The sequence below is a fragment of the Lactuca serriola genome, chromosome 2, assembly GCF_051521515.1.
Source record: "Lactuca serriola cultivar US96UC23 chromosome 2, Lser_US96UC23_V15, whole genome shotgun sequence".
In the NCBI taxonomy this organism is placed as follows: domain Eukaryota; kingdom Viridiplantae; phylum Streptophyta; class Magnoliopsida; order Asterales; family Asteraceae; genus Lactuca; species Lactuca serriola.
In genome coordinates, this window is record NC_136409.1 from 137,752,385 (window position 1) to 137,813,332 (window position 60,948).

The 60,948-nt window shown below is 35.2% G+C and overlaps 4 protein-coding genes across 6 annotated transcripts; 2 read left to right on the forward strand and 2 right to left on the reverse strand.

Moving 5' to 3' along the window:
- Positions 1 to 5,018: 5,018 nt before the first annotated feature.
- On the reverse strand, positions 5,019 to 7,377 carry LOC145086845 (metal tolerance protein 4-like). Its single transcript, XM_079024681.1, has 8 exons — positions 7,109 to 7,377; positions 6,721 to 6,973; positions 6,452 to 6,630; positions 6,179 to 6,377; positions 5,925 to 6,103; positions 5,700 to 5,850; positions 5,489 to 5,622; positions 5,019 to 5,395 (listed from the first exon to the last, which is right to left on the reverse strand). Exons 2-8 carry the CDS (start codon positions 6,905 to 6,907, stop codon positions 5,216 to 5,218), a joined length of 1,209 nt encoding a protein of 402 aa, XP_078880807.1. The 5' UTR covers positions 6,908 to 6,973; positions 7,109 to 7,377; the 3' UTR covers positions 5,019 to 5,215.
- A 5,536-nt stretch (positions 7,378 to 12,913) lies between these two features.
- LOC145086847 (DEAD-box ATP-dependent RNA helicase 37-like) lies at positions 12,914 to 16,224 on the reverse strand. Its single transcript, XM_079024682.1, has 7 exons — positions 16,050 to 16,224; positions 14,646 to 15,581; positions 14,484 to 14,567; positions 14,155 to 14,397; positions 13,914 to 14,078; positions 13,727 to 13,840; positions 12,914 to 13,651 (listed from the first exon to the last, which is right to left on the reverse strand). The coding sequence occupies exons 2-7, from the start codon at positions 15,408 to 15,410 to the stop codon at positions 13,178 to 13,180; spliced, it is 1,845 nt and encodes a 614-aa protein (XP_078880808.1). The 5' UTR covers positions 15,411 to 15,581; positions 16,050 to 16,224; the 3' UTR covers positions 12,914 to 13,177.
- Positions 16,225 to 30,694: 14,470 nt separating this feature from the next.
- LOC145086850 (uncharacterized) lies at positions 30,695 to 34,981 on the forward strand. Of its 2 annotated transcripts, none has more exons than XM_079024689.1 (6): positions 30,695 to 30,755; positions 31,079 to 31,183; positions 31,278 to 31,406; positions 34,063 to 34,147; positions 34,553 to 34,670; positions 34,757 to 34,981. In XM_079024689.1, the coding sequence occupies exons 1-6, from the start codon at positions 30,741 to 30,743 to the stop codon at positions 34,812 to 34,814; spliced, it is 510 nt and encodes a 169-aa protein (XP_078880815.1). In that variant the 5' UTR covers positions 30,695 to 30,740; the 3' UTR covers positions 34,815 to 34,981. The 2 variants fall into 2 exon arrangements, with proteins under 2 accessions (XP_078880815.1, XP_078880814.1); XM_079024688.1 differs by lacking the exon at positions 30,695 to 30,755 and adding an exon at positions 30,961 to 31,011.
- A 19,888-nt stretch (positions 34,982 to 54,869) lies between these two features.
- Positions 54,870 to 60,510, forward strand: LOC145086848 (uncharacterized). Of its 2 annotated transcripts, XM_079024683.1 has the most exons (13): positions 54,870 to 56,735; positions 56,811 to 56,856; positions 56,950 to 57,173; positions 57,695 to 57,797; positions 57,899 to 58,088; positions 58,238 to 58,485; positions 58,552 to 58,713; positions 58,981 to 59,036; positions 59,117 to 59,229; positions 59,395 to 59,423; positions 59,596 to 59,724; positions 59,811 to 60,070; positions 60,166 to 60,510. In XM_079024683.1, the coding sequence occupies exons 7-13, from the start codon at positions 58,642 to 58,644 to the stop codon at positions 60,206 to 60,208; spliced, it is 702 nt and encodes a 233-aa protein (XP_078880809.1). In that variant the 5' UTR covers positions 54,870 to 56,735; positions 56,811 to 56,856; positions 56,950 to 57,173; positions 57,695 to 57,797; positions 57,899 to 58,088; positions 58,238 to 58,485; positions 58,552 to 58,641; the 3' UTR covers positions 60,209 to 60,510. The 2 variants fall into 2 exon arrangements, with proteins under 2 accessions (XP_078880809.1, XP_078880810.1); XM_079024684.1 differs by lacking the exons at positions 54,870 to 56,735; positions 56,811 to 56,856; positions 56,950 to 57,173 and adding an exon at positions 57,452 to 57,588.
- Positions 60,511 to 60,948: the final 438 nt, after the last annotated feature.

Below are 60,948 nucleotides of genomic sequence, written 5' to 3' on the forward strand. Positions count from 1 at the left end.
GAAGGCCATGACGTGGCCAAGGAAGGCCACAGCGTGGCGGTCAGCTAAAGTCAACTCTGGTCGTTGACTTTGACACTCGACTTTTGGCATGGGTTGACTTTTTGATCAATCTCTATTTCTAGAAAGTAGAATTAAGGTTTGACTTATGTGGATTGTTAGGAGGATTTTTACACCCATATTTTGGCGGTTAGAGCTGTTGGTTGTGATCGGTGCGGCATTGCACGAGGTTTTAGTCAACATCGTGATTCAGGTGAGTCTCTTCACTGTACTCGTGGGTCGAAGGTACTAATTTCGGCCCACTAGGATCTGTTATGTGCTTGTTGTCTTTGTGAATCTTGCATGGTATGTCGGGATAGGCCCATTGTATGACGAGCTGGGCCCATTATATGTTGGGTTAGATCCATGGATTAGGAAGGGCTAGGCCCAATATATGTTATATTTTACCTGTCATTGTAACCCTTTCATTGTATGATGGGCTAGGCCCAATTACGGTGGGTTGGTCCCAATGTGAGGGATAGGCCCAATGATTTATTTAGTATGTGGTATTTTGGGGAACTCACTAAGCTTTGTGCTTACAGTTTTATGGTTATGGTTTAGGTACTTCCGGTTCAAAAGAGAATGGCCCAGCTTGATGGCAGCGCATCCACCCACGTTTCTGCATCTTTGTGATTTTGGGATTATACTCTAATAACATTTTTTTACTCTGATATACTTTTCAATGACTGAAAAATCATAAATGGTGTTTATGGTTGAATTTAAAATACAAATTTTACCTTATAATTTTTGTGTCATTACAAGTTGGTATCAGAGCCTTGGTTTGAGGGATTCGGACACACTCTCAGGTGTGACTGAACTCAAACTGAGGAGTTGGTAATATTTTAAAAGATAAGAAATTTCTATTAGAACTTTTATAAAGAAAAAGGGGGTATGGTGAGTGAAATCAGTCGAGCTCAAGTAAGTGATTCCTAAAATATCCATACATGCTGATATGTTATATGATATGAATGTTGCATTTTACTATAAGGCTAGGGATACTTTCAGGAATTGCACGATAGATTGGCTTGATATGTGATGCCTTATAGCCTAGGAAGCATTGGATGTTATGCTAGATTGGGAATATGTATTGGTAGCAGTAATTGCAAAGTGGATGCTTTAAAAATTGTATACAGTTGGGATCATATAGCCCTAGAATGACTGATTTGTCCTTATTTTCTATTCCTTGTCTGTTTGTGGTCCTAGGGTAGAGTCTTTCATTCGGCAGTCTATTTGATCCTTCCGCGAGTTGCATGCTTATGGAGCTCCCGAGTTCTTTGGGCAGAAGGACCCCATTGCTAGTAGGAGGTGGTTAGCGGATATGGTGAACGCTTACCAGATGAGTTTTTGCCCTGAGGGATCGAAGGTTAGATTTGATTCTTGTCTTCTAAAAGGCAGAGCTCGAGATTCGTGGAAGGAGGTAGATTTCGCTTTGGGAGGCGAAGCCATTGAGACGATGACTTGGGATGAGTTTGTTACCTGGTTTAAGGCGGAATTTGCTCAAGTTATTAAGCTTTAGCACTTTGCGGGGGAGTTTTAGGACATTCGCCAGAAGACTGAGACTGTGGCGGAGATCACCGCCCAGTTTAGGGAGAGGGCTCTTTTGGTCCCACCGTATATCGTAGACAAGGAGATGAAGGACATGAGGTGTCATGATATGTTGAGGGATGACATCAAGGATTTTGTGAGCTTTTCAGGGTATAAGAACCTTAATGATATGATTGCTAGAGCCCGGGAGTAGAAGATTGATTTGGAGCACCTCGGGAAGAGGAACCCAGAGCAGATTCAAATCTCGGTGGGTCAGGCAAAGAGGCCCAAGACTCAGGATTCACGTCTGGGAGGCCATCAGGTGTGGGGCCATTGTGCCAAGTATGGGAGGACCCATGAGGGAGACTATCGGGAGACAGGAAAGGGATGTTTCAGTAGTGGTCAAATGGGTCCTTTCAGTAGGGATTGCCCTTGTGGATTGGTTCCGATGTGTTTTCACCGCAACCAGGTGGGCCAAAAGAAGGTCGATTGTCCGAGATTGATGGGTGGAGCAGTGTATACACCAAATCTATTTACTTTGAGGATCGTTGATGGTCGTGAGGGCGGGATGGAAGCTCGAGCAGCGAGGAGCCGAACATTGCAACTTCAATTAGGGGAGGCCAGAGTTTCATAAGATGCTATCGCGTATATGTTATCTCTTGTTTTCTTCATGCCTTATTATTTGTGTGTGTGTGTGTGTGTGTATATATATATATATATGTGTGTGTGTATGTGTGTGTGCTTTTGAATCATGTGTTTGTATGTTTAAGGCATTATCTTCAGTTTAGTTTCTCTGTAATTGTCTGCTTAATATTATCAAGGGTCATTATATGCCATTTTGTATGTCGAGAGTTATGAGCGGGGGTACATCTTGTTGAGCTGGAATTAGATTGTCAAGTAGTTGTTGTGGGCCATTAGGGAAGGTGATTTAGGGGTACTTCTTGGAAGATTAGTGGTCAGATTAGCATGATTAGTCCAGCCATGAAGCCAGAGTTCTGAAATGTTTGCGTCGCTCAGTAGGGATGGTAGTTGTTTATGGAAGGACTCTTGAGTCCGATCGCTACCATTACTATGAAAGGAGCGGTAGCAAGTGGATGATGATGGCGGCCGCGTGGGTTTGTTCTAAAATTAGATCTGTCAAGAAAATTTCGAAATTGTATTGGTTGAATATGGTTAGAATGCATGGATTCTTCTGTATGTAGGATGTCGGGTTGGTGATTTCACCGGTTCGGGGAAGGGGATTCTCTATTCGCTGTCTTAGTGAGGTTGGCAGGGTATAGTTATATCTATGTGGGGGAGAACCATTTGGAATTTTGGGAATTAAACAAGGTGCGGAGCCAAGGAGAGTTCCACATCCTAGTCAAGAAGGAAGCCAGTTCAAGTGGTAGTCTAGATGGAGGTCGCGCAAGGTTGGGGGTTCAGAAACTTCTAGCGATAGGTTGGTACATTAGTTTTTTTTAAGCATAGGATATATGAGGTTGGATCCAGGTTGAGGGTTGTGTTAGAGCCTCCTTGTCTGTTCTTGTCTAATTAAGGCTTTAGGGTTCAAATCATGACCTGAACACCTGATTGGGATGCAGTCAATGTGGTTTTGACCAGTGTTTGATCGTGGGTTGGCATGGTAGATGGAGAAAAAGACCATGAGTCGGGCTCATGGCTGATAGGGGAGTGTTGTAATGTTGCGGGGTAGCCGTAGCATACACTAGGATGATAGGTTGGCGAGGAAATGTTGTAAGTCTACGATGTAATTGTAGCATTCACCAGAATGAGGTAGGCCATGGTAAGGGTGGTCGTTGGGTTGAAGGAAGATCAACACATGCCTGGTTTGAGGCGAACAATATTATCAAAGGATTACTCTTCGTTTGGGATGAGTATCGTTGGAACCGAGGCGAGGTTAGACATGTACAGAACTTGATTGGGTGAGACCCGTGGGTGAGGCCCGTTAGGTTGTGCAGACTATGTGAGACACTTGGGCGAGGCCCGTATGGTTGTGATAAGAGTGGGTAAGACTACATTTGAGAACGTGAGTCCCTAAGTTCCTAAGTTTTCTGATTTATTAGAAGTGGAACTTTAGTGACTAAAATGCTTTGACTAATTACTATTGATTATTACTTATTTTCAGTAAGGCCGGTTGATTTATTGGTGAGTTGATTTCTTAGTGGGTCTTACGGGGTGTTGTAGGACTACATTTTTTTTAGGTGTTGATATTTATTTGTCATGGGAGATTTCTGAGTATAGTGTTATTTGATTGGATTGGCCTTACTTTGTGATGAGTCTTGAGTGCTTTTGATATGAATGTATTCATAGTTTATGGATATTTAAGTCTAAATGACAATGTTGGCACTACTAGCAAAAAGTAGTGAGCAGGTTATTCGAAGTTAGACAGGCGGTGATATTATTGGCATCGCATAATATTTTTGTGTGATATTTGGATTTTTGGGACTCGAGATGTAGAGTCCCTGGTAGGTTGATTTCCTGTGAATTTGGAGTTTATGACCTGCTTAGATTTTTATAACGTTGTTATATATTTCAAATTTATTTTGAAATCATGTTTGGAATATTTTGCTAAATAGCTCACGAGTCTTTGGATTTACTTAGTTTGTACTATGTACTTAGGTACTCGAGTTGATGTCTAGAGTACCTTGTGAGAGATGAAGTGTGTTGGATTTAGAGAAGATGGTATAATCCTTTCTCTTAAATGTGGTTGCTGATATTGATTTTGTAATACCAAAGAGTTTTAACTATGATAATTTAAAAGGTTTTTTGTTAAACCGCATTTTATTATGGTTGATTTTCACAGTAGTTGTGCAACCACGGTAAATTGTGTTTTGAAAATATAAGTGTTACAAATAACTATTTTATAAAATATGTATTAATAGGTAAATAATAATCGAATATACCCAATTATCATTCTAATTGGATAACAGTTGTACTAGATTAGATCGGTTTGGAATTGGATCTGGGTGGTTATCTAACGGTCAATCGAATTTGGATATTAAAAATTTGGAACCATCCATTTCAATTCAATTGGCTATATAATGAAAAATGAATCGGTTTAAATTGAATTGGTTGGTTTGAATTGAATAATTTTATTCCTAGACACTCCTAATAATCACCAAAATGATCACTTTCCATCTATATATATAAATAAAACCATATATATATATATATATATATATATATATATATATATATATATATATATATATATATATATATATTTGGAAAAGCCTTAATAACCATGGAGTTCGAAAATTGCACATTTACGAACTCCAACTCAATAACGATGATCCCGCCTATTTAAAGGTGTACGTTTGTCACAAACTAAGTAACAATTTTGAAAATTTTCTTTGCAAAGTGTTTTCGTAAATCTTTGTAAATGACATTCCATACAAAGAACATCTTTGAAAATTAGAACAAAATATGGAAAATACCTTAATCCGAATTGAAACAAGCCATTTTCAACTGTATCCAACCTTCATAATATTTCAAAATATGTTGATGCAAACTTCACATTAGTTACACTTCACCAAAAGCTTTCATCCTCACATCAACATTCATGATTCACCTCCCAAAATACTAAAACAACCCAAACTTCAATAAAGCAACTACAAACTAGGGCTAAAAACGTAAATTCATAACGATTTTTAAACTTTCAAGGCTGAGTGTTTGGAAGCCTAACAAGAACAGAATGTTCTGGTTTATGATCACATTCATAATCAAGATGAACAAACGCTCTTTCCACTTCTGGTAATTCTTCTATCTTGATTTGAAGCGATTCCCCAATCCCATGTGCTTCTTTCAATGGCAAATCTTCAGGCAATTCTATATCAACCTAAACATAACAAACAACACACTCTTTCCTCAACATTCGAATATTCATTAAATTAAATAAATAAATAATTAAATAACATATTATATTACATACCTCAACAAAATAAAGAACACCAAATGTGTATGCACGAACAGTGTCCACACGGCTTATTTTAGGATGATGCCTCAGGACTAAATATGTCAGTGTTTGTAGAAAATCAGGAGGTGCTGTTTGTCCAACTAGTGAAACTACAAAATATATAAATAAGTAAATTTTTAGTACATCAAATGGGGCCCACAATTGAAGGACATTTTGTCAAATTAACCTGCATTTTCTATAACAGTTCCAGACCAATTGCTAATTGTGTAAACAGCAAGAACTATGGCTCCAGCAGGATCAATCCACCAGTAAAACTCGTCACCAAGAACAGCAGCAACCAAACCAACCAAATTTGTCACCACATCAAAATAATGATCCTGTGAATCACACATCAAATTACTAAATTGCCCTTTACAGAGATTCATATCCAAAACTCAAGTTAATTACACACCTTAGCATAAGCTCTAACAATCTTGTTTCCAGAGCTTCTACAGTAAATATAAAGAACCAACTTCACACCAGTAGCAGTTAACATAATTGCATACAACCAAATCAACTGTAAATCATTCATCTTTTCAGAAGGTGAGTTCCTAATTAACTGTTCAACTGCTTGGATTAAGACTTGAAATCCTGCATATTCATCATGTTAAGTGATAACTGAGAAGATTTTACATATTTACTTATATACCCTCCATAGTCACATACCAAGAGTGGCCATGATTGCAGCAAATATGATGATTCCAACAGGTTGGACTCGTAATTTTCCAATTGGGTATTTGTAAATGTTGATGCTTTTCATTGATAGGTGAGTGAACCATAGAATAGCACCTGCCATTAGATCAAGTAAAGAATCTAGGGTTGATGCTGCAATTGCTAATGATCCGCTTTGTACTGTTGCATAAATCTGGAATTCGTTTGAGAAAAAAGATGAGAAAGATGATATATTGGATCAATTAGAAATTAGAAGTTCTTGTTTACCTTAAGTGCAAGTAGAAAGATGTTTGCCCAATTGGAGATGTTGATTGCTCTTTCGTGTTGAGCTTCTTCTATCAAGTCTTCTTCTTCAGTGTTTATGTCATTGGTTGTCGCATGTAAGCAGTCAACTTCTTCAAAAGATTTCAAAGCTGCAAATTGCTTTTCGTAGTATTCTTTCTCCCCTGAATGAATCAATGATGTAATAAATCTCAAGAACAAGAAGAAATTTGATGAAAAGAATAGATGAATTCGAAGTTCTTTTTTTTGTTTACCTTCTATTAGTCCGATGGTTTTTGAAAGGTCGACTTGGAATGGAGCTTCAGGATCAAGGCCACGTCGGACTTTTTCAGGCAATTTTGAAAAGAAATCGCATCTCAGGCTAGTAACTGAATTACGTCTGTTCCTTCGTATGTGCTTTGAATCATCGTCACTCGACAACAATGGTGTTTTTGCATCCATTTGATTTTAATTTTTGAAACCAAAAGCTCTAAGCATTACCAAAAAAACTTCCAATGATCTTTTATCCTGAAAGCAATGATCTAAGAAATGAATCTGACACTTTACGACAAATTAATTATTTCTCTCTCAGACAAATCGTCGAACACCTGGTGTCACACATCTACACATCACGTTAATAATTGATCTTTTGAGCAAACTTACAAATGTACCACCATTCAAAAGCTTGTAATTTACTTGTCTTGAACAAATCAAGAACTTATATAGAAACACGCCTGTTGCATACGACCAAGCTTGCTCCACACCTCTCTCGTGAAACAAAATTGTAAAGAAGGGTACATGCGTATGCAAGTGGACGTCGTAGAGTCGGTAGAAATCATGTGCATATCGCATTTCTGAAACTTTTGTTGTTTTGTGTTTTGTTGGTTTGCTGAATACGATCGGAATATTTGTTGGTTTCTTCGAATTGATTACAAATGTTTGGTATTGAGAGCACTGATTTGTTATTGTTGTCCCTTCAGACTCTCTCTACGTACTTTCAGAATAATCACACATACCTAAGTTGCCTGCTACGTCAACATCATCTCCCACAAATTTCCATGATTATTCTATTGAATTATTATGTAAAATATACTAATAAAAATGTTTATTGTTTAATTTACGAGTTATATATTCACTAAAATAATTTTTTTTTTCAAATCTAACAAAATAACCACACATCGTTAAAAAAAATATTTGAAAACTCGCGATAACAACTTTTTCTGACACGTGGAACCACCGCTAAACATTCGCGGGAACACTTTATTTTCCTCGATGTTAGTTTAAGTTGTTTAGGTTGTTACCACCAAATAATCGCTACGTATGCGCGAGTAGTAACTTTTTGCACATATTTTACGTCTCGTTCAACCATGCATGCATGAATATTTATCGCAGCAAGGTCGTGACTCGTGAGGGTATATATTTCATCTATATATTATAAAGGCTTAAATGAACTATATTTTAAAGCACTTATGATTATTGCAATGTCGCTCCAATGCTGATACAGCTTTGCCATCAATTTACATGTTTAATGTTTAAGATGTAGTTTAACGTAAGAGAAAGACAAACATGCATGTAACCGGTAATAATTTCAAATCCCAGTTTTGTCAATTGTAATTGTTCTATAACCAGGCAGCTCGATCCAGACGGTGGGAAACTCGAACGAGTCGTGATTCATGTTTCTAAGGGGTCCAATACTCCAAGAATATATGAAACACATTATATCTTTGGACCAACCTTGGATAAGGCTTATCAAGATCCCTCCCAAAAAGAATCCATCAAGATTAGCTCAAACCAACTTAGAAATATCTTATCATATCAGTTTGCTTAGTTATTTATTTGAATTGTAGTATTCTTTTTTCATATATATATATATATATATATATATATATATATATATATATATATATATATATATATATATATATATATATATATATATATATATATTTATATATATAAAAGACTGGAAATGAATCAAACTTTCAATGAAATTTTTGTGAACCTTTTGAACGAGAAGTTCATTTATATTCATTTGATTTACTAAATAAATGAACATGAACACAAATTCTCATTTGTTTAGTTAAATGAATGAACATAAACAATGATTTTGTTCTTGTTCGTTCAATTATGTTCGTGAACATTCGTTTATGTTTAAGTTTCTTTATATTCATATATGTTCAATTATGTTTTATTGCATTATTATATTATATGCTTGTTTATGTTGATATATGTTCAATGATGGTTGCTTATCTTTGTTCGTTAATGTTCATTTAGTATGTTCACGAACATAAACGAATGCAAATGAACAATGTAATTTGTTAAACGAACGAACATGAACAAGAAAACTCGTTCGTTTATCCATTCGTATCCGTTCGTTTGTTCAACTAACTTAACCGAGCGAACATGAACAACCCTTGTCTGTGTTCGTTCTATTCATTTACAGTCCTATTGATAGACGCATTTTCATAGCCATCAATGACGATATCAACTGATACTATTAATGGAAATCGGGAAGTCACAATTCGCACTTTGACTGCAAAGACATTAACCGTACTCATGATTGGCTATATTTAACGACATATATGTTTAGAAACCAAAGAAGCAAATGTTATATCTAACATACTTCCATGCATAAATTAGATATCCATAGTAGTGATTATAAGATGATCAATGAATTCTTAATTTGCATTGATAATGAATAATATATATATATATATATATATATATATATATATATATATATATATATATATATATAATTGTTGATCCTAAATTAAAGGATATGTAACAATAATCAACTCACTTTTTCTATTTGACTAAATCTAGAGTTTATCTACAACAAATAAATATGCACATGCTATAACTTAATATGCTCCCGCAATATGGACGATCGAGAGAGAAGTCCAATCTTGGAGAGAAGAGTGTTGAATCGATGTTTTAGTATTTGTGTTTATGTTTTAAGTATAAGAAATAGCAATGTACTTTGGTTTTTTTGTCCCTAGTTTAAAAATAGCAATATACTTTGGCATCAATAAATGCATGTTGATTTGGTAATTGTGTTTGTAATTGTGTTTATGCTTTAAGTGCAAGAAATAGTAATATACCATGGTTTTTTGTCCCTAGTTTAAAAATAACAATGTACTTTGGTAGTTTTGTTTATGTTAGATATTTAACTTATATATATATATATATATATATATATATATATATATATATATATATATATATATATATATATATATATGTTGTTATTTAGTATGTAGTTGGAAAATCTTCGGGCAATGTTCAACGACTTGACGTGTAGGGATGAACTTATGCATTTTTTCAATCAAGGAAAGATCAAGGAGGAAATGACGGGAACGGAGGTGATGGTTCGTCGGATAATTAATTTGTGTTTTATATGTTAGACTTGTCGTGACACTTTGGTAGTCTTTAGCGGTGACTTTTGTCGCCGCTAATTCCCTTTTTCTTGTAGTGATCATCTTAGGAATGGCATACACATGCAATGATTTATGGAAATCTAACTGAATCAAGATCATAATGATCGACCAACAATTCAAAGGACCCTGACAACTACATTGGAATAATCAAACAACTACATTGGAATAATCAAGCAATTACTTACACATATAACCTCAAACCCCTTAAATAAATTAAAATAGATGATTTCTCGAGCATTTAGTGAATATAAAATATGTAGAGAATGAGCATAAAATTAATACTATCGAGTCTTGTTATAAGGAGACCTTGAATCTTGTTGGTGATTTTTGTATCATCAATGTCTATTTAAGTGTAATGGATTGACTTGTTGACCAAAATTCAATCTTGATGAATACAAAACAAGTAAGGAAGGTGCAGAGTGCACACTTGTTTAAATTTATTCAAGATTCAAAGTAGACTATCATTTAGGGGCGAAGCCCCTAAACGAACGGGGGTCCGGGAGCAGTGCCCCTGGGAGCGGGGTCCAAGGGTCGGCAGCCCCTGGCTGGGGTCGAGCTGAAATCTGAATTTTTTGTAAATGAACCCGGTTTTTTACTTCATTTTGACCTTTATTAAAAATCCGTTTTGGTGATTGTTATTGGTTTTGACAGTTGGAGTAGTTTTTGGACAAAGAAAATTGTCTTAACAGTTTTCAGACAAATGAACTACTTAATCATTTTGGTCATCAATTTTTATGGATACAGCAACAATCACGAAATTCATAACAATCATATTTTCTGTTTTCGCTCTCAATTCTGAGTTTTATCCGATTAAAGATTGGGAGTACCACCCAAATATTTTAATCTGAAAGTGAAACCACAATTCTCAGAATTTCCAAGGTTATTTTTATCCCGATTTTCTTACAAATCTATTATAAATATTCTCTTGTACTTTGTCATTCTCACATTTGTCCATAAAGGCTTCTCCAAGGTCTTAAATATTATGTGCATCGTCATCTTTGGTTGGAGAGTTGATTTAGATAGTTTGGCTTTGCAGGAACATTTAGATCGAAGGAGGTTGATTTGGATTTTATCCGTTGCCCGGTTTGTGAAGTGCAAATTGAAATATGATATCATCGTTTTGTTAGTTACTTAGTTAGTTGTGTAAGAGTTGTGGAGTAAAGTGCGCTTTGGTGGGATCATTTGATTCAAGTTCCTAACTAATCAACAACTTTGCATCACATGGTCAAGTCTTATACGTTGAAGAACAGAAATGAGAAATAGTTAGATGTTGTTGCTCTCGCTACACCTTGTGATGTTTATGATGTAAATTGGGTTTTTTTTTTCCTGTATGGAACATATAATAAATAATCTCAAAATCTTCAATATTATAATGAAATGGAACATATGATAAATAATATCAAAATCTTCAATATTATAAGGAAATAAAAATACCAATAATTACTTAATTAGTCAATGTAGATAGGCCAAATGGACAGCACAGTGTGTCCGTGAATAGCTTTGTGATATGATCGAATATTGACATGGCAGTTGGCAGGCAGGTCAAGGGTGGTATGGTGCGGTGGCCTGGTGGGGTATTTTCCCACGGTGTCTATGAATGGATCAGCATGATTATATGTATACCTACTGCATTTGTTTATATGGGTAATCACTACAATTTCATAATAGTTTTCATGCTATGAGATAACATTTTTTTAGAAATTATTATAAAATAATCATTTATATAATAAAATAGTGATATTGTAAGAAACTATTTTTCATTATAAACACATTTTATTTGCTATTTATTTTAAAAGACATACATTTTTTGAAAACAAAAATATTTTCAAATTTTGAATAATTCCATAAAATACCTATACTTTCACAAATTTATAAATAATTTCACTAGAATCATTGATAAAATATTTTAATTCAGGAACCAATATGCACTTTTCTCGTAAAGTATGAATATTCTTAAATTTTGAAAGATTTTGAAAAATACCTATAATTTCGTAAATTTTGAATAATTTAATAATACTGTAAGATGTCGAGTCTTTTGTTTATTCTAAAAAAAAAGTTCTTATGGATAGTGGACACCAAAATACATAGAACTGTTTCTAACCGATGTGAAACACTAACACTCTCTAAAGAGATAAAGGCTATGAAAATAAACAAAAAGATATTAAGCTATAATGGAGCTAGATGTCAACTCATCTATATTTGTTTAATTGGTTCTACTCCCTATTTTTTTATGAAGATAATGAATCTTTTTATCGAAGATTTTAAAAAAAGGGTTTGGATCTCCTACGGGAATGATATGGAAAGAGTCAAAACCAAAAATAGTGATATCTGCTAGCAACAATATAATGGAGGTAGTCAATCAATATATATTGATCTTATTCAGATCAAAATTTTCTGTTAGATTTCTTCTTATGTTAGAATTCTTTTTATTTACCTTAAGATTATAGCTCAATAAGCAAAAGCACCGCCATGTCAAGGCAGACGTTACAGGTTCAAGCCCCGTCAGTCCCAGTGGATCCAGTAAGTACATCAATTTATCTCTCCATTTTATGTGAAATGAAAAGAGGGACACGCAAAAACAAAAACAAAAAAAAAAAGATCAAAGTTACATTATACCATATAAAATAAATGTGAAGTCTTTTGTTTACTTTTTAAAAACTCTTTTGAGGACAATGTAAATTCCAACACATATAGATATATGTAACGTTGTGCCCAGCTAATGTGGGACATACTGACCTTCTCATATAAGTATATGTGAAATCCTTTGTTTATTTGACACACCTCCTCATATAAGATATATGTGAAATCCTTTCTTTACTCTCAAAAAATAGCTCTTAGGAAGATAGACAATGAGAGATTAAGCCACATAAAAGCTAGAACTTTGATACATGTAAAGATAAAAGATGCATATAGAATTTTTCTTACTCTTACCCACCAAATGTGCTCTTATGAAATGACTTGGACACAAAACCTTATAGTGAAGAAATAAAATATTAGGTTTGATTTCATTGTTTCTGATTGTTTCAGATTTATTGGCACGTAAAATGATGAGTTTGATATAGTCTTCTTTATGGTACATTTGATGAGTTTCAATGCATAAGGTACAAGTTAATATAAATAACATCACTTCGCTTCAAGCATTGTCTCTTCGTTAGTATTCTCCTTTTGATTATAGAGATTAGACCATGATATATAACCATGTCACCTAGAACAAAATTTCCACACCATAATTCTTAATCCCCAAAAAAGGTTAAATACTTTTTAATTAAAAAAAAAAAAAAAAAAAAAAAGACTAATCCCATGCACTAGGTGCACCAGCCCCACCATAACCACCACCATATCCACCACCACCACCACCATAGTAATCCATTCCTCCACCAACCCCCCTATTGAACGAATTCTCCTTTCTAAAATCCCGGCCACCAAACCGCCCGCCGGACCGCCTACCCTTACCACCACCATAAGCCGCCCGGCTGGCGTACCGAGTCAACCACTGTGGCACTTCTTGATTAGCTTCTTGCATAAGATCCGCTAGCGGTTTAGCTAACGACATATTATTCTCATTAAAAAAAGCCGTAGCCAATCCCGTCTTGCCAGCTCGCCCTGTCCTCCCTATCCGGTGTACATAGTCATCAATGTCATTAGGAAGGTCAAAATTAACCACGTGTGAAACATGTGGGATATCCAACCCACGTGCTGCCACGTCAGTAGCAACAAGAATTGGAGTCTTCCCACTCTTAAATGACCTCAATGCCAACTCCCTTTCCTATTAATAATAAAATAACAAAAATTAGAAAATTAACTTTTATTCATTTTTTTTTTAACTCTAATTTTTTTTTACCGGTTGTGTTCTGTCTCCATGAATTGTAGTAGCGGGAAACGAATTGCCACATAGCCAATATTCAAGTGAATCGGCTCCTTTTTTTGTCTCAACAAAAACTAGTGTAAGAGGTTGCTGAATAAAAAAAATATATTACATTACATTAAAAAGATAAATGAAAAAAATTATAAAAAGTGTACACGTGTACCTTGCCAGATCCATTATCAATTTGTGCATGAAGAAGGTCCATAAGGTGGCTTCTTTTATCAGTTTCTTGAACAAATTCCACCCTTTGAACAATCAAATCAGTACTTGACCCGACACGCCCCACAGTTAGAAATATATAATTTGAAAGAAAATCAGACGCAAGTCTCTGCGGAAAAACATTATATAAATTTAAAAAAACTATAAATTAAAATGATTTAAATTAATAAAATAAAATAAAAAACCTGGATTTCTCTAGGAAAAGTGGCACTGAAAAGCATTGTTTGTCTTCCACCAGGTGGAGGCATGTCTGTTTGTTCCACTATTTTTCTTATTTGAGGCTCAAATCCCATATCCAACATACGATCTGCTTCATCAAGAGCTAAATACCTTATCATTTGTAATGACACTTTTGCCCTTTCAAGTAAATCAACTAATCTTCCAGGTGTTGCCACAAGTATATCAACTCCTCTCTCAAGCTCTCTCAACTTCAAAATAGCCAATCAACTTAATACTTATATATACTAGAAAATATTACCAATTTACTATATTACCCCTAAGTTGAACTACTTACCTGTTGATTAATAGGTGCTCCACCATAAACAACCACCACCTTCACACCTGTCTGATAAGCAAACTTTCGAGCTTCCAAATGTATCTGAACACAATCAAAAATATAAAGACATTGAATACACGAAACCAGAGTATGAAATTGGTGAAAGTCAAAGAGTCAAACCTGACAAGAGAGTTCCCTAGTGGGAGAAAGAATAAGAGCAAGAGGAAAGACAGTTCTAAAACCGTGAGGTCTTTGTACAGATTGACCCCTCATAATTCCACTAATTATAGGAAAGCAAAAAGCAGCTGTTTTTCCAGATCCTGTTTGAGCACAAGCCATAAGATCTCTTCCAGCAAGAGAAATGGGAATAGTGTAACGTTGAACAGGGGTAGGTTTGATATATTTGCACCTCCTAATGTTGAGATTTAAAGCTTCTCCTAAGTCTATTTCAGCAAAAGTGTTAACTGGAGGGGGGACATTAACACCACTTGTTTCAACAGGAATATCTTCATAAGCATCAAAGTTGATACCACTGCTTTCTTGATCTGATGCAATCTCTTCAGCGGAGTCTACATCATCATTACCAAATGGATTGGCTTCATATTCTCTACCACCCCAACTACCACCTCTGTTTCCCCAACCACCACGTCCACCACCACCACCACCACGGCCGCCAGTATTGTACCCTGGCCTACCATAGTCAGCCCTAGGAGCCACCCACCGTGAACCGCTTGTTTGTCCGCTATATCCTGACCTATCATTGATCGGAAGTGGGACATTGTTTGAGGTAGGTGGGCCCGGCATTTGTTCAGGAGTGCTTGGTCTGTTACGAAGATGAGGGGGGACATATGCAGGTTTTTGGGGAGCATTTGAAGCTCCACCAACCCCATAACCATCAGAGCCAGAAGCTGCATTATCAACAGCATCAGCCCACGAGGTTCTCATGGTATATAGGAATAGAAATCCTCAACCTTAGGGTTTAATATCCCGAAAATCCAAAATCAGAAGCTAAATTCTCTTAACCTAAACCGAGAGATACCAAAAAAATGTTGCTTGCAGGTTTATATTGACACCGATCGATCAAAAAGTTGCAATCGTTACCACACAGATCAATTCCTGAACACAATGAAACCAAGAATAAAATCAACATTGTGGCAGGATATCATCGTATCAGTTCCAATTAGCTATATGACATGCATTTGCAGAAAAAACTTCATACCATGCAAATCGCATAAATCAGCCAACAAAACTAAACGATATCAATGATGTTAAACTGGAAAAATGTTGCTAAATACTAAAATCCAATCCAACGAGTTCTAGAATCCCGATGAAATCGAGTTTGTGTATATATCTACCTAGCTACATACACGCTTTTCAAATACAGATAACTATAAGCCGCGTATAAAACGGTAACCGGATAATTTAGATAAGGATGGACGTAGTGCTCCTTGAGAGCAATGAGATCGAGCGTTTCACGAATTGATTGTTAGCTCGAAAGACAAATGGACGTAAAACAATATAGATACATATAAACATCAGAGATAGAGAATCAGAAACACATACAGGAAAAGGAGAAGGACGAACCTGAAATGAAGGAATTGAAGAGGAAAATCTGTATCAATGGCAGAGGGAGATAATGCAGAATCGTAGGAGAAATCAGAAACCCTAATAAAGGGGAAAAGGCCTATATTTCAGAGAAGAGAGAGAATTGGGACAATAAATCGAAAATATAGGATTATGAGATGCTATGTGCGATTAGATTTTGAAACAAATAAGAAAAAAATGTACCATTTTGAAACAAAAAGAAGGTTGTTATGCCTTGAGTTTCAAGTAGTCATCATCATATTTTAAAATTTGAAAAGTATGTCTTACACATTTATAAAAAAAATATTATATGAATGTCAAATTAAGTAGTGCAAACCATGAAAAAATAGCAATAATTATTCATTTTTAAAATGGTGATATTATTAAATGGGAAAACTGCAATAAAGTCCCTAAATATTGATCTCATAATCGATTTAGTCCCTATATTTATTTTTTATTCAATTAAGTCCCAAATATCGGAAATCATATTCAATTTAACCCTTTGACCCGATCAACGAGTCATCCAACTTTCAAAAATTACATTTTTGGCCCAGATTTCAAATTTTTTTACAAATTTGGTCCAAAATTTATACTTTTGGCCCAAGTTTTAAATTTTGTAACAAATTTAGTCCAAACATTACCCTTTTTGCCCAAATTTTAGAATTTTATTATGAATTCATCCTAACTTTAGTTTTTTTTAGAACTTTTTTTTCTCAAATTTTTTTTCTAATATGTTTTTTCTTTATAAAATCATATTAATACAAAAAAAACGTATTTTCACATAAAAATCTTATATTTTCTATATAAAAACTTTTTTTAAAAAGTTTTTTGTAAATGAAATATCTAGTTCTAAAAATATATATTTATTAAGTATATAAATATATACAAATTCGTTTTTATAAAAAAATGTATACAAAAACTTATTTTACAAAAAAAATGTATACAAACACCTATCACCTTTATATATATATATATATATATATATATATATATATATATATATATATATATATATAGGTGTGTATCTATATTTTTTTACAAAATCGTGTTTGTTTGTTTTTTTATAAAAACGTGTTTGAATAATTTTTTATATAATACGTGTTTGTATATATTTTATAAAATCGTGTTTGTATACATTTTATAAAAACGTGTTTAAATAATTTTTTATATAATACATGTTTGTATATATTTTATAAAATCGTGTTTCTATACATTTGATAAAATATATACGAACACGTATTATATAAAAAATTATTAAAATAAGTTTTTATAAAAAAATATATAAACAAACATGATTTTATAAAAAAAAATATAGATAAAATAGGTTTTTGTATACATTTTTTTTTATAAAAACGGATTTGTATATATTTATATACTTATTAAATATTTATTTTTATAACTAGATATTCATATAAAAAAAAGTTTTTTAAAAAAAATTTATATAGAAAATATAAAAAGTGAAAATACGTTTTTTTTTTTTTGTATAAGTATGATTTTATAAAGAAAAAACATATTACAAACAATTCTTTGAGAAAAAAAGTTGTAAAAAAAACTAAAGTTAGGATGAATTCATAATAAAGTTCTAAAATTTGCGCAAAAAAGGTAAAGTTTGGACCAAATTTGTAACAAAATTTAAAATTTGGGCCAAAAGTGTAAATTTTGGACCAAATTTGTAACAAATTTTGAAATCTGGGCCAAAAATGTAATTTTTGAAACTTGGATGACCTATTGACCGGGTCAAAGGGTTAAATTGAATACGATTACCGGTATTTGAGACTTAATTGAATAAAAAATATATATATGGATTAAATCGATTATGAGGCCAATATGTAAGGACTTTATTGCAGTTTTCCCTTATTAAATACTAGATATCAAGGTTATCATATTTTATCGTTTAGGTTAATCGGTGTGGTCACCGGAGTGAAGGTGTTCACTTCATTGCCGTGTTCACATAATTGTTAACGAGCATGAATACAAGAAAAAAATGAATAAGTGATGAACAAAAGAAAAAGAAGGAATAATAAAGAATTGTAGTAGTAGTGAAGAAGTCATCATGCTCCATGAAAGGGTCATTATGTTCAATGCCACATAGCTTGGTGGAAAAGGACACTTACATATATGAAAGACTTTCACATTATCATCGTACTTTCACATTATCATCATACTTCTCATCTATACTGATAGCCTTAAAATTACTCTAAAAAGGTTAACTATTTAAGTTTCATTTTATTTGATTCTTGTATATTTTTATAGTTATATTCGAAACTAATTATATATGATAAAATTGTGAAATAATATCACAATATAATAACTATGTTTTATATTGACATCGTTAAAGTCATTTGATGCGACCTTGGCTTGAACCGATTGATATTGTTCACTTGGATTCTTGGTTGCCTCTGCAAGATCACAAAGAAAGAAGGCTGTCAGCCGCTTTCCAGGAGGAGCTCCCGGAAGAACGCTCCGACGGTCAAGTTAGAGAGTGTTTAGGATCTTTGGGTGTGCGCTCTTAGAGAGTCTAGAGAGCTTACCTCGTAGGTCTGAGAGCGTATCCTTTTATACCTAGCTCCCTTGCTTGATCCGTACCAGACAAGATCGTTTTTTGGGTAGACAGGATCAGGGGCGTTGATTGGAGGGTCATGCGCCTTCAACCGTTAGGGCGCTCTTATTGGCTCTGACGGTAATGGCCTGATCCACCTGCTTGTCTCCTGACCATATCTTTTGTCTCGGAGCTGGGAGCGTCCCTTGGTGGGAGCGAGCCTTTCTCCTGTGCGTTTCGCTCCCGGGGGCGCCAGCGGACGCTAAGCCTGCTGGGTCGGGCCCGGTTGGCGTGCGCGGCTCGTGCTTCTGCCGTGCTGCCCTAGGCACGTCATCAAGTCCCCCAGTCCAGTAGTCATAGCGTTGCAGCGCTATTTATGGCGTTCTAGACTTAGCTAGCTTACGTGTGGTGGTTTTTCTTTGCCCGTCGTTCCGTCTTTAATGGCGACGTGACTGCGCATGATGACTGGCAGTTACGCCACTGTGTCAGGCATTTAAATGTCCCGCCTCTTCCTTTTCTTTATAAGGGCATTTAAACGGTTTCTCTTTATATTTTCCTCCTTCTCTATTCGTCTTCCTGTTTTCTGGTTTGTCTTCTTCTTTCTTTCTTTCTTATGGCAAACCTTCCCGGTATCCTCCCTTCCGCCATTGGGTATCGTCAACTAGAGGTCACATATGGCTTATCTTCTCTGGAAGGTGTAGAGTTTCATGCACCCGGCTCTAGTATCTCATCCCCTCCCCCTGGCAAGATTGGGGTTTACTTGAAAACCCTAGATGCTGGCATCCGTTTTCCTTTGACTGATTTTCAAGAGGAGGTCTTCCAGAAAGACGGTTGTAGTCTTCAGATGCTGACCCCCAATGCAGTCAACAAAGTGGTTGCATTTGAGATGATCTGTAGAGCTAACGGGTATCTTCCAGATTACTTCGTTTTTAAGTTTTTCTTCTGATTTTGCGTCACTGGAGATAAGTTCACCTTTTTCGGTCCGACGAGGGGGGCACACCTTAGTTCCCGACGGGTGGACCCCTAAGAACTGGCGGGACAAATGGCTATGGGTAAACCAGGAGTTGGTCGGAAGCGGCCGGTACCGTGCGAATGCTTTTGTCGATACCATCCCCAAGCTCTTCCCTCATAACCAAAGTGTTGCTGATTATCTGAAGTGTGTGCAAGTATCCCCTGAGGATTATTCTGAGGCTTTGCTTTCTAGTGTAGGGATGAGTCCTTCTTGGAGGCGTCGTGGCAAAATGACGGTGTTTTTCTTCATCGTTGACGGTGAGTGTTGCGCCCCTCTTTTTTCTTTCCCCCCTTGTTATTACTGTATGACTGATATTCCTTGTTTTGGCATCTCTAGGTGTTGAATCTTCCCTGTCCATGGATGAGGTGTTACGGAAGCGTTATCGGGGCAAGTTAGAGTATCGCGAGGTGGATCTAGTTGATCGGTTTCCTCCACCTCGCCGAATGGATCAGCTTGCCTTAACTGCTGCCCCTTCCGCCCCCCTGCAGGTTCGTCAGCATCGGAGGAGGATCCTTTACACGCCCGCCCGATCTCTGCTATCATGCCCTTGGGTAGCACTCGCTCCTCCTCCGTGGAGGGTAGCGAAGACAGCAAAGAAGGGATTATCACGGATGCCCGGCGAATGCAAGCAAAGAGAAAAGCTGTCTTAGCCATGGGTGAGCCGGTTACCGGCACGCCTACCACTGCCAAGAGAGTTCATACCCGACACAGCTTCTCTCATCTGCTGAGTTCTATGACTTCCGCACCGGCCGGTGTGGTCGTGATCCCTGATGACGACACGCAACAATCCCAAGGGATCGACAGGGAGACTAAACACCACGTTGCTCCTACCTTCTCCTCTATTCCTATTCCAGGTGTTCCATTGGTTTCCCCGAAGTTCTCCCCGGTTAAAGGTTCTAGCGGCCCTGGGCAAGTTCCAGTTTCTTTAGGTGGTGTTTCTGGAGACAACTCTACTGAGTCTCCTGTTTTTGTTCCTTCCTGGGATCTCCGCAATGATTCCCGACTCTCTGTTCGTAGCAATACTCTGGAATTTTCCCGCCATGCTTTTCCTCTGGCTGCTGTTGGCGATATGGAGGTTATGGGTAATCCTTCCCTTGCTCATAACATGGCTTACGCTGCTGCGCATGCCATGTTTTACCTTGTCGCAGGTTCTCGACGTGTTCATGCCCTTGGCGAGATGGAGGTCGTCCACGCTACTTGTGAATCACACGTGACGGGGTTGGAACGTCGCCTCGGCGAGCTTGGCGAGGACCTCCATTTGTCTGAGCAAAAGTGTGAATTGCTATCTTCTGAGAAAACCGTCCTTAACGAAACTAGAGCCGTTTTGGAAGCTAAGGTCGACTCCCTGACTCAAGTGAATGAAGGTTTGATGATCCAGGTGGAAAGTCTTGAGCGCGATGCTACTGATCGCTATAAGCTTATTTCGTTGTTGCAATCGGATTTGGACGCTTCCCATCGAGACTTGGATTAGCTGGTGCACGTTGGTGTTGTTCGCATTGTTGATAAATTGATTGAGCATCCGGACTTTACTAACGCGATAAGTCTCATCCGACATGCTACTTTTTATGGCCGGGATTGAGTCTGTTCAGAAAACTTCTGCTGGTGCTAATGGTGGAGATGTTGGTGTTGGTGCTACTTCTGTCGATCCCGTGGTTAGTGTGAACGATGCTTTGTTGTCTTTTGCCAGCATGGATCATGCATCCTTGTTGGGTTTAGGTGAACTGGATGTTGGGGGTCTCCGAGAGTTATGTTCTTTTGGTGGTTCAGAGGGTACTCCGGAAAGTGCGATGGGTCATGATATTGTGCAGGTGCCTGAGTTTGATGCTGGGGGAGGTAATGAGGGTGGTGATGGTGATCATGGCGAAGGTGAAGTGGCTGTTGTGGGAAATGAAGTTGCATGTGATGAGAATGATGTTGTTAAGGATGCTCCGGCATCGTGTGCTACCCCTCTTGGGTCGTGAAAATTTCTTTGCTTGTTTCAGTTTCTATCTTGTGTGTTTCTTTTGGTAGCCATATGATGCCTTTAGTTTGTATAACGCATGAACTTTTAGACAATATTTACTGTTTTATGTGTGTAACCATGTTCTCTAAGCATTACTTGTTTGTTGCTTGCTCTCTTTTTCTCTTATTTTCCTTTGTTTGGAAAAACATAGCGCTCTGTTGCTTGCTTCGTTTTTCCTTAGAACATACTCACCTACTCTGAACGCTTTCTCCTTTACCCTTTGGTTGTAATACCTTTCTGTTGCATGCTTGTATGCAGCCTGGCGCATTTCTGATTTTTCGCGTTTTTCTTCTAGGATATCCAGGTTTATCCTTAGGTCATGTGCGTTGCTTTCTTCATCCGTGCTAGCCACCCTTAGTGTACTCACCGTTAACTCCATGGGGAGCATAGCTTCTGTCCTGTATGTCAAGCTGAACGGGGTTTCTCCCGTGCTCGTTCGCGGTGTGATCCTGTATGACCATGCACTGTCGGTATCTCCTTCGCCCAGTTCCCTTTTGCCTTGCCCAGCCTTTTCTTGATCCCATTCACGATACTTCAATTGGACACCTCCCTCTGTCCGTTCGCTTGTGGATGTGCTACTGATGTGAACCGTTGATGTGACAACCCGATATTTCAACTCTATGTAATGACCTAAAAAGACAAGTATTGTAACCACTTTTGATATAATGAAATTAACTTCGAAAATAAAATGTCCAAAAATCTCAAATAAATTACCTACTATGTTATATAACATTAAACCGTGATCATACGTAAAAATAACGCCCAAATCTGACTTCATATAAAGAAGTTATGATTTTTCCAAGTTCAGCTTAGCAACAGACAGCTAAAAACTCGAAACGGAGATCGAACGACTTTTGGCCGGAATGACCTAAATGAGAATCGAAGGTCTCGGCAGTAGTTGTGCAATGGTAAAAAGTCTGGCAAAAACAGACGTCAGATAATGAAGTTATGAATTTCTAAAGACATTTTCTTACCGCGCCCTTTTAAAAATAAATAATAAAAATAATTTCAAAATTTGCCGACGGAATCTAAACGAAAGTTGTAGAGCGTAGTCTCACCTACGCGTGGATATAAAGAACGTCGAAAACGGAGTTCGTATGAAGAAGATATGAATTTTTGAAGTTTATTAAATAATTAAAATATAAATTTTAATTATAAGCCTTGGTATTATCCGAAGGCGAGTCATCAGATAGGCCGAGTTACGCCCAACGTAAGCTCGTACGCCCCGCGTACTCAAGGCCTAGGCCTCAGTCGTCCACGTCGCGCCCTATGCGAGGCTATGCCCCGTCCCATCCAGAGTCCGAAGCAGTCGAGGATGCGCTCATGCGTGACGCACGCGTACGCCCAGCGTACCCACGTACAGAGGCGGTTCAAACCCCTCTATAAAAGGGATGCGAGGGTTCCGAAGAAAAGGGCCATTCTCTCTCATTTCTCTTGCGTTGTTGCCTCGTTTTCTGTGCCCGTACTATCCCGAAGTCCCGGTTTACTTGCTCAATGTCCCGAAGGTCGTTTGTACTCCCGAGATTCCCGAGAATCCCGAGAAAATCCGCTTTCCCGAGTAGAAATTCTGCTCGGTTTTCATCCCGCCTTTTCCAACTTTGCAGGTGAGTTCATACCCCTATAATTTACACTTTAAAATGTTTTGTAAATGTTTTTAGATGCTTTTAAGGGGGGATTACAAGTAAACCACTTGATTATTAGTGGGTATTTTATAAAGTTTCACTATACACTTTTTATCAACGGAATCATATGTGATTTATAACGATTATAGGGAAACTTTTGTATGCGAAATATATCACGATAACATCATGAACTGAAAAATATTGTTATATATGTATAAATCAAACACTCTTCTTATACTGTATGTATGTATGTATGTCCATCTCAGGCACTACAAAAATTATACTTTTCATAACAAGTGAGTATTTCACTAGGGATTACTATGCAAACGAGTCACACTTTTAGAAAACTATAATAGGTATAGTTTTACGAGAACATTACGAACTTTTACATACTGGAAACGCTATTTCAAGACGATACTTTCGCATACAAGAACAAACGAACATTTTCATATGTAAATCTGTTTTATACTAAGTTTTGTGAGACATTAACTTCACGTACGTTCGAGTACACATTTCAAGTCCTGTATTATATACCAGAATCCCTTGGAGGGGGAGCATGGTGTTTGTGTATAGATCTATACGGGCTTGACAACTCCGCGCCCTGACTGTTAGCTACAGTACACCATTTGGGGTGACAAACGTCAGAACATTCCAACGGCTGAAGAACGTTGTGTATAGGCAATTCTAGTCAATAGCATGGTTATAAAACTCACATGGAGTATTAAAAACACATTGATTTACGGGGTTTTTTAGACGTATTAGAAATTTTATACGTGCATACATTTTCTAGAAACAAACATTGGTCTTGATAGAAGGCTACATTTATGCTAATAGAAAATATGGGATTTTCTAGGAACAAACAAACAAAAACAAAACATTTCATTTCTTACAAACATTGTCATTTAATACTTATGAAACTCACCAACTTAAATGCTGATCTACTCTTTCAAAACTACTTGTATGTCCCAGGGATTCAGTAATTACAGGTAACAAACAGCTTTTGAAGAAGGGACGCTGCGACGCCAGTTTAAATTCATATTTTGGCATCATATTGTAATTGGTTTTGAACATGTACCTTTTAACAATGTAAACTTTCAATTATATATATGATGGTTGTATTGCTTTCTTAACTATGTATTCATTTGTTACGTTACCACATGAAGTCATCCGCCCCCGAACGTTTTCCGCCGTTCCGGTTTGGGGGTGTGACAGTTGATTTATCCCTTTGGTGGCGCACCACTCCTTGAATGGGTTCTCGGCAAACTGTAGGCCGTTGTCATTGATGAGTACTTTAGGCGTCCCAAACCTTGTTATAATATTCTTCCATACGAATTTTATCATGTGTCTCACTGAGATACACGCTAACGGCTCTGCTTCAATCCATTTTGTGAAATAATCTACGGGCACCACCATGTATTTCAGCTTCCCTGGAGCTTCCGGGAACGGGCCCACTATATCTATACCCTATTGGTAGAACGGCCACGAGCTAGATATGTTATGCAATGGTACTGGGGGTTTGCTTGGACTGGAGCGTAAGACTGGCATTCCCTACATCTCCTGGCTACCTCTAGCGCGTCTTGCTGTATTGTGGGCCAGTATATACCCATTCGCAGTACTTTGCCTGTTAAGGCCCGTGCCCCCTCATGTGCACCCACCTAGCCTGCATGTGCTTCCTGTAGCATCTCTCTCCCTTTGGCTTGGTCTACACACTTCAGCCATGGCGCTGTGAACCCTTTCTTGTATAATTCTCCATTTATTAATGCATATGAGGGTGCTTTTATACGTATCTTCTTGGCCTCGCCGTGATCGTCCGACAACACCCCCCCTTTGTAGGTATTCCCTGAATGGTGTCATCCACGTGGGCCCAGTGGTCGTTAGGGCATTCACCTGCCATTCATCTATACTTCTTTGTCAATGTACCTCTACCAATACTTTCTTCGATAGGTGGTCGAAGCACGTAGATGCCAATTTGCTTAAGGCATCCACCCTCTTATGACGGGGAAAGAATGTGACATAGAGTCACTAGCCGATGTGATGTGTGGCATGTGCTGTTTGAAGGACGCGCATTGGTGATTTATCTAGTGAAATGTAGAAACTCTCTAGGAAGTTTTGTCTAGAAAGTGATAATGGATGTGTAGAAGGGAAAGTGAGCGGGAGTGTAGGTATAAATCCTAAGTCAAGGTAGTGTAAGTGGTCTATAAGTTGTGATAAATTAGATATTACTCATTATGTGTTAAAGGAATGGGATTGAGTTATCATAAAACTTATCCTAATTTGTGTAACAACAAGGTGTGAGTGTTAAAAAGTCGGAATGTAGAAAGGAATGTTTTAGTAAAATAGAAATATTTGTATCAAGAGATTGGCTGGCTGGTTTACATAAAACCTTACTGAAATCGGAAAATAGTCAAAGAGCAATCGGGGATCACATAGGCTTATATAGTCTAAGGGAAAATATTGAGCTCCCAAAGAAAGCTTAATGATAGATTGATACGTTCAAGTGCAATATGAGACTATAGGTGGTCAAGAGTTGACTAAAGGGTCAAATAGACTCATGAGACTTAAGTATAAATATTAAGCTTCAGAAAGAGTTTATGTATGTATAGGTATATGGCAAGCAAGACACAAAAAAATGGGAGGTGTGACTCCCAAATATAAGTAATACATGCATGTATATATTAAAGTACATCTTTTCGATGTACTAATTATGAGCTTCAGATGCAAAGGTATAAGGTTAATAATGACTAATGAGATGAACCCTCATATTCTCAAATAGAGAATTTGTCAGTAGATAGTAGGTAAGAATTCATTTGAATTTGTAAATTCGGGGTTGGAGTCGTAAAGTCAAGAATATATGAGTATAGTGTGGATGAAGTGTTAGAGGTTAGGGTGGTAAAGTAAGGAATATATGAGTATAGTGTGGATGAAGTGTTAGAGGTTAGAGTGGTAAAGTAAGGAATATATGAGTACAGTATGGATGAAGTGTTATGGTACACACATATTACTAGACACATGGGACTCATTGTAACTTGATAATATCATGAAATTTCCTAAGGATCAAGTTCGAAAGAGAAATGTGACACGAACGATACGATATGAATTCTATAATGAGGCATGAATACTGCATGACACCGTGCTAATGTATAGATGGTGCCTAATACACATCAGTATCATACCCACTAAATAACCAAAGATGGAAGCATTAATTACGATTAGAAAATGAACTAGTTAGGTTGTGCTACTTCACTAAGGATGTTAGTATGTGTAACACTCAAAATTTCAAACCAATTTAAACTTTATAAAACATGTCAAGTTCATCAAAACATTACAACTTTGTTTTCAAAATATAAATTATCAGAGTTTTCCCAGAAACATAAACATAATTGGAGAAGCTGTACGATCACGCCTTTGCCTTGCCGCGATCCCCTGATGTACCTGAAACAATAAACTGAAACTGTAAGCCCGAAAGCTTAGTGAGTTACCCCCAAAATATCAATACACATACAATCCACATAACCATGTCAACGATAACATATCATAACAAACTGCATAGAACAGCACGTAACAGGTCCACAACTCTACAGACTGGAATACCCCTGGGCCCACAGTGTGAGTCTGGAATGCCTGCCGAGCCCTCAGCTCACATCTGGATTGCCACCGAGCCCTCAGTACGAGTCTGGAATGCCTACTGGGCCCTCAGCTCATATCTGGAATGCTCCCGAGTCCTCAGTATGAGTCTGGAATGCCTATTGGGCCCTCAACTCGTATCTGGAATGCTCCCGAGTCCTCAGTATGAGTTTGGAATGCCTACCGGGCCCTCAGCTCATATCTGGAATACTCTAGGGTTTGTTGGCTACCGCATGGAGAAGTACAACCTCAACCCAACCCACATAACATATAACATAACTACTGAGCATGCAATAATCATATAACATCACAGGTAGTCCTACAGGTCTACCTAACTGGCATAACCACTAGCATGCAACACAAACTCATACTCAACATGTAACACTACTAGGATAACATATCCAATGGGCCAGCCTTGGTGCCTTAGACCCCTTAGTATAGTGAGGATAACTCACCTCGTAGATGTCAACTCGGTAGATAATCCCAACTCTCCGATCACTTGCCAAGGACTCCACCACCTATTACCATAGAAATTGAAACCTTATTTGGGAAAGAAAATAATAATGGAATGGATTGTGTAGCCCATGTTTATGAATGGGTAAAAGAGAGTTTCCCTCTAGTGGGATTGTCAGGTCATGACTCCAGTAGGAATGAATCGGGCAGATAACCCAAGATGTGGTATAGAAATTTTTAACAAAATGTGATTGTTGTATGATTAAGACTTTGACGTCTGATGAGAAAAAAAAAGTGCCAGCTAAGGAAAAGATTATTGATCAAAAAGGGAATTAATAAAAAGATATTAATGTTAGAAAGAAAGATTTAGTAGGAAGAGTCATTCCCAATATATGATAGTCTTTTGATTATGAGAACCAGTGGGAAGGAGATTACATCCAAGAAAGCGCTTAGATATAATATTGTAAGATATCATGCGAAGGATTTGAATCAGTCTTGAATGGCTATAGAATTGTAAAAAGATTCAAAGGAGACGATGGAAGTTTTGGTTTAGTCCCGACTCCTGAGTAATGATAAACTATAAAGTATTATAAGAGATAGTGGAATAGAGAATTCCATAAATTGACTTAGTGAAATGAGGCATGGTGCCTAGAGTTATAAGAGATTCAACGATCTCCTTAATTTTTGGTGGTACTAAATCGTAATAAGGGATGATTAAGATTATGGAGATCAAGAAAATAAGTGGTAGAATGTATAAGCGTAAGAGCATGAGAGGAAAGAACTCTATAAGACCTTGAGAAATAAAGGGATAACTTGAAAGATATAAGAAGTAATTAAACATGCCAACCTGAAGTTAGTATTAGTGACAACTATGTCACTTCATGTGAGAAAAGAATTTAAGAGATTTGATTACGATCAAAATGGAGATTTCAATTCAAGGAAAAGAAATGGTAAGAATATTATGTCGTCAAAAGATAGGATTGAAGAAATGGTCATGAAAACAGGAAGAAGACGAGTTGTTGGTCTTGTTAGCAATCGATATCATATTCGTTTGTAGAATGGTCTATAAATGATCGTAATGTGAATGTTGAGTCCTAAGTCCAAAGCGCTCACAGTAGGCACCTATGCTAAAGGTAAAATAACAAGCTAAGAGATTTAAGGTATGAATCGAACCAGAGACAAGCATAACATGTAGGAATACATGTTATGCAAACTGAAAGAATGACTTCCTTGTGGAAGGTATGATCTTAAGATAAGATAAGTTGATCATCATTCCTATGAAAGGATTGGTGAAGAGAATGTAAGGATTATAGTTAAAGACGACAGTACATAGTTGACATACAAGAGGGTTAAAGCCCAAAGTACTCATAAGATTAAAGTATTATTAGTAGAATGGAAGCTGGACATAAAGTGTAAGAAGGAAATGAATAAGTGTAAATGTTTTAAATAACAGATAAGCTTGATAATGTAAGAACTGAAGTAGAGATACCTTGACACTCATTATGGAAAAGTTTAAGAAAAGAATTTAATTATCTAAGTATAGATGCAAGGAAGATAGTAAAGTATATTATTATAACAAAAGAACTGACCTAGGATCATCTTTGATTGTGAATCTAAGAAATTATTTTAAGTGGTGAGAATTGTAACGACTGGAAATCGTTACTTCTTAAGCCAACGATTAACATAAAAAGTAAAGGTTACTAGTGAATTATTATAAAAAGAAAGTTCTAATTCTTCGGGGAAGATTTTGTGGATATAAAGTTCGTCAAATCATAATTTGTGTGAGAAAGTTATGACCGTTCAAAAAGTACGCTGCTATTCAAGAAAAAGTTAGAAAATCGAAAAAGCGCAAAGTGCCTTTTAAACGTGTTTTTCGCGTCTGACACATCATCATGAAAAGGTAATGACTTAAATGTAATAGAAACAAATACGGTGTCAAAATCGCAAAAAAAATGACTTAAAAGTACGTGTGATCCGAAGAAAGTCGGTTAACCGGTCAGAATGCAAGAAATTAAAATCATTATGACTTAAATGTAATAGAAAAAGATACGGTGTTAAAATCGCAAAAAAAAAAAAAAAAAAAAAAATGAAAAGCTAATAAATTTTGTGTCATTTTCCCAATTTTTATTGGTATTTTTTCTGACTTTTTATTATTAATATTTTTTTACCTAGAGAAGGGCAATAAATACAAGATATAATCAGTCGTGAAAATAAAAGTGGTATAATTAAAAGGGAAAATTTCATATATACCCTTAATAAACATCAAAATATCATATTTATCCGGCCTAATATTTAAATATCATATATATCCTTTATAAGCTTTCAAAATATCATATTTGCCTAAGTCTTATTTTTTAACATTTTATAATCATTTTAAATCATTATTTTAATCAGTTGACTATTATGCCCTTATTATAAGGTTAAGTTAAAAATATCATCTATACCCGTCCTAAATATTCAAAATATCATATTTACCCAAATTATACTTTTAATCAACTTTTTATCCTTATTGTTTAAGAAAAGACATTGAAACAAAATTATTATTTTTCCATCCTATACTCTTCATGCATCTACATGTACGAAACATAATTATTCTTTTAATCAATATTTTGCCTTCAATTTATAAAGATTAAATGAAAAAATTATATATAGTACTTAAAGTATGTATAAAAGGATTCACGGTGCATCCTTGAGATTCCAATTAAATTGCTGCATTCTAACTTCTGTTTTTCATGTTCTTGACTAATTTAATTGCAGTAACAATGTTCCCCATTTACAGAACCCATTAATAGATAATTTTCACACACATTCCTCCAATCAATTTTCATAGACATTCCTCCAATCTGTGGCTGGAAAAGCAATTCTCTATTTTTCAGTTATTATTTTGAGTGATCATTAATTGTTATGTTGGATGAGTTTAAGAAAAATGGTTGTGTCTTACCATGTGCATCGCATCAAGCTTATTTAAGGCAAGACCTGAATTTAATTTCATAATTCTCTAATTAAATCTTCATCGTCCTTAAAACCTAGCCACCTAAGTCACGTTTGAGAGGGAAAAACCCAATTGCATCATAAACCTAGAACACATCGGCAATGGAAGAATCGTCCTCCGCTGCGATCGATCCATTTGTATTTCTCATATTCTAATTCATGTAATCCTAGAAAAAAAAAAGTAAGGGTATTATAGGTATTCAAGATTTGTTTTATAATTATAATGATTTTAAATTATAATAAATGATTATAAAAATATTTAAAAATTATATTTGGATAAATATGATATTTTGTAATTTATAAAGGGTATATACGATATTTTAAAATTAGATCGGGCAAATATGATATTTTAATGTTTATTAAGGGTATATACAAAATTCTCCCTAATTAAGGAAAATATCTCATTGATTGCTTTCTCGATTTCAGAGCACAAGATCATCAACTCTCGATGTCTTATTTTAATGTATTTGTCTCTCTCTATTCTGTGCTGCTGTTCATTGTTTCGGTTCTTAGTTAAAACCTAATCCTGCTTGATTCCATTAAGTCTTTTTAAAAAAAAAAAAATACCCAGAGCAAATTCCCGATTAACAGCCATGGCGGATTGTGTTTCTTCATGTTGTTAAAGTGTATCCATGGCAGCTTGCTCAAACCTTTATTTTCTATATTCTTCAATTTATTAACATATGACACTGGCTTTAAGCACATCATTCACATCAATGGTTGATAGTTTCACAATAACAGTATGCTATTTTCCCTAGGGCTAACTTCTTTCTGATGATTCTGCAGAGTTTCCATTATGGGGAAGAAGTTAGAGTGATAGGAGGAGAATATGAGGGGGCAGAAGGAATTTTTCTAAAACCTATGTTTGAAATTTGGACAGAGGAGAGAAAAGTAAGCGTCCCTATCAGAATACAATCTTGATCTCCTTCATTTTCTACAATTAGGAGAAGAAAACAACATTTTAAAAACCTGTGAATCTTTGCAGATAATCATTGTGGAACCGCACATTGTGGATGGTTACGACAACACACCCATGACACCTCCTATAAGCGAGACCACCACTCTTACTCGGTCTCCACCTCTTGCGTCTTCCATGAGCACAACTGGGGAAAATGTAAGTGTAAATCATTAAACCAAGTACATTTTTCCTTTTTAAGGCATCAAAATGTGTAAATAAAACTCTAAAGTAACATTCATGATTAAAATTATATTAGAAGTAAAATACTTACACTATAGTATTTACCAGAAGCTCTTCAAATTAGGCAAGAAGAACTACACAACAACGAAAAGCGAATTAAAACCTGAAAATGCTCATCTCTATACATTTACACCAATTGCAAAAATCGAAATCCCTGATTTCATAAATTTGAAAGTATGATGCTATAGATAACAACCGATGAAAATACATTTCTATTTCTTGCTGAAATTGATAGTTTTATGAAAGATGATGTTGTACAAGTAAAATATTAAGAGTGTTATACTATAATAAAAAAACCAATTAAAGTATTTGGCTATTTCTTTTTTTTTTTTTTTTTTTTTTTTGGCATATCTAGTAAGTAAATAAAGGTCGCAAAAAACGACCAATAAAGATTCTTTAAAATACAAACATGGTACTTATTTTAAGTGATACCATTTACGCACGACTTTAAATCCTCTACACTTAGTCCAAATTGCAAAGCTTGGGTGCACTTGTGAGAATCATCCCACTTAGTTCCTGGATTACCTAATTAGGGTGAGCATTTGGACTGGATCGAACTAGTTTTGCAGAAATTGGTGGACCTTCGACTGAAACCTGTTGAGAATTAAGGCTTACCAGGTGGTCCGGATCGAACCGGATCGGGTCTAATCTTGGACCAGACCTATTTTGCAAAAAATTGTGGACCTTGGACGGGACATGTCACTACAAGAAATATACCCTTTAGCGGCGACACTATTAGCGGCGACAAGGGGCTTTACCGGCGACTCAAGCTAGAGTCGCCGGTAAAGCCCCTTGTCGCCGCTAATAGTGTCGCCGCTAAAGGGTTGTCACCCGAATCCGCACTTTCCCCCTCTATTGCATCTCAACCGTTCGATGAGATATCCAATCCAATGGGTGGGGTGCCTTATCCGGTCTAACCTAATACCGGCGACACAGATGTCGCCGCTAAAACTCCAAAAAAGTCGCCGCTAATAGTCTGCTAAAAATGATGCGGTACCCTTCCCTCCAGTTTGTCGCCGCTATTACTGATTGTCGCCAGTATTGCCCCTAGCGTCGCCGCTAAAGGTGTCGCCGCTATTGGTCATCACAGATAAAAAAAAAAACGCACGCAGATAACCTCCCTTCTTCATATTCCTTTCTGTTTGCTTCCAATTTCCTTCACCATATCGCCGATTTCTTCTTCAGTCTGCTTCTTTCAAGCAAATTTCTCCCCTCATTGTTCCAAGCAAGTGTCTCTAGGTGTGGTTAAAGCTTTGGGATCAATTTCTACCTCCATTTCTTGAAGAAAGGTAAGTTTTATTTTGATGATTTCATTTTTATGTTGTATGAATTTCGATTTGTAGTGATTGAATGATAATAAATTGCTCATATTCTTTATTTTTGGTGGTGTTGTTTTGGATTAGAAGCATTGTTCCAAGCAAGTGGTTAAAGCTTTGGGATCAATTTCTAGGTACCTCCATTTCTTGAAGAAAGGTAAGTTTTTTTTGATGATTTCATTTTTATTTTGTATGAATTTCGATTTGTAGCTTTATGTAGTGATTGAATGATAATAAATTGTTTATATTCTTGTTTTTGGTGGTATTGTTTTGGATTAGAAGCAAGTTATTCAATTTTTTGTTTGTGGTTATTTAATTGCAATTAGTTGTATAGCTTCAAGCTTGTATTTATATGTGAAATTATGTGATACTTGTCATATGTGAAAATTGGATTGTATATTTTGTATTTGTTTGAATATATGTGAATTTGGTATATATATTCCAATGTATGTGTGTTTGATGTATATGTGGTATATTAGTAGAAATTATATGTATTTGTTATAAGTAGAATGTTATTGTGTGTATGTGAATGTATGTATGTTTGTTGTAAATGTGATATATGATTGTGAAACTTTTGTATTTGGTATAAATAGGATGTTATTATGTATATATGTGAAATTATGTGTATTTGGTTTAAATAGGATGTTATTTTGTGTGTATTTGTATTTGGTGTATATGTGGTATATGTATGTAAAAGTATGTGAATTTCACCTTCTTATGTATTATGTAAAACTATGTGGTTTTGGGACTTTTACCGGCGACTTTTGTCGCCGGTAATGGCCTTTTTCCTTGTGGTGTGTTGAGGCTTACAAGGTCCGGTTCCCGATCCGGGGTCCAAGTGCTTGCCCCTAAGGTCAACGAGTGTGAATAAATTTTTTGAAAAATAAAAAAGAGTGAAATACATTGATTAGAGAAATGAGAATTTGTTAAATAAGTTTAATCTTGCATACCTTACTTCTTTCTTTCTTGTTAGAAATGCTTGACTTTTCCATGTTAGCTTATTAACAGTACAAAATAAATAAGCAACAAAAAAGTAGTTATAACATATCACTCAGTTATGCCAAAAATGCCCATATCTAAGCATTTACACCAATTGCATAAATTCAAATTCCTTATTTCACAAACTTGAAAGTATGATGCTATAGTAACCAAATGAATGAAAGTACATTGCTACTATTTTTGTAAAATTGATAGTTTTATGAAAGTACAATGATGTAATACAATCTTGATCTACATCCTACCTGTGATTCTTGCAGATAGTAAATGTGGAATCACACTTTTTGGCTGGTAACAACACCACTATTGAAGCTTCTCCTGCTATGTCGACACCTCGTGCGATATGTATGTTGGGTTTTCACTTTTTTTTTTCTTATCATGTCAATGATACGTTTTGGTTAAACATTTCACAAATATTTTAATCTTAAAAAAAACGAAAGCAATCAATATCCTACAAAAGAAAGTTAAGAGGCCACATTAAAATAAAAGAGAATTTTGTGTATGCTTTTATTAAAAATCAAAAATATCATGTTTATAAATCTAAATATAAAATATAATCTATACCTTTTGTAGTTGAAGCATTTTTAACATATTTTACAATTAATTGTTTTTAACAATTGATTACTATAGATATCTAAATAATTAAATCCTATTCAAGTAATTATGCACTCTCGTCTCTTCTATTTTCAACATTGAATCTTGAAAGAGGTAAAGATCAAAATATTTCTTTTAATATAATTAAACCAACAGATAAGTCTAGAAGAAGGCACAAGTATGGGCGATGTGGTAAGTACGTTCACCTTGAAAAGATATTCAAGAATCTTGCACCTCAAGGTTCAGATCTAAGTAAAACATCCACCTCTAAAAGGTTACTCATATTTTCCATTTCCTTTGTTTTATTTCATGAAAATGATATCAATGCTTATACAATGCTAATAATATTATGTATTTCAGGGGATGTCGAAAGAATAGAAAATCTCGTGGTACCAGGGCAGTATTAGGCTCTATGTGAAAGAAGTTTGTGCAAATAATTGGTCCCTTTTATATGTTTTTTTTGTTCGTTATGCTATTTTTCTTTGAAAGACAATGTCCATTGATTGTGTTTTGTGTGGTTTTTCTTTATCATTGAATACGAGAACTTTGGTTTGACTATTTCTTAAAGAAAGATTTTGACTTTTACCTCTTTCAAGCTTTACGGGTGAAAATAGAAGCGATGAGAGTGCGAAATTGTTTTAATAGAAATTAACTATTTAGTTATTTATAGTTTTTAACTTATTAAAGATTCATCAAAATAATAATTTTGGTCAATATGCTATTACGAAAGTTCATGATATAAACTTATATTTATCAATGGGGGTATAATAGTTAATTGTTAAAAATGAGAATTTAAAATGATAATAAAATACTAAAAAGGAAGGATTTAGGCACATATTTTGAAAAGTATACGAAGGTTAAATATAAATTAGAAAATATGTTGGATAAAGTTATATATATATATATATATATATATATATATATATATATATATATATATATATATATATATATATATATATGGTTAGGTTCAAATGTTCCTAACATCTATTGTGTACTCGTAAGCATAAATCTGGACCAACAGAAAGAATAAAATACATGGTCATGATATGAGAGTCTATGATATCACAATAGGATAACATATACCATATAATCATAAAAATTTCAACATAAGAGCATTTTGGTCAATTAACCTATATTAATAAAGGAAATTTTCGGATTTTAAGGGATAATTAATTCCCTTTTTTTTTAAATTTGAATATTTTAAATTATTTCAAATTTAAAAATCCGATTTTATTCTGTCACAAAATGCCAACCATAAACATCTAAAGATATTTTCAAATTTATTCTTGCAGAATATATTTCTAATGCATATATTTTTGATAATTAACCTGATTTAAGAATTCTACATATTATTCATATACATCTAAGTTAGAATGAGGGTCTATGATTTTATTCATAATATACATCCGAAATTAACTAGAAATTCATACATATTCTTACAAACTAATAGTTTTATATACATTTTAATATAGTTATACATATTCTAACAGAATATCATAAAAAATGAATAAAATTCTTGAATATACAATTTTTGAACAAATAAACTTGATCTTCTTCAATGGTCCAGCTAATCCACTTGATTCCAACTATTTTTACGAAAATGTGATGAATTATCATAAAAATATAATTCTTTGCAAATATACTTGTTGTTGAACTCGATTCCAAATCTTTCTTTTGTATGATCAATATTGAATTTTTTCTCCATGTCATTCTGAAAGAATAAGATGTATTACTCGTTAGTATTATCAGTTAAGCAAATATACTTATTGTTAACAAACATTTTCAAAGACATTCTAACAGAATGCATTTATACAAATAAATTCTAACAGAATACATTACAAAATGCATTTAAATCATAGTCTTTTCTTCCGTATGTATAAACATTCTAAAACATGTATACATGTATTCTGTCAGCATTACTAGCAACACATGTTTTATGTAATATTTATATTCTCATAGAATGAACAGATGTTTGCATTCTGATATGAAGAAAAATCTAACTTAACCGTTTTCATGAAAATTCTGACAGAATGCCATTGGGATCCACTTACTTTAAATAGTCAACAATATTGACCAATTAAAACTCTTTCTTTAACTTTATTTCAATACATATGATTCATTTCCGATCACAAAAAACCACAACAGAATGCGTACCACTATTTTCTAGTTCTAGTAAAATAGTAAACAACCACTACAAGAAATCAATGCATTAGCGGCGACACAATTAGCGGGGACAAAAGCTTTTAGCGGCAACGTAATATTATTTCGCCGCTAAAAGCCTTTGTCGCCGCTAATTGTGTCGCTGCTAATGCCTTGTTGCCTGAATCCGCGTTATCCCCTTCTGGTAAACCTTAGCCGTCCGATCAAGTATATAATCCAACGGTTGGGACCTCGTTTTCGCACAAAAGCAATACCGGCGACAATTTGTCGTTGCTAAAGGTCGAAAATAGTCGCCGCTAAAGCTCGAAAAAAAGACGCGGCATAAGTTCCCTCGTTAGTTGTCGCCGCTAAAGGCTAATTGTCGCCGCTATTGATGTCGCCGCTAAAGGTCGACGCAAATAACAACCCCTTTCTGCTTTCACAGCTTTCATTTGTCTATGTTTTTATCCATTCTCTTCGAAGATTTTTGCTCAATCGAGTTTCCCAGAGGCTAGAAGACATATCGACGATGCTAGAAGACATTTCGATTTCCTCTGTGGTTTGTGTTTTCTTCCTTCATTTCTTCTTTTCCTTCTCTTTTAATGTCGATTTCTACTTGTATTTTTGATTAATTGCACAAAATTGTTTCATCATAGATTCTTCTCCACTGTTGCAACATTGAAGACTATGTGTGCATTTTTGTGTGTGTGTATATATATATATATATATATATATATGTGTGTGTGTGTGTGTATTTCATATATGTGCATGTATAAAATGTACGTATATATGTGTATAATGTATGTATATATGTATTTGTATGCAATTTGGATTGTGTTGATGTTGTTTTATGTGTATAAAAAGTATGTCTATATGTGTATAATGTATGTATGTATGTATTTATAAACAATTTGGAGTGTGTTGATGGTTGTTTTATGTTTATAAAAGGTATGCATATATGTGTATAATGTATGTATGTGTGTATTGTATGCAATTTGGAGTGTGTTGATGGTTGTTTTATGTGTATAAAAAGTATGCATATGTGTATAATGTATATATGTGTGTATTTGTATGCAATTTGGAGTGTATTTGTATGCAATGTGTAAACTACAATGTCATAATGGAAAAAAGTAGCAAAAAACAAGTAGGATGTTATTATTGAAACTGTTATTTAAAGTAAATTACTATGATAGTTCCTATGTAATGTGTATTTGTCGATAAATTGGTAAATATTAGTTTGTTGGTCTGTTAGTTTGATTGTTGGTTTAATTTAGAAGGTTAATGTAGTTAGTTGGTTTGTTGATATATAAATAAATTGGTAATCGGTAGTTTTCTTATCATTTGGTAGTTTTTAGTTTGGTTTAAGTTAATAGGTTAAATTACAAGTTTATATGTTGTTATTTACTATGTAGTTGGAGAATCTTCTACCAATGTCCAACAATTCGGAGAATACTATGAAACTTATAGAAGGGAACGAGGGTAGCGGTGATGACGACACGTCGTACTAGTTTTTATCTTTTATTAGAGATTGTAGTACGACAAAAATTTATAGGAATTTTGTTATTTATTTTGGTGTATGTATGGTATTATAAAACTTGAATGTTATGTAATCGTTGTTCTGCATTTAACGTATCGGTTTTTCTGCATTTAACGTTATTATGTATCGGTTTTTTGACAACTGAAAATGACTGCTTTTAAAAAAAAATTAAAAAAGCCAATAGCGGCGACATTATCATTAGCGGCGACGCGTATCATTAGCGGCGACAGTGAACATTAGCGGCAACTTTTTGAGCAATAGCGATAAATTAGTAGCAGCGACTCAATAGCAGGGACGTGTCGCCGGTAAAGGTATTAGCGGCGACTTTCGCGAGCAATAGCGGCGATTCTGCATATTTGTGTTAACACAAATATGCGGAATCCATTGCAATTTGCAAGAAAAATCCACATTGCCAATTTATGAAAAGTATGTCCAACCCATCTAAATTAATTTATATAGTTCTGAAAAGAATAAGAAACAAAGAGAAGTTAATGTAAAAGATTATGAACTATTTTTTCATTGATGCATTTTATCGAACACATAGAGGTCACGACAGAATAATATCAGGTAGATTAGTGCCTGCTGTAAATGGAATATCTAACTTTTTTAGCATCAATGTTTCCATGTAAAAACAATCCAAATTCAACTTAGTAAATAATTTAAACAATGATTTAGCGATTTGAATATATACGTTTAGAATAGTGTATAAATACTTAACCATGTTTTGAGGTGATGTTGACCAATTTACATGTTCGATGCATGGGGCACCTCTTTAGATAAATATTAATTTATTTATTTTACTTATTAATATTTATAAAATAATGACTTATTTATCAGTAAATGAGTCAAAACTCCCTAGAATCCCCAAATTAGAATGTGTGAAACGAACAAATAAGTATCAATTTTGATTCAAGTAACAGTAACATCACAACTTCTACAAAATATAAGGAAATAAAAACATATAGAAAACTAATTAATGTAGAGAAAGTTTGAATTGAAAAACTAACCAAAATGATGATATGTCGCCGCCAACTTGGGTAAGAACCAGATACATGAAACGTGTAAGGATTGTTCGTTTGTATATTCATCCAAGAAAAGAAAATAACATAAAAAGGAAACAAAATCAACTCTCACGTTTTGAATACGCGATGTGTAACAGCTCAAATTTTATATATATACTAGTGAATTTAAACGGACCATGCTGAGCACGGCCCACAAAGGGTAATTTTGGAATTTTCAAAATGACGTGTAACGTATAGTCTTACAAGGTTTCAGATGAGTTAAGTTTCGTTTATTTACATGTGTGAGTGGTTTTATTCTATTTTTGTAGTGGTGTTGTGGTTTTTGTTTGTCTTGATGATGTATATTGAAGTATGGAACGATTTTGTGTAATTGTTGTCTTGTAATATATCTATTTTTTCCTGATATTTATATCGTTACATAGGTTATAACCAACTTATAAAGGGTATACGGTCATTTCTTTTGCTTGTAGTCTTTCGAAAATCTAAGTAGGTTGTTATTTTAAACATAAATTTTAAGTAGGTTGTTATTTTAAACATAAATTTTAAGCACTTGTATATTGCACATTAGTCTGTTATTTTATAAAATTGAAATTTTTTTCTAAACTATTTGATGATATTTGTATGTGATAGATAAAGTTTACATACTCCTAAAACATTTGATGATACTTGTCTACCTGACAATGTGCATACTTGTTTAGATATTGATATTAAAGATTCTACAAAAAAAGATAAAATGATGATAACCTTGGAACATTGACAAATCTAGATACAAGAGTGCACCTATATCAACTGAAATGTGTTTCTGAAAAGTTCATGGTACTTTCTAGAATTTAACGTCATTTGTATTTTATTGAAAATGTGTTAAATAGCATTGCACTTTGTTAAGATTCATTTTTTTTTGTTGTTGACTATTTCTGGTAGAACACATGCTATTTTTACAATTTTAAAACATAAATGGAATTATATTTATCAAGATTATCTATAATAGCATTGTACTCGGTAAAAAATCACTTTTTCTGAAGTTTTGAATGTTTCGAGAAATGGCATTATCTTGAATGGAATTTAACATCATAAATAACATAATACTAATAAAAAAATCTTGTAAAAGGCACTGTGCTTTGTCTAAATTCACACTTTTGGAATACTTTTACTGTTTCTAGAAAATTATGGTATCAATTCTATTGGTGGCAATAGAAAGATAAATAGGATATGAAATTATCAAGTTATAAGTCACCATAAAAGTTCCTCTACGGCTAAGCAGCCAAAAATGCTTCATTTGCCAAGTTTTTTGTAGCTCTTGTTGGACATTCATGAAACTGCAAAGTATCAGGTGGGACCAACTTCATTAAAATGATATGGTTAAATCCTCACGTACAATGCTAACTATTTAAAACCAAATGTGGATCCAACATAAATAACGTGACCAAAAATCCAAAGTACAATGCCTTGATAATAATAAATGAAATTTTAGTGAACAATACAACCGTTCTGCATTTCTTATTTCTTTATAATTGAATTCAACGAGTAACTTGTTCCATCTGCCATTGACCAAGCAAGAGTTGTTATTACTTCAAGATTCTAGATTATTAGAAACTCGCAAGTAGTTTTTTATAAATAATATTTATTAATTTAAATTCACATTTTTTATAAATTATAAATTAAACAGGAAAGCAAAGGGAAATGACGTTGGGAGAGGAGGGTAAAATAGTCATTTTACTTCAAGCAAGGACCAAAAGTGTTATAAAACCCCCAACAAGGACCAGAACTTTAAAAAGAATAAGGAATGATCACTTCTATAACCAATTCAACAAAAAAAATAACTATTATTTTGTGAAAGAGCTATTCCATTCCATCCATCAAAACAAACATTCAAATGGAATAGATCATTCCACTCCTTCCGTTATTTTATCATACAAAACACTACCAAAAACTTACCGCTCAAGAGATTTTACCTTTTTTTCATTATTCTATAGCTTCATATTCGTTACTTGGAGGGTACTTTGGTAAACTTGAGGGATCACAAGGTAGTTTCCTGGTTGTCAAGAATTGTATTAAACATAAAAATAATCTTCTGGCTCACAAACATCAATGAAAAGACAATGCGAGAACAAGGCGGATTGGTTCATGCTACATACAAAGATAAGTTTAAGTACGTTGCTAATTTTTTGCGAGAAGATATCAGAAAAGACCACAATTTATCAAGAATAGAGAATATAAGTATGATTGTCACACAAAGTTGTCATGCAATGTTTTAATGGAAAGCTTCAATGGTGAACATGCAGATCTGCCAAGAATCAAACTTTCTTGCCTTTAGGTTTTTTTTTTTTTTTTTTTTTTTTTTTTTTTTTTTTTTGATGGTAGAACAACATTGTATTTATGATTTGCAATGTTTATTCAGTTTCTTTCATGTGTCTATAGATAAATTTAGTAAAAAGAATTAATGAAGTTCCACTTTGACTTGACAAAAATTCTTAATTTAGCTAATAAATTGTTGCAAAACCACCTTGTACTACTTGACTACATAACTCGACTCATAATAATACCTATGTTTTTATTAGATATGTTACCTAGCAATATGATTCAAGTACAACTGTTGTTTTAAGTTCTAGAACCTGATGGATAATCACATAGTAGGACAACGAAAATTGTTGCATAAAGATGTCTAATTATTATTCATTTTAAGTGTAATTACATAGCGGAATTGTTTTAGCTTGATTTGGCCAATATCATTAGACTACTAAAGTGGTTAAGGTGGTTGTCATTTCTATCAAACAAATAGAAAAGGATATTAAATGCATATGAATAGTCTAACATGAAAAAAGGTACAACTAATTAACAATATTTAACTGATTACCCCATTCTAACGACTTTGAGACTTAATAATCATAACATGATAATATAATAAACTTACCGAAACATTCAAAACCAATATCTGCAAAATTGAAACTAACCTTACCATCTAAGGACTTAGGAGGAAGGACTTAATTTATTTTCCCCATGTTTGTTGAATTTCTTACCTACAACATATTGTAAAATTGTTACCGTTGTTAAAACCGGATAAAAAACCATTTCATAGTGATTTTTCTGCTTAAAAAACGTAACTTTTCTGCCACTTACTTGTGTCCTTAACAACAAAATGAACTCTTTTCCATCACCCATCTTCTTTATCCCTGTCTTATACACAAAGGAAAAAGTGTGGAAAAAGAATGAAGGCTGATTTTCAAAGAAAGATCCATAAATTTGTTTCTACTCAAACAAACGAAAACTAAAACCTAATATCTTGTGCCTAACTTGAGTACAGGTGAAGAAACTCTTCAGCATCGACAGATGACCTGGGGACCTAGTAATAATTGACCAACGTCAAAATTAAACCCATAAGTTGTGAATGGTAAAATTGAGATTAAAGAGGAAGAGACAAGAAGAAGCAAAGATGAAATTAAAATGCGATTTGCAAACTTCCTCCTATGATTTCAAAATCTAATACACAAATCATCAATGAAACATTAAAAAAAATATAAAAATTTAGGAACCCTAAAATCAAAAGAATACTTTGGAGTAAAATCGATAAAAAAAAATCCAATAAAAAGACGCCAAAAAATTGGTGTATACCGAATTTTTTGGGGAGATGGAAATCATATCTTTAATAAGAAGAATTCAGATAGAAGCGGTTATCTAATCAGTAGGTCTGGTCAATAGAGAAAGCTATAGAGAGTAAGTTGGCAACAATCAAGCAAGGTGGCGGTCAAAGGGGAAGTAGGAGGGAGCAAGGTGCTTAAGTTAATGCCGCCAAGGAAGCAAAACCCACAGTGAATTCTCGTGCCTCGGTCTGAGGTATGAATGACTGCCGATTTTGTCAACTTGTGCCTTAACCTGAGGTAAGCATGAAGAAGGTGTGAAAGAGGCAGCCAAACTGGAAAGAAAAGCTCTTCTTTTATTTACACGAAAATCATCTAAATTTGTTCTCAATTGGCAAAATCCTTTGTGTGTGTGGTTACCATGCTCATCTACGATCCTAAACCCAACCCCTATCAGATCATCTTAAATAACAAATCCAAAAAATGTAGTTTGATAGGGGAGAGTATACCTTCACCTCTCCACCAAAAGTCTTAGATACAACCAACATTTTATAACACAGAATCATTTGCACTTCACAACCATACCAAATTGTATGACAAGCCCCAAACAATTCAACTTGGAGTGAAACCCAATAACACATTAAAGGGTGGAAAGAAACTAAAATTAATGAAAAGAAACTTACCAGTTGGGATAACAGACGACAAACCCTAGAAGCAAGCAAGACACATTTAGAAATTTAGAACCCAATTGGAGAAAAAATTATATGGGTACCTGATTCTTATTTAGGGCTCTTGGCAGTTGATGCAGAAATTAGGCCGATATCGAATTGACATTAGCTTGAATCCTAAAAAAAACAATTAACCAGAAACATATGAAATTATATAGACCTTAAATACAGAATGAAGATGAAGTCGGCTTGAAGAGGAAGTCAAATGAAGTCGACGTGAAGAGGAAGTCAAGAGGGTGACTCAATCGCAATCAGGGGAGGTGGCAGAAAAGGAGATACAATAGTGGCAATCAGCTTTGGGAAACAACGCCACGTCGCCGCCAAGAAGAAAAACCCACCTCTAAGTCTTCTGCCTCATCGTGAGGTCAGGCTGACCGGAAGCAAGCAGGCAAGATGTTTTCATTAGTAGCAAAACGATGTCGTTTCTATAATCCCAATGTCATGTCAACTGATATAGGGACCAAGAGACGTTTAAGCAGGCAAGCGAGCAGGCAAACAGCTTACTACTAACTGACGGAGGCATGAAGAGTGGTCGGTGGGGAAGTTTCTTATAGACGTGGACAACTTAATGTTTAAGAAAAGGGTTTCACACACACACACACACACACACACACACATATATATATATATATATATATATATATATATATATATATACTAGTAAACTTATTCAGGCCGTGATAATCACGGCCCTTGTGAATTGATCATTAAGCTATTTTTACATTATTTTAGTTACAACACATGTGTCAAGAGAATGTGTAACATACTTAGTCTTGCTGAAAATATGAGAATTTAGGCATTGTACTTTAGAAGTATGATGCTTTACTGAGAAAAATGTATAATTTAAGTACATTAGTATTTGTTGCATATAGGAATACAAAATCATCAAAATGCCTATTGTGGTAGAACTGTAGTGGAATTAATCTAGACATCCTCTGGTATACCCATATATAGTTCATCTCTATTAGAAGAATTTGAAAGCCATCCTTGATAATATACCATTTGACATCCTTGATAATATACCATTTGACATTTTCATCATGTCTGATGCATTTTATTTTCTTTTGACATTAATAATCCCTTTGATTGTTCTTTAGTGCATCTTGTACAGGTGTTGTGTGTTTATTTCTTAAAAATTGTATCTTGATTCATTTACATTTTAATAACCCATGAAAGTAGTCAACACAAGTTTTGATAACCCATAAAAGTAGTCAACACAAGTTTTGATAACCTCGAATAGACCTCTATAATATAAACTTTTCAACTTCGAATGTGTTTAAATTTGCTTTCATCATTCCACTTTCATTAGTAATCATAATTGTTAACCCAGACCCATACCTAAATGAAATTTAATAGTTGAGGAAAATAAATATTTTAAGAAGAAGTCAAGAAAAGAATAATCATGCTTACATCTCTTGAAATTATGTGTCGACATGACAATAAGGACATTTCACAATCTAAGTTGTGTTGGCTTCGAAGTGATGAATCGAATAAACTAAAAGGTGTCTGAAAACTATATTCTAACAATATATTTTTAACATGCGCGCGTTTCGTCTAGTAAGTTTATAAGCTAGTAATCAATATATCAACTTTTCCATGATTTGACCTAGGGGTGCAAACGAGCCAAGCTACTCGCGAGCTACTCGAGATCGGAACGTTAAAAGCTCGACTCGAAACCGATTTTAAACGAGCCCGATCCGAACTCGAGCTTAATATTAAGCTTGTTTATTAAACGAGCTCGAGCTCAAGCCTATGTCAAAAAGCTCGATTAGGCTCGCCAGCCTAAACGAGCCTTTATATAATATTATTTATTATTATTTATATATATTAAAATAAAAACATATTAGGGGAATTATGAATTTCGGGTATTAGTAAACGAACTTTTTAACGAGCTCGAGCCGAGTTTAAGCTTATTTAGGCACGCCCGATAAAAAAGAGTCGAGCCCGAGCCCGAGCCGAGCTTGTATAACTTTTTACGAACTCGAGCCGAGCTCAATAATAGAAAGCTCGAATCGAGCCGAGCTCGAGCTCGAGCCTCATATAACTTAAACGAGCCCGAGCCGAGCCTAGCCAGGCTCGGGCTCGACTCGGCTCATTTGCACCCCTAATTTGACCGGCCACATGCATCAAAACTTTATCTTTTGTCATTTGTTTTTATTGAGAAAAAAAGGCCAGAAATAGCGCATATATTCACTCGTGGAAAATAAAGGTAACTATAAAATATCAGTTTTTAGGGTTTTGGCCCTAAGGGTTGCGATCTCTCATTCCTTGCTTTCTCGATTTCAGAGCACAAGATCATCAAAGATTCTCTCCATGGATTTGTATACTGTATTTATTCTCTCTGATTCTGTGTTGCTTTTCAGTTCTTAGTTAAAACCCTAATCCTGCTTGATTCCATTTAGTCTTTTTTAAAATAGCCAGAGCAAATTCCCGATTAACAGCCATGGCGGAAAGTGTTTCTTCCTCTTGTAAAAAAGTATCCATGGCAGCTTGAAACCTTTAGTTTTATATATTCTTCACTTTGCTAACATATGAATACCTTCACAATAACAGTGTACTTTTCCCTGGGGCTAACTTCTTTCTGATGGTTCTGCAGAGATTCAATAAATTCGAAATAAGTTAGAGTGACAGGAGGAAATCACGAGGGGGAAGTCGGACTTTTTCTACTACCTTTGTTTTCCATTATGACAACTGAGGGGAATGTAAGTGTAAATGAACAATATATGAATACAATCTTGATCTCCTTCATTTTCTACAATTAGGAGGACAAAACAACATTTTAAAAACCTGTGAATCTTTGCAGATAATCAATGTGAAACAGCACTTCGTGGAGGGTTACAACAATACACCCATGACACCTGTAAGTGTAAATCGTTAAACCAAGTACATTTTTCCCTTTTTAGATAATAAAGCATCAAATTCTTAGCAGTCAAACGTGATAAATCCTAATTAATTTCAAAAAGCATCATCAAAAAAGAAAAACAAAATTTCTCTAAAAGTAGCAAAATGATCATTCTACATTACCTTCAAAAACCAAACGTAGAAGAACTACACAGCAACAACCAAAACTAATTAAAACCCGTAAATTTTCCTTGTAGGCTTAATAAGGGAACATAATGAATCTGTAACAAAAAATTGATTATAACATATCATTAATGCCACAAATGCCCATATCTATACATTTACACCAATTGCACATAAAACCAAAAATCTGATTTCACAAACTTGAAAGTATGATGTTGTATATAGTTAACAACCAAGGAAAGTATTTTGCTATTTGTTGCTGAAGTTTATAGTTTTATGAAAAGTTACAATGTTGTGATAGTAAAATATTGAGAGTATGATGCTATAATAAACAAACCAATAAAAATATGTTGCCATTTCTTGCCTTTTGGCATATCTAATAAGTAAATAAAATGTCACCAAAACCAACCAATAAAGATTCTTTAAAATTAATGGGAACGTGGTATTAATTTTAGGTGATACCTTTTATAAACGACTTTAAGTCCTCCACACTTGACAAAATTATTGCAAAGTTCGGGGCCACTTGTGAAAATCATCCCACTCAGCTCTCGTATTACCTATATAAGGTCAATGAATGTCAATAACATTTTTGAAAAAAAAAATGAAGAGTAAAATACATGGATCGGAGAGATGAGAATTTGTTAAATAAGTTAAATATTGAATACCTTACTTCTTTCTTTCTGGGTACAAAAACCTGACTTTCCCATGTTGGGGTATTAAGCGAACAAAATGAATATGCAACAAAAAAATCAGTTGTAACATCACCTTCGCCACAAATGCTCAGATATGTACGTTTACACCAATTGCTTAAATCCAATTTCACTACAAGAAACGAGACCTATAGGGACGACAATTGTCGTCTCTATAGATACTAAAGTCGTTCCTATAGATATTGGCAACGACAAGTCGTCCCTATAACGTTTGTCTCCATAGCCCCGTCGCAACAGATTACTTTTGTCGTCACTATACAAATCGTCGCAAGCGGTGTAAGTAAAGGCATGCGCATGCACACCGATTGAAAGAGCCGATAACTCCTTATTAAACTCTGGAGATTTTTGTTTTTGCATATCATAGACCTTATGAAGGAACCATTTAGGAAATTCGATTTTTTCATCACTTTCAGGATGTAATGATTTTAATTCACTACATTAATGAAAATATATATATATATATATATATATATATATATATATATATATATATATATATATAGTAAAAATGCGAAATTAAAAAAGACAATGAATTAAAAGATAAGAACATTTATGCAATATACTTTCTGATTTCCTTACAATTATCAAGCACAAACCAATGTAGACGTTTTCTCTCCTCTAGACTGAGATTTTTTATTTTCCTTCCGCTAGTCGGTCGACACTTAGACTGAAACACCCATAACTTTGTTTCTTCTATGATAACATCCTCGTTTCTTTCAAGGCGATTGGATCGAGTCTCAACATCTTCAAGGTACATCAAACAAAATGATAATGCCTCTTCAGCGACATAACCCTCAACTATAGAACCTTCCGGCCTCGCCTTGTTTCTGACATAGTTTTTTAGTTTTTTCATATACCTTTCAAAGGGATCCATCCATCTCATACATATTGGGCCTCCAGAAATTGCTTCATCAGGTAAATGCAAAACTAAATGAACCATAATGTCAAAAAACGCAGGAGGATAGATCACTTCTAATTTGCACAATATTTTAATAATGGCTGGTTTCGCTTCTTTCATATCCTTCACCGACAATGTTCTTTAGCAAAGTTGCTTAAAAACATACAAAGCTCTATTATTGGTGTATAAACACCTTTCCCCAAAAGACCTTTAACTCCAACGGGTAACAAACGTTGCATAAGAATGTGATAATCATGAGATTTCAACCCAATAATGTTAGTATTGGTTTCATTCACTTTCTTACCGATGTTAGATCCAAACCCATCTGGCAGTTTCACATTTCTTATAAACTTACAAAAATGAATGCGGTCAGGTTTCGTGAACGAGTAAGGTGGATGGGGTTTATGGAACTTGTTTCCATTCTTTTTCAATCATATATTTTTCCGAATGTTCAGTTTTGTCAAGTCCGCCCGAGCATTTGATGTGTCTTTAGACTTATCATTCATCAGAGAAGTACCCACAAGACTCTCACCCACATTTTTTTCAACATGCATAAGATCGAAGTTGTGCTTCAGCTCTAGAGAAGACCAATACTCAAGTTCAAATAATATGCTCTTTTTGGACCAATTCAACTCGAAATCCTCACGATCTCTCTTAATACCAGCTCGTTGAGCAGCTACTTTACCCGGTGGACGGAACAATAGACGAGCATGTTGCGCTTGTATTTCTTCCTCACTAAACTTTCTTGGAGGACCTCTTGTCTCATGTTTGCCATTATAGTCCAAACTTTTTCTCCATGGATGGTCAGCATCTAAGAACCGGCGATGACCAACATATACGACTTTATTTGATACTCGGTATGACGGGGTGTCTTCGTTGTAAGTCGGACAAGCTTTGTACCCTTGTCCGATCCAACCGGATAAACTACTACGAGCGGGAAAGTCGTTTATTGTCCATAACAACATCGCTTCCATATTGAAGAATTTATTTGTCGCTGCATCTTTAGTACGTACTCCAAAACTCCATAACTGCTTCAACTCATCCACCAACGGCCTAAGGAACACATCCAAGTCCTTCCCGGGTGCTTTGGGGCCAGGAATCAACAAGGTCAACCTGAAAGATGACTCTTTCATGCATAGCCATGGTGGAAGATTGTAAGTGGTGAGTATGACAGGCCACGTGCTGTGAGGATTACACATGTTACCAAACGGATTAAAACCATCAGCAGCAAGCCCTAAGCGTACGTTTCGGGGTTCCCTCGAGAAGTCAGGATACTTCATATCAAATTTTTTCCATGAAGTACCATCAACGGGATGAATCATCGTACCATCTTTGGATTGTCCGGTACTATGCCAAATCATATCTTTAGTTGTGTGTCTTGAACAGTACAAACGTTGTAGTTTGGGAGTCACGGGAAAGTATCGTAAAACCTTATGAGCCACCTTTTTACCCTTTGTATTTTCATCAACCCACCGACTCTCATTACAAACTGGACATTTTTGCAACAACTCGTTTTCTTTCCAGAAAAGAAAGCAGTCATTTTTACATACGTGTATTGACTCATAACCTAAGCCGATCTTTTTAAGTGTCTTTTTTGCTTCATAATGTGACGGGGGACCCTGTTTCCTTCAGGAAATGCAGTTTGCAACAACTCAAGAAGCTGATCGAATGAACTATCAGTCCATTTGTTGATCACCTTGATATGCATCAGCTTTGCTAAAAAGTCAAGGGACGAAAACGAACATCCAGGATATAATTTGAATTGGACTTCCTCTAATAGCTTTTGAAATCCAACATCAACACCTCTACCGTCTGTATCTAGGTTCCCTTCGTTGCAGTTGGTATCATTTTCAATCACACCTCCCATAACATCATAAATAACATCGGCCATCTCGTTACTACGCGGTATGTCTTCGACAACCGGGTGAGTTGTATTTTCGCCGTGATACTTCCATATAATATAATGTGGACTAAAACCATGTTGAAGTATATGGAATTTCATTATGGCTAGTAGTATAAATTTATTGACATTGCATTTGTTACACGGACATCTAATTTGACCTTTGTTATCGACATGTGGTTTGGACCTCTCGAGAAAAGATTCAAGTCCTTGTTGGAACAAGGTAGAGTTACGGTTTTCAATAGTAGTCCACGTTTTATCAATAGACATGTTGTAACTGAAACATAAGTTAGGTTTTAGTGTTTACTCGGAGTAACCGCTCAATCAGATGGAATAGAAAACCAGACAACAGGAGATTATTCACAAGGGTAGGCTTCTTAAACAATCAATCATGTAATACACATATATCGAGAAGCAAAGAGAAAATAACAACCGAATATTTCTTAAATTATTATTTTTATTATAGCATGATACCTTAAATGATAGTATATATATTTGTTATTTATATCATTGTATTTTTTTTTTCATATTTTGATTTATCAACTTATTTTTGTTTTTATTTTTCTATTTTGATTAATTATAACTTAGTAGATTTAGCGTAGCGTTTTAATTTTTAATTTTTTTTATTATTAAATTTTACATTAAACGATATTATATATTTGTTATTTATTTAATTAGTTTATTATGGTTTATTATTCTTCTTCTTCTTTTTCTTTTTAAAACCTTTTTGACCAATTTTTATTTATCAATTTATTTTTTTTATTTTTCTATTTTGAATAATTATAACTTAGTAGATTTAGCGTTTTAATTTTTAATTTTTTTTATTACAAAATTTTACTTTAAATGATATTATATATTTGTTATTTATTTAATTAGTTTATTATGGTTTATTTCTTTTTCTTTTAAAAACCTTTTTGACCAATGTTTCTTCATTAGCTTATAGAAAAAAAATTATCTATTATGATGTATTTATTTTATTTTTTTAATATAGAATAAAATATATTTCTAATAATCATATGAATATTCTTAAATTTTACATACAAATTCATGATAAACATACAATAGTTTCACACACACACACACACATATATATATATATATATATATATATATATATATATATATATATATACATATCAATTTTACATATAAATTCATCAACTCATACATGATCAACAAGTGAATGCATATAAACTACTCAATTCATACATGATCAACAAGTGAAACATATCAAATTAATCAACTGAAACATACATTCAAACAATTGAAAGAAATAAAAAAAACAATTTCATAGTTTCCAGTTTCCATCAATCCAAAGAAATCAAAATAATCAAATTCACAATTTCACAGTTCACACTCAAAATCAATTTCACAGCTTCATAAACAATTTCACAGCTTCAAAATAATCATTCACAACTTCAAAATAATCATTCACAGCTTCATAAACAATTTCACAGCTTCAAAATAAACAATTTCACAGTTTCCATCAAGTGAAACTGATCAAACTAACCTGTTTTTGCCCGGAAAAATGAAAGCTAGACGGTGGTGAAGATTTAGTCGTGGTGAAGGTGCTGGAACGAAAAAAAAACAAATCACTTCAAATAAGAATTGGTGGTGTTAATGTGAGTTAAAAGAAGAATGCAGTCACAATTGGGTCCTGAAAACTAACCTCGCCGAAGATATGAGCACGAAATCGAAGGTCCCGTCGGAATTGGAGGTGGCAGTCGCTTTGGAGGTTATACCGCCGGTGGGACTCGGTTTTGGAGGACAATCGGTGGTGGGAGAAGAGTTTGCAGCCCAATCAGCGTTGGAGAGCGGTGGGAGTCGCCACAGAAATTGCAGATCGCCGGTGTGAAAGAAAGGAGAGGAAATGTTCGTCTGGGGAAGACGAACCGGAACATAAAGGGCTACGCTAATAGCGGCGACATGGGGCTATTTGCGGCGACAAAATGGAGGGAGTCATACGTGCACTTTTTGGCGATTACCAACCGTTGGATTGGGTAGGAATTGTAGGGCCAGATTTGGTCTAAGGGTGAGTCAACGGATCGACACCTTTAGCGGCGACGTGTCGCCGCTAAAGGGGTCGTCTCTAATGCCTTATCGTAGGAACAAACCCTATCCGTTGGATTATTTGCCAAACCAAGGGTCACGATTGAAAGTAACGTATCTCCGACGGATCACCGGTGGTTATCTTTAGCGATGTCAGTAATAGCGACGATAATGAGGTTTTGGCGGCGACATCAAGCGCGTCTACTCTGGTGTCGCCGCTATTGCTTATGTCGTCCCAAAAAGCGTCGTCCCTAATACTCCGAATTCTTATTGTGAGGTAAAATAACAAGCCAAGAGATTTAAGGTATGAATCGAACGAGCGACAAGCATAACATGTAGGAATACATGTTATGCAAATTGAAAGAACGACTTCCTGGTGGAAGGTATGATCTTAAGATAAGATAAGTTGATCATCATTCCTATGAAAGGATTGGTGATGAGAATGTAAGGATTATAGTTAAAGACGACAGTACATAGTGGACATACAAGGGGGTTAAAGCCCAAAGTACTCATAAGATAAAAGTATGATTAATAGAAAGGAAGCTGGACATAAAGTCTAAGAAGGCAATGAATAAGTGTAAAGGGTTTAAGTAAAAGATAAGCCTGATAAAGTAAGAATCGGAGTAGAGATACCTTGACACTCATTATGGAGAAGTTTAAGAAATGAATTTAATTATCTAAGTATAGATGCAAGGAAGATAGTAAACTATATAATTATAACAAGATAACCGACCTAGGATCATCTTTGATTGTGGATCTAAGAAATTATTTTAGGTGGTATAAACAGTAAAGGTTACTAATGAATTATTATAAAAAGAAAGTTGTAGTTCTTCTGGGAAGATTCTGTGGATATAAAGTTCATCAAATCATAATTTGTGTGAGAAAGTTATGGCCGTTCATAAATTAAGCTGCTATTCGAGAGAAAGTCAGAAAATCGAAAAATCGCAAAGCGCCTTTTAACGTCTTTTTCGCGTCTTACACATCATCATGCCATTCCAACAGTGGTAAACGTGTGATCCGAAGAAAGCCGGTTAACCGGTCAGAATGCAAGAAATTAAAATTATTATGACTTAAATGTAATAGAAAAATATATACAGTGTCAAAATTGCAAAAAAAAAAAAAGAAACGCTAATAACTTTTGTGTCATTTTCCTAAGAGCATTGGATGTGGGCAACAAGGTGCAACACCAAGTTGTGCCACTTCACATGCCACATAAGCAAATGGTGTTATAACACAAAGTGGGGAAATGAGCAACAATATGCAACACCAACTTTTTGAAAATAAATATTTTTATTTTTTGTATTTATTTTTTACTATTTTGTTTTTTTGTTTACTTTTTTTTGGCTTTTGTTTTTTTTTCTTTTTTTCTTTTTTTAATAACTAATATATTTTTTTATAAAACATATAATTTTAAAAACAAAAAAATACATAATATTTTAAATCTAAAATTCCGATTACAATTAAAAAAACATAATTTTAAACCTAAATTAATAACTAAAATACCATTCAAATTACCACTAAAACCACACCAATCCTAATTAACCCAAATATTTTTTTCCTAATTTGTTCCTTCATCGCTTGTAGCACCGCTAGATCAGCAGGCGCTAAACCCTCATCGCTTGTCCGAAGAATTGACAACTGATGTGTCATTAGTTCCCTATCTTTTTGTTCCTGCTTCTCCCGTGCCTGCCTTTCCAGGAACTCCAAATGACGACGTTTCGACTCATTTTTTTGTTTTATTAATAAATTGTGCTCGTCGAATTTTGCTCTCATTTCCGCCGCATCTTTTGCTCTCGTCTCCACTTCCTCCGCATGTCTTGCAGCGTGCCTCGCTTTGTCGCGTCCAGGCGATCTTCGTGGTGGGGATATCTCTTGGATATCATCCGGGATCTCATCGTCATCGGTGTTTAGGTCGATGTTAGTCCGTGCGTCCGACGCGTCGACCGAGCTAAAATTGCGAGACCTTTTGGATTGAACCTCCGACGACATAGGCGTTTTATTCCACTTTGGATCCGTTTGCAACAATTCCCATGATTTTTCAAAGTCGAAAACATGACCCATTTCGACCCGATATTGTTCCTTAGCAGATTTGAACAAATCGAAGTCGTTGGTTCCGTTTTGTTGTTGCGCCTCAAGCCAGTTGTAAATACCGTTGAATTTGTTGCATCGCTTAGTTATCATACCCCATTTGCTGCTCAACATGTCATTGTTGCGATACAAATTTTTCTTTAAAATAGCGTTAAACTTGTCGAGCACCCCCCCCCCCCCCAATAAGCTCATTTTTTCATTCCATTTCCGCAAAGTTCGTTTTTTGAAGTAGCACACCAAGCCGCCGTCAAAGCGTATTCCTCATCCGGTGTTCACCATTGTGGAACGTCTGCATTTTCTGTTTCTACCGCTATTGATTATCCTTTCCCTTTCCCTTTCTTGTTCCTACTACCTCCCGCTTCCGCTTCACCCGATTGTTGTGTCGTAGGCGATGGTTGGTTGGTTTGTTGTTGCATCGAAGCAAAAGAAGGGAAAAGATTTTGTTGTAAATTTGAGTTTTGACGGCCTTGATTTTGTTGAAAGTAAGGTGAGTTGGGAAACTGTAGTGGCGGTGAAGCGGGGTTGAAAGCTGCGTTTTGGTATGAGATCTGTGATGAGCCTTGAGTCGATAAAAGGTTGAAATAACCTTCATAACCGGCAAACCCGACAGGCAAGGTTGTGTTTGGGTTTGATGATGGGGAGGTGTTTTGGTTTTGCTCCATTTATTTAGAAAGAAATAAGAATGTAGATAAGGTTTGAAAGGAAATGAGTATATATATATATATATATATATATATATATATATATATATATATATACTATTTATGTTCTAAGTAGATCCTCTCTCTGTAGACATTCTTCTCTTACAGTGTTCGCTAGTTCTTTATGTTGTCAAATTGCTCCTCTGTTGGTATGTTGTAGACGTACTCCTAGGTCAAATTTTTCCAAACTTTGTGTAATCTTAATATCGACAGTGGTGGCAACTATTATATTTCAGTCAAAGATTATCATTGTCAAAAGTATACCTTGGAGCGGTAGCATTCAAATTGAGCAACTTTATCAAGGTCCCATCACTGTTTTGTCCTCAAAACATGAATCATAAGATGTGCTTAGACGATTATTCCTTTTCCCCCATCAATTTCATATCAGTCTCCATGAAAAGCTTCAATGTCCTAATCGACATAGGACGAATGAGTCTCCCATCGTGCCGATGACCATTGCTTCGAGAAAGCGATTCGTCTTAATCTTCCTTCTGACAGAGTCCTCACTAGTTTCAGTGATAAGTCTATTCGAACCTTAGTATCATTTCATGTGTCGAAGGCTAGGAGCATCTACGAAAAGAATGCTATGCATTTCTGGCTCATGTTGTCAATGAGACGCAAGAAGTTAAAGACCTTGAGAGCATCTTCGAAGTCTGCAACTTTCCCAATGTCTTCCCCAAAGATATTCTAGGGATTTCTTCTGAGTGCCAAGTTGAATCTCGTATCGAATTGATCCTCGAAACTACCCTTATAGTCAAATCTCCATATCGTCAAGAGCCGAGGAAAATATGAGAATTACTCAGCCAGCCCGATGAGCTGAGCAACCAGGAGTTCGTAAACTTATTGTATGTGAACTTTATTGTGTTCAAATCTTTTTCTATTCTTTCTAGGACCACATCATGGGGATGTGGGTCGAATCAACGAGAGTCAGATAGCAAAACGGGAAACCTTAATGCATAGATAAACATTTAGGATACATCCAGAGGCAACCATCATCGCTCCACTACTAGAAAACAGACCTTTAATGACACACAATTTATGTCACGCAGTGATTTATGATACGCAAAAGCACGTGACTTGAAAATAATGTCAGCTCTCTAGAAATTTGAAGGATTTAGAACGCGCATTCTTGCGTGCCCTAGAATAAATGTTAGAAAAAAAACACGGAGGGCACTTATTATAAAATATGCGTCATCTAAACATGTCGCTTTATATTTTTTAATGAAACGCGCTCTTTGGTAATAAGCGGGAAAAAGAAAAACCCAAAAATTAGAAAAGCCCGCTTTCACTTCCCTCTTTACCCTAGCCCGCTTTCACTTCCCTCTTTACCCTAATCGGCGACACTTCTTTCCCCTTCCCACATCGACCGCTAACTACTCCCCTCACACTCCGACCACCACTTTGTGCTATTTCCTGGTCGTCGACCCTCTACCATCGTCGACCCTCCGCCAACGTCGCATCTTTTTCACACCTTCCTCTGCCATCGACCTATTAGCTCTTCGAAATTAGAAGGACTATGTAACAATTCCAGTAGAAGATCAAGGACAACAAGACAACAATCCCTTCCAGTTCCTAAATCTCAACAGGAAGCCGAACCAGAAGACACAAAACCAACAGCAATTCCGTTCACCTGGGAACAAATCCCCGGAAAAGCAAAACACCCAAAAAAAATCAGAACAAAAAACATACAAAATTTTCCGATTGACGACCAATCATAAGACGATGTTCCTCCCGACGCCATTGAAACACCAAGAAGAAATCGACAGCAATTTCGTTCACCTGCACCCGCTGGAATCTGAATTCGCGACATCTAATCGGAAAGTATGAAGAACTTACCTGCTCCATCTACTTCTATCCTAGAGCCGACGATTTAGGGCCTTACAACTTCTCATCCCACACAGTGTCGAAGATGCTGCTCGTGATTTTTTTGTCATTCTGACAAGCCCTAGCTCGGATTGAACTAAGGTATGCTTTCTTTCTTGCTCCGGTTGTTATGGTTGAACAGAGCGTCGTCTAAGCCCTTTGCTGCATAAATGACAGGGTAAACTGGAAGGGCATAATGGCATTAGTAACCCACCAGGTTCAGGTAAAAGAAATTCTGACTACTTTTTATACTTTCCTTTGAAGGGGTTGTAAGAGTAATGAATAAATAATGGATACTTTATATTTGCCTTTGAAGGGTTCATATGCTCGCCATCAACCTAAGCACGCACTTCCGCCTTCTCCTCCAACCCATCTCTCCTCTCCGCCACCGTCGCTGACCTACGCGCTGCCCGTCAAGGAGACATGAGTTTGATCATTTTGACAGGAGGAATGCTAGGTTTGATTAAGTCGACGTCTTCTTCTCCTGTCTCAATTTGACACCTCAACTCTTCTTTTGCACGGATCTGCCATCGATACTAGGTTTGATTTTTTTTTTATTTGCAGGTTTTCTTAGTAGACCATGTCTACTGCTACTCAAATTAAACATGTCGTATTCTTTTTATTACAAGAGGTGGTTTGTAAAATGGTGGTTGAAGGAGCACATAAGTTCAGAGCCACACAACCTCAGCTTGGTTTTTTGTTCTTCTTTCTTCTTTTGCTTCTGAGACATGATTTGATTGAACTTTTGTGCTCTACATTTTAATGCTATAATTTATGCTTTTGGTCAGGTTACTTTCATGTAGAATGGAATTAGATTATGGTTTATGTTGTGACTTTATTATGTTTAAAATCATTGTTTGTGCTTCATGCATGCCTAATTTAGATTCTAGGTATATGTTGTGCATATGAAAGGTCTCTTTTTTCTTCTTCTAATGGAGTTTCAAACTACACAGAGGTTAAACTTAATTTAACTTTTGTTATTATATCGTTTCCCTTCATTTATATTATTGTTTATACAATTTGAAGTTTGAACTTAACCAATTATATCATCTTCTATGCAGGGTTCCTTCTTCTGGGTGCCTTTGGTTAGTGAGAACTTGTTATCTGTCATAGATGTGGCCCCACTCAGTTTAGTTAGAAGCTATATAGATGATTCTTCAATTGGTATGTCAAAAGTTACTTACTTTATGTTTCTATTTGGCTTGTAAGTTGTAACTTCAAGTTGTTATGCTAACCATTGTTTCATATATTGACAACTATTTAAGAGTATCAAAGAAGATAGATTCTTGCTACAACTGTTGAAAGGTCTACGAACCAGTTGATTGCTTTAGTACCAAAAGAAATTCCAAGATTAACCCTTAGATTCTTTCCATTTTTCGATCCATCCCCTTTTCTACATAATCCACCCCCTGCAGCTGTTACAAATCCATTTCTTTTCACTGATGCTGAGTATGGGTAAGTTACAAGCTGTTAAAATCATTTTTGTTCATCATTGGTTTTCAAATGTGCATGTCATTTCCTAAAACAATATATTTTGTTATGGATGCCATAATTTATTGTCTTCTGTTCTTTCTGGATTTGTTTTAATTGGTTGATGTATGAAGGTTTTTAGCTCGTGGGTTAATGGAGTATAATACAAACACTTTCTACCCTACAAAACTCTACATCAGGCAAGTTTCTATTTTTCTTAATTTCTTTTTACTGTCAGTATCAAAAGTGATGATTTTCTTATCATCGTATCGCCTCTCACATTGTGAGGGTTCATCAAAAGCATGAAAATGATGTTGCTCCTGCCTTCACCACTGTACAACTCAAGTGTTACATTTAAGTTGCCAACTCTAAAAAGCCAAAGGTCTGTCTGATTTTCTTATCATCTTATCATCTTATCTTTTCTAACATGTTGTCAATTTTAATGCAGCTAAGTGCAGAAGCAAGAAATTTTTTGGTTGATTCTTATGTTGCTCTTCCTAGAGGAGATACAACTCCAGGAAGTAGAGTTGCATATAGCATGACAGTTAGACAGTTAGAGGCTCTAATCAGACTTTTAGAGGCAATTTCCAGGTGTCACCTCAATGATGAGGTAAAGAAAAATTAACAGAAACCAGTTATGTGATGTCCTGTCTTGGTCTTTGCATCCTTTTGTAGCAAACAAACACCTTTTTAAGTGTTTTGCAATTTTTAATGATTTGCAGAGAAGGAGTTTCTTGTTTCATCTTTTTAAGTGTTACAAAAAATTGTAATTTTTATCCTCTTGTCAAACATATACAAAATGTTTTCTCATGTCCTAGTTTCCTCTTTTGTGACTTATGTGCTAAGTTAGCTCCAAATTGTGTGTATTCTATTTCAGGTTCACCCTCGCCATGTTAAATTAGCAACAAGACTTCTAAAAACTTCAGTAATCAGGCATGTTTTGTTTATTAATTTTTGTAGAATAGTAATAGCTTGCAAACATATGTATCACTAATTATGTATGGAACCTGTAGTGTGGAGTCAACTGAGATTGATTTGACCGAGTTCCAAGAAGAGAATCAAGAAGAAGGCGATGTTGAACCTCAGATAGCAGATGTTGATGCAGATTCCAATAACGACCAACCAGGTTGCTATTTTGCTCTAGAGAAGATGGCTACAAACTAGAAATGTTAGTTTACTTGAATTATGTTTATTTGAATATTAAATCATAAATTTACATTCTCACTGGAAAATATATGCTTGAATGTTGTTTAATTTGTCAACTTACTACTTAATTTCTCACTGTATGCAGGTTTTTCATGCAAGATAGATGGTGCAGAGGTAGTTTACCATCTTCTTGCAGCTGCTAAAGATACCTGTAATATGGAAACATGACTCTTTTAAAAACTATTTCTGATGATATAAAGTTGATCATATTATATCTTTTATCTGTGTTCTATGTGGTGTGAATATCAATTAAATTTTGACATTTTCTTTTGTTTTCTCAATAAAGTTCAAAACGGAAGACAAAAAGCTTGTGAAAGATCAAAATCTTCATAAGAATTTGATCTCTGATGAACGAACGAAAAGAAGTCAGCTGAAACTACAAATGGCTTTTGATGGGCAGGAAAGAGATATGAAGGTATGATCTATATTGTAATTCAGATTCTATCACTTTTATTATGTAATCTCTTAAGTCTTAATACCCATTATTCGTTATGCATGCAGAGATCTTGGGAGCCAAGTGATAAAGCTGATCTTCACTTTGTCTACAAAGATGTTGAAGGAGCATCAACTCAATGGGATGATATTCAAAGAAAACTCAGGAACTTACCTCCCAAACCCTCTGCCTTCAAACCCGATCCCTTCACTCCTGTAGAAGATGAAGATTCCAAACCTAAAACCAAATCTCGGATTGATAACAAGACAGAAGAACTCAAAGATTTAGAAGATGATCTTAATGATAGTTGTTTCCTCGAAGAATACAGGTACTTTCAACTCCCTCAATCCTAATCTCATTTTATGAGGATATTAAACTTCATGTGATATTTTCATGGTTTCATTTTCTTTTGTGTTCTTGAAGGAGAAAGAGGTTAGCAGAGATGAAGGAAACAGTGGAAGATTGAGCTCGGTAAGTTCAGGCAGCATCTATGGTGGCCCGGGCAACATCTATTTCAATATTGATTGTGTGAAAGTCATCTACTAAAGCAAGGTTGGTGTAAGAGTTGATGATGAGAACATTGTTCCAAGACCTTCACTAAGTTATGATGATGTCCCTTAATAGCAATGTAGTATTAGGTTATATAGTTAGCGATGATTATTTGTATTTGACATTTTAGTGCAATGAATTATCTTTCTTATTTATTGTATTTTATTTTGTATTTTGTATGACATTAACTTTTGTGCAATGGATTGTCTTTTTTGTATATGGTATTTTATTTTATATTATGAGACATGACAGGCAAATTTAATTTGAAAATTAGTAAAATAAATAATCTTTTTAAAAAATGAAAATAAAATTTATGATACGCATAAATGTGTGTCATCTTCATTTATGACATGACCTTTCTTGACAGCGGTTTTAATGATACGCATTGCGTGTCGTAAATGCACGTTGTAAATGTGCGTCGTCTCTCGTTATGACAGGGCCTTCCTTGACGCGCATTTGCGCGTCGTCTGAGCGTTTTACGACGCGCAATGAGCGTCGTAAAAGGCCTTTTTTCTAGTAGTGCTCGCAAGCTTCTTTTCTTGACATGTAGCAGATCATGCCTCTAAAGAACGTAACCAACCCACCGGTACGACACCAATCCTCCAAATGGATTCAACTACGTTCCAAGCTACTGTCACAGCAGTGGTGACAGCCGCC

Coding starts and splice junctions, on each gene's coding strand:
- LOC145086845 (XM_079024681.1), bottom strand. CDS start 6,907: ATGGATGCAAAAACACCATTGTTGTCGAGTGACGATGATTCAAAGCAC. Junction 6,631..6,720: donor AACCATCGGACTAATAGAAG/GTAAACAAAAAA, acceptor TGATTCATTCAG/GGGAGAAAGAATACTACGAA. Junction 6,104..6,178: donor TGCAATCATGGCCACTCTTG/GTATGTGACTAT, acceptor ATGAATATGCAG/GATTTCAAGTCTTAATCCAA.
- LOC145086847 (XM_079024682.1), bottom strand. CDS start 15,410: ATGAGAACCTCGTGGGCTGATGCTGTTGATAATGCAGCTTCTGGCTCT. Junction 13,841..13,913: donor TTGATAATGGATCTGGCAAG/GTACACGTGTAC, acceptor TTTTTTATTCAG/CAACCTCTTACACTAGTTTT. Junction 13,652..13,726: donor ATGGAGACAGAACACAACCG/GTAAAAAAAAAT, acceptor TATTATTAATAG/GAAAGGGAGTTGGCATTGAG.
- LOC145086850 (XM_079024688.1), top strand. CDS start 30,976: ATGACACTGGCTTTAAGCACATCATTCACATCAATG. Junction 31,407..34,062: donor TGAGCACAACTGGGGAAAAT/GTAAGTGTAAAT, acceptor TGATTCTTGCAG/ATAGTAAATGTGGAATCACA. Junction 34,671..34,756: donor AAAACATCCACCTCTAAAAG/GTTACTCATATT, acceptor TATGTATTTCAG/GGGATGTCGAAAGAATAGAA.
- LOC145086848 (XM_079024683.1), top strand. CDS start 58,642: ATGACAGTTAGACAGTTAGAGGCTCTAATCAGACTTTTAGAGGCAATT. Junction 58,714..58,980: donor GGTGTCACCTCAATGATGAG/GTAAAGAAAAAT, acceptor ATTCTATTTCAG/GTTCACCCTCGCCATGTTAA. Junction 60,071..60,165: donor TGTTTCCTCGAAGAATACAG/GTACTTTCAACT, acceptor GTGTTCTTGAAG/GAGAAAGAGGTTAGCAGAGA.